Genomic DNA, 72089 nt, shown 5'->3' on the forward strand with positions numbered 1-72089 from the left:
TGTGTTTAAATGATGTTGATTTTCTTTTAAAAGCCAAAAACCACGTGCTAAGCTAATCCTCCTTAGATCAGTCTTAGCAGCAGAGTGGATTTTTTCAGTGACCCATGAAAACACCAAATCTTCTTGGCAGCCTTTATTCTTGAAAACAAGGATGTTGTTTAACAAAACAATGTGATGATTTCTCTGAAGTGAGAATTTTGGTTTTGCCTTTTAAGCCATAGTAAACACAACATACTTTTACTCTTATCACACAGATCTCAGTGCTCTGCAGTAACCGTTGAGGAATTTGATAATGACTGATTCATATCCTTGTCAATCACATTGCCACTGGTGTTTCTGTGGCAGGGCTTAATTTAATTTCTTGCTTTACTGCTGTACTTCTCTGCTGGTCTCCTGTTTTGAGCTATATTTTCCAGGAGAAAGCTTTTCATCACATATTTGGGAGACCTTTTATAATAATTCTCTTGTTTGTTGCAGTGTGTTGCTTGATTGCCTCTTTTCTGAAACATTCTTTCAGAGACAGGATATGTTCTTTTTCTTTGCAATTTTTTCACAAAGTTACAACATTTGTTTTTTAAATTTTACCCATATGTTTAGGGTCTGCAACTGCTTTTTTGGGGGTATTTTCCAGTTCAGAATGCTTCAACTAATACATTATAATAGGGGTTTATTACCAACTCAAAGCTTTCACTTTGAATTCATCCTACATATATGCTGGGTTGGCGCTGCACACAATTGATTTTCAGCATCTAGTTTGAACAACACTCCACAAGTTGAGTGAAAAGATGAAGAAACAAATGAAAAAAAAACTACTTAAACCTTAACAGCTTTTTTTTTGTTGTTGTTTTTTTTTTTTTACCTTTGATCCCACTTTTCCAAAATTTGATCTCATCTGATATCTCTTTCATAATGAACTTTAAAGCATCTGATCAGACTTAGAGACCATAATGAATGACTATTGATTAGCCTACTGACTAGCCATTACTCTTGTTCCAGCACTGGCTAAACTGTGGATACATTGTGCTTAACCGTATAATAGTCTTTCACTCAGTGATGTTCAGCTTGTCACATTCAGTCTCAAACCAGTGGCTTCTAACGAAAGCATACAGAATGGTGACTAGTAATTGTTTGATAAACAGTATTGATTCAATGAGTTAGTTACCCCTTTGCTTCCAAAACCTGTTCCTGCAAGATGACGACTGGGATCCTTCACTCCACTTACACTTCACAACTAGACACAAATCATACTTTCACAGTTATAAGTTTTCCTTTAATTTTTCACTTGTTTGTACCATCCTCCATACATCCATAAAAATGGTTTGATTATAATGTATCATGACATACAATGCAGCAGCGTGGCTCACTGATGTGTTTTTTAGCATTTATGAGAGAGCAGTGGATTTCTGACACTGGAGAGCTGTACAAGGTTTAGACAGAGACAATACATGTTATTACAATCACTTCATTTTTGTTTTTGGTCTTTCAACCCATTCTCACTCCCAACTTGTTGCTTACTGACTTGCCCAGGCGGCTGCTTTATCAGCTTTGAATGCACAGGATAACCCTAAAGAATCCCTTTTGGGTGTGCAGGGTTTTCTGGTAATGCAACAGTAAAAGAACATGTTGTCATGTCACTTTTTAAGTTTTAGGCAATAGAATAAATTTAATCGCTTTTCTAAATGTCCCACAATGTCCAACAATCAACAATCCATTATGTATTTGTTCTATCTTAGTTGCTCTACAATGGTTGCCTGTTTAATTTGTAATATAAATTTAAGATTCGTCTCATCACATACACAATAGTCTAAATCCATACCATCTTAAAGTTCTCGTTGTTCGATATCATCCTACAACAACTCAGCCCAGAACAGGAAGCAGAACCTGAAGTTTTCAGGCTCCTCTACCACAGTGCCAACTTCCAGTTTGGGTCTTTAATTCAACATCCCTTTCTGCTTTTATTACCAAGCTAAATCCTTACCCCTTTCATAAAGCCTCTACTTAATTTATTGACCTTTTCATGTTTAGAGTTTTGGTCTTATTATTGTTTATATTTCAGTGCTACTGGAAATAGTCTTTGTGAGTGTTGCTGTTATTTTCACTCCATTTTAACTCTTCTTGGCTGTTTTTGTTGTTCTGTAAAGACCTGCAAGTGCTACATAACTAAAGCTTTGTTGATTTGACTTGGTGTTTTCTTAACTTTCACTAACAGTTATAATTTTTAAAGACTTTTTCAGTTGCTTGTGGTATGAGAAAGAGGGAACAGAAAGGGTGAGGACAGGCAGCAGAGGGCCACCAGCTGGATTGAAACGCCAGCTGCCTCATTCAATATTATTTGCATCATGCAGCTGTAGAGCAGTTCCCTTTGTGTCGGAAAATGATGGTTAGGGAACTCGGAACATTAAAAACTTGTGTAAAGGGCTCTTGATTTTGCAGCAGAATGTTACCAGTTGACAATGAGAATGTTCAACATTGCAGGTTACTGAGGTTTGCAAACATTCATTTCTGCATGGCTGAGATGTTGCCCCAGCATTTAAATCATTTAAATGATTTCCAGGTCTGAATTTTGCTAAGGTTATTGTAACACACCACTTCTTTTCTTTTCAAGCTATTGTTTTGTAGACTTGCTGGTTTTGATGGAGTCATTGTCATGTACATGCCATTGGCATGCACAGCAATGTACACAGGAGTACATTGTCACAAAGTGTCCACATCCTGTGGCTCAAGCCAAATCATCACCTGTCCACCACCGTGCTTGACTGCTAGTATTAGATGTTTGTGCCAATATACTGGGCTTAGTTTTTGCCATAATAGCTGACGAGATGGGAATAAGAATGTGTTAGGTCTTTCAGTGGGATATGCTGACACTGTAACAAACACAGAATATTCCAAACCTTACTGTATCTGTTTATATTTTCACCCATAAACTCTGTTAAGTCTAAACTTTTGTGAAGGGATTTCTGACTGTCAGTGTAAATCCAAAAACTATTAATCTAAGACAAAATAACAAAGCTGGGTTTTTTCCACGCAATAGCAGAAATATGATTGTAAATATTGTATACTCCCTTTTATAAGAGTATCATTTGGTCTACAAAATGAGCATATCAAAACTGATTTTTAATATGGGTTGCATTGTCTAAGAAAGAAATGCAATATGGGCAAACACATATAATGTTATCTTTGGCACCATAATAGCTCTAAATGGGCATTTATTAGTGAAGTGTTTCCAACCGCAGGAAATTTGGGTTTTTATTAAAAGGAAGAAACAAAAACAGCTCACGATACCAGGTGATAGCAAAACTTGATGAACATGCAGCCCATGGATTTCCTTTAAATTCCACGAGTCATTAGCAGGAGTTTCTTTAAGAATTTCCTTTTGATTAGTCAGAAATGTCTCCTGCTGTCACAAATGAACTCAAATACAACATAAATGTAGGGTCAACAGTGAAGACAATGGAAATGTATGTTAACAAGTCTCATATCTCCATTTTGGTTTTACAGCGATAAGAATTTGGGCTCCATATCAACTGTCTGGACAGGATTGGCCCCTGCAGGTCGGTCACTTTTCAAGTTCACTGCCAAAACATTTACGGCAACTGTTGTTACCATGTCCTATCTCTCTGCTCTGCAGCAACACCAGTCAAGGCACATAAAGTCTCACTGTGAAGCACCTTTGCAGCCCAGCTCTGTATTATAGTCTCAAAGCAAGTTCATAGCTTGTTTCATTCCTCTTTTTTTTAACATTATTTGCTTTTGAAGATTTCTTTCAATAAATAACACAAATATATTCATACATCATATTTAGATAGATAAACATGTATAAACTACATGCATTTCATATAATTTAAATAACTTATATGTACAGTTCTGCCTCACACAACCACATCTCTGCTTCTTCTCAAGGAAGTTCTTCCAAAACAGCAGTGCTGAACCATCTTGCAGCACATAAACGTGAAATATCATTTAAATGGACCCATGATTTCTTCAGCAGAATGTTGCTGTTTACCACCATGATACAGAATCCTGGGTAGGGAGCACTGTGAAGAAGAAATAAAATCCAATACAGGAAGTAGAATTCCAAATTGGTAGTCCCCAGAAAGGCTCCCGCTGTTTTGGTTACGTCCTACGGCGTTTTCTTGACAGTGCACAGACACAGGAAGTGTTAATGCGTATCCACTCCCAGGTCATAGAATTATGAACTTGTATTAGTGCTCGAACAAATGTCTCTACGTTCTTGCACTGTGAGTTCCAGTTCTTATCGTCAATGCCCCTGCAGCCTCCTTTGGCGGGCCTAGGGGTCCGACAGCGTGTCTCATAAAAGTACTGTTTGAGGTCCTGCATGGCAGGGCCTTTAAATTTGGGTACAACAGTCACAGATCGACTCTTAATGTCCACAGCTTGGGTTTTACCTGTCACCCACCGACTTTCGCTGTCGCAAACAGAATACTCCCCTCGGTAGCTCTTGTGTTCAGCATACCGCTTCTTTCGTGTCTTGTTTCCAGCTGCCCCTCCATCTGCTCCACTGCTCACAAAATCATCTGCAAGGTACAAAGGTGGCGGCTGTAGTGGTGGCCGGTCACTCAGCAGCACCCGAGGTGAACTGTACCGCTTGTACTTCCTAAAGAGGTCCACATTTAACAGCACTCCCTGTTGGTTGACCACACCATCACTGCGCCCACCACTGCGGCCCCCTGGCCCCCACTGCTTTGCATCAACCTGTTCCTCCAAGGAAAAGCTCAGGAGAGGGGGCAGTGTGTTCTGCAGTTTTGCGTCCCTGCTTATCCCCTGCTGGCTCTGGTTCCCCCTGGTCTTCCCTCTTGTCAGGTCAGCCTGAAGCAGCTGGATTATGAGAGAGTTTAAAGGGTTGGGACTCGGCTGCTGCTGCTGCTGCTGTTGTCCCTGGTGACTGCTGTCCATGTTGGTTCCCTGGATACCATAAAGGTACACAAGGACCATCACATACAGCAGGATGGACATCACTAGATTCACCTGTAAGATCTGCAAAGACAGAAAGAGAGATGCTTTTAAGATATGCTGCTGTACTGGTTGATATCTGCTTTGTTGATCAGAATCCTAGGAAATATCTTAATCAGAATACAGAACTACATCATCAATAGTTATGTGAAAAAGGAAAGTACACACTCTGCTGCCTAACTCTCTTAAGAGGTTAAGTAGAAGCTATATATCAAATATAATTTATCATCAACAGGTGTGAACATTTCTGTGAAAGCAGAAATCTAGGTAGTTTCCAGTCTGAAGGATACTAATTTATGTTAACACAGTTCCAAGGTGGAAAAACATGAGCATTATTCTTAAAAAAGCTATTATTGCTGCCCATCATTCTGGGAAGGGTCATAAGGTCATTTCCACACCATTTGGAGTCCATCATTCCACAAGGAAAAAGATTATTTGCACATGGAAAACATTCAAGAGAGCTGTCAATTTTCTCTGGAAGAGACATCTAAGAGAGTTCACCATGAGGTCTACATCTCATCAGGCCGCTGTCAGCATGTTACATGTCAAAGTCTGTGACAGTATCATTACAAAATGACAAGATCTAGCTTGTTTGAAAGGATAACAAGAAAAAGCGTATTTTGTTCTAGGAAGAACATAGCAGCAATAGTTTAGGCTTACAAAGTTTGTTCTGTAACAACCACAAGATTTCTGTCCTTGGTACAAATGAGATCACAGCAGAGATGGCTAGATAAAATATATTAGCATGAAATAATAAAAATGCCAATAACAGCAGTATTGAGTCTGTTGGTGTCTGTGACTTACCATGCATCAGCTTTCAGAACTAACATGTTGAAACTTGTGTAACATACTTTGCTTCGGCAAAAGACCTTGAAGTGGACAAGTTAGAGAATGTCTGAGCAGCTTTAAAGACATTGCTAAATTTATTTTGTCCTTTAGATGTTTTGCCTGCTAGCTCTTATCCACAGTAAGTAACTCTTTCAGTCATAGGGATTTTTTTTTTAATAGATTTTACCTCGCTGGAAGTTGATTAAAATGGGATTCACTGCTGAACTTTGTTCACACTGTGCACAAAACTGCTCAGACACTTATCTTCACAGCATTATATGGGCTGTTACATCCAAATGTCTGTGTCCCACTGTATTTTAGGAGATTTTCTAAAGTAATTTTGACAAATCTAACACTAAATGCTCCTACAGTTGCTAGCTTTCACCAAGAAAAGTAATCTTTTTAACTGGAACGGTTCACATAACAAACTGGAAAAACTTAATTATACATGCATGACCATTGACAGTCTTTCCACTTCCTCTGTTCAGGGCTGCTTCTACCCTCCACATCACACATATTTTAATGCAACACATACACTCACAGCATGTCTTTTCTTTGAATGCATTCAGATGAGACATATACACACTAACTAAAAACCTCATGGAGGGAAGAGAAGAGAGGAAAAAAGACCGAATTAGGCAGGAAAAGTGCAGAATAGTGCACTAACTGTACATTTCAGTTTGCAAATAGTTCACAAAGGGTTTGTTAAAATGCATAATCTTCTGTTTGTCAGAGTTTTGTCAGGGAGACGGTTGCCATTTTACATCCTTCCATTAGCAGAAGGATTTTAGCAGTATTACCAGTATTTGGCAGCATTACAAAGAAAGAGAAAAAATAAACCCCATCCTGCAAAAAAAATGCAGTGATTTTAACTTTATTTCTAATTATTAACAATGATGCACAGAACAGCAAATGAGAATTATTTCAGAATGTATTTCCTCACAGAAAGTTAACTTTCATTCATGCCTTAACTGCAGCCACATTCCTCCACTTCCACTATGACTTTGCAAGCATGTTGGGAATGTTGTCAGTTCTTTCATCAAGCTTTAAACCACCACGTTCCTCTAAGTTTTTAAGAAAGAGTTATTTGTAGAAATGCTGATGCTTTTCTTGACAAGAAAACAGGCACCACGATCAAGTTTGTATGCTAACTTTGAAGCCTTAAGGCTGATCTTTTTCTTGTTCTCGAGGCTGACGTCATTTTGCTCTCGTGGATGTGATTGGGGACATCTCGCGGCTTGTTTAGGATACATCAGCTGAGCAGAACTTTCTTCTCATGGGGCTCCGAGAAGTATTGTGTGATTGGTCGGACATTTGAGGTGGGCATTGTTAACATGGAAAAGAACGAAGCGGAAAGTTTTGGCTGAAAATGACAAGGCTAGTTGTAATAAAAAGCTTATTGAGGTGATGAGAAAGTACAAAAATGTATACAACACATGTGGCATTTAAAGACACGGACAGTGCCGCTTGCACAACCCCGCCAGCAAAGGATGAAGTTTCGAAATAAATATGAAATAAATGGGTCAATTGCACATAAAAACCGTAGCGGACGAAGCTTCTCGTAGAGTATAAAATGGCGGACCAATACAAACTTTTTTCTTGTTCACTACAAGCTACCAGAACAAGTCAAAGTTCTCACTTCTTTTGTGGAGTATGTAACAAGCTTAAGCTAGCAGCCTGTTAGCTTAGCATTAAAATAAGTACACAGCTACTTTGGCTTTGTTGACAAAACAACATGGCTTATTATCAACTTCACTGCTGGATCTTTTTATTGGAAACATTATCTATCCCCTCATGAAATGTATAGAATTGTTTACATTTGCTAGTTGCTATGATTAGCTAGCCCTTCCTCTCTTACACATATGCAAGCAACGCAACCAGGTAACATTCCCTCCTTCTGCAGATAGCCTCCATAAAACACAAAACAAAAAAAACTGTCTCTTGTCCTATTAGATAGTGTAAAGTTCACGGATAAGAGGTGTTTTTTTTTTTTTTTTTTTCATGCCAGCACGCTGCATGTTGCGCATGTATTTCACACATGAAAGGTCAGGACCAGCCCTCCAATGCGAACTTTCTCCCACTCTTCATTACTTATTCTCAGATATTGTCACTCTGTCTCGACTTCACAGAAAAACAAGCCTAAAGTCACTTATAACAAGTGGACAACACTGATACACACGTGTTGGTGTATAACTGTTTCTTCTTCTATTTGCTGAAAAAGAAAACTGAGGATGGTTTGGTCAGATAAAAAGAGCTGTTGAACGTGTTGGGAGGGAGAAGGAGATGGAGGGGAGGAGGAGTGTTAAGCTATGCCATTAAAAATATATTTTTTTTCTCCTAAAATAAAATTCTCAGGCTGGCATCAGTCAATCCTACCGTATTTTGTGTTGTAGCACATTGAACGCAGCAGTATTGTCTACATCAGACTGGTCCAGCACTGGCCGAGTCATTGTTATGTAGCCTATAAAGAAAATAGCTGAAAACAATCAAACTAACACAAGGCACCCCAAAGCAATTATTATGTAATCCTTTACATAAAAGCAAACCACCTTAGTAGGAAAATGTTTAATTCATCATGAGCAAATACAAACAGGTAATGAATAGACAAAGCCACACAGTAATGTCAAGAATTTACATTGTTAGCATGTGATGTTAATAAAACTTCTAAGTTTAAGACCCCATCTGGATTTTTTTTTAAGTTATACTTTAGATTGCGCAATAAATTACATATTGACAATTTGACATTAGCTACTCCAAATTTAACTGATGTTACTTTTGAATTTTCACTCAATGCTAAATCCAAAAGTGTACTCATGAACATACGTATGAAACACCTATTTGGTAAAAACAGCATTACCGAGACAAATTAATTCCCCCTCCTGCTGCCATAATCACTGCCATTAAAGTCCTCAGTGTAGTTTATGGTGCTGACATTCTCAGATTTTAATGAGGTGGTGCCTCATTACAGTAACTTTCAAAGTTGGCAGGAGTGATTTTCAGATTGTTTGTAGTGGTTTTACTCTCTTAATTTTCTCTCCATGTTATATAAACAAACATTGCACAAGAACACCTTTAGAAGGCTGTCCTTAAAACTACACAATGGGGGGTTGGGTTTAGGAATGAAGCTTTAAAATAATAATTTATGTTGTATAATTCAAATTGTTATCACAGCATAACAATTTTTATTAAATTTTTTTTATGATAACAGGTTAACTTTTTTTAAACCCTAAAATAAAAGAAAGTCTTTCTTTGTTCAGAAAAGCCATCAACATCACTGTGACAATAAAAAATGCAATAAGTGCCAACATTTATGTTTAAACTCACCTTGATCATCTCATCTGCAACAAGCCCCATGCCCAAAAGTGTACAGGAATACAAACTATTTCCAAAGTGTTGCTTAAACAACCAGTGAGTTACCCTCTCTTTATTTTAAAAACATCACTTTTTAGAGATGCATTTGTGTAAATGTGACTGAAAAGCTGCTAAAAACAACTTCAAGATTATTTGGTACATATAAATTACTCATTTTGCCAAAAAGATCAAAGCATTTTAGCAGCCCACAGATGAATTCCTTTATTTGTGGTATTCACCAAAACACTGACTCTGATTTCATGCCCCACAGATTATGGACAACATGCATTTACTAATGAAGGCATGGTGAATACCTTTATGAGTAAATCCATGTTGTACATAATGCCTTGAGCAACTGTCAGGAGATTCCTAACATTCATCTACTTTTCAGAAGAGATTCTGAGCCTTTGGATTCTGGACAGGAAATTGTCATCTCTCGTCTATTACCAGGCTGCTGTGTGTTAGAATATTAACAGGATTGTTCACATGACAGTACAGTTTTTTTTTATTGGATGGATTTCTCTCTTAAATTGGAAATTATTAAGCATGTTTACAGGAAACTCCTCGTGTGCTTCTGAGCCCTGTGCCTCACGCTTAAATGGATAATTGTTCAGGGAAAATATGTTTTTCATGTGATATTCAGATGGCCCTGTGCCCTGAATATAGTCACAAAACAGGGTGAAACTGGAATGGAGGGTTGTGAAGCTTTGTCACTCGGCACGTCTAAAAAGCCCCATGTGACTCCCATTAATTTACCATGAATATTGGTTAAATGTTCTCTGGCATTCTCTATTTCTAGTGAAACAGACATATTATTTTTTTGATGATAATTCCAAGGATGTTCTCCAGCCAGAAGTCTGTCAAAATGATAAAAAGTAAAGTAAAACAAATCTTTGTCTTAGAATCACACAAGCAGATTCAGACACCCGGCAGACTGACTCCTTTCTGAAAAGAGGCCTTTTAATCACTTTCAGCATGAGCTAGAATTTACATCTAAAAATTCCCCTTAATGGGAATTACCAGCAGACACCACTGAATAGCAGTTTCTGCAGGTACAATCTGAACTGTCATCTAAGTTGGTCTAAATGTCGACAGTTTTTAGAGTATCAAGCTTGATGACTTTGACAGCTTGAACTCTTTGTGTGTTCCTGTTCACCTGCCTTAAAGACAGCTTCAGTATCATCAGTATTCACCACTGTATGTTATTCACACTGCTGCAGCTTTTCTTACTTTCTTACTTTTCTCCTCAAAGCTCTGAGTAACTGTGGGTGCAGCTAAATTTTGTAATGTACTTAGCTAAACTTTCACACTGTGGAGCGAGACAAGATGCTCTTGGAGGCAGCAGAAACAGAACTCAAAGCTGGCATCCGGCCCATGAGAAAGAATCCCGTCTTATTTTTGGTCTGTTAAGTCAAGACATGAAAAGAAAATGAATAATCCCCCCCTGACTCTGACTTTGACATACAATGGTCATTGACAGTTTTTGATTATTTAATTTGACTATGCTTTCTAGGTTCAGTGAGCCTGACAGTGAAGAAGTACATATTGTGAAACCAAAGCAATCTTGAAGATAAAAAAATAGTAAAAATGGAAAAAATAGATAAAAGACACTATGCAAGTCTCACAGCAGAGATCACAATTTTAGCAAATAGCATACAGATGTTTCGCTCTGCTTTTTAGTCCCTACATGAAAAATTAATTTCCTAATTTGATTCCTGACTATGACACAATCTGCTTGCTGCAAGATATGCTTTCCTTTTTGCACAAAAAGCAAGTACAGACATTGCATTAATTGCCCTTAACTTAGTGCGTATGTGGAAATGTTTGCATTTTCTCACCTGGAGAAGCAAACCACCTCACACTTGGAGCAGTTTCAGAACTAAGTCATCAGCATGAAGCAAAAATGCTACATTTTTATGCCTCAAGCCTTTAATTCTACCTTGATTCACCATCACTAACACACAAGATAGAGATCTGATAACAGGTCGGGGCTTGATCGAATACTCTTACGAGTGTCAACTTCAACATACCAAGATAAAAACAAAAAAAAAAAAACAAACAAAAAACTCTTTTATCTAATCGCTGAAATTAGTTGGCTGACATCTCATTTCTGGTATTGGGAAGTGAAAAGATTCCCAATTAAAAGATAGAAAGAGAAAACAGAACAAAACCATAGCAACTCAGTGATTTATATAGTATTAGTAGAATTAGTTGTGCAATCTCTTTGGATATTTGGGATTTTGATTAGCTTTTAGCTTACACTCGCAAAAGCTGTAACAATAATAATAAAGTTTTGGACCCAGTGAGATACAAATTCAAGAACAGTTTTAGTTTTCTTTCGGTTTGTAAAAAGATGTTGTCTGTGCTGGAACAGAGGTGTTGTGTCTGGTTCTGTCACACTGATTAATCCTTTAACTTTATCACACTCGTATGGAACAAGACAGAAAAGCTGGAAAGAGGTGTTGAGTTACAAATCGCTCCCCAGTGAGAGCAACCTTGGAATTAGATGGCACTTGCTGTTACTATGGAAACCACTGACACAAACAAACAAATAAGGATGACAATTTTAAACTAGTACAAAACCCCCTAAGACAGATACTGTCAACAAGTATTAATGAAAACTGTGGTAATGTGCCTCACAGGCTGCAGTTGTTGCTCAGTGCCTTTTTAAATGACCTTCAACTTAGTAAATAAAAACACTCACAGCAAAAAGTCTCGCAGCAAAATGTGCAATGGTCAGAAAAACATAATCTATTCATTTAGTTTTTTTGGTGGATATGTCGACATGCATGAGCCCGTGTCATATTTTTCAAGAAACAAAACATGTTGGTGAGGTTGCACTGGTTTGAGTAGATGCATCTTCATCCTAAAAGACAGGGTCAGCTTCACAGTGGACACTGAGCTTCAAGTCTCACTCAAGTCATGAGTGATATGCATTCAAAATAGTTAGCTTTGAGAACCAAAACTAATTGGCTAGAGTTAGGAAATGTCTCAATTTGGCTTTTTAACATCAAGAAAAACTCAAACTATTGATATTTTGGCTGAGAAACATGTGCTTCCTGCATATCAATAGTTTCAAGAAATGAAATGCTTTAGCGTGATGACTGGGCTGGTTGTGGAAAACTTAATACCATTAGGAACTGATAGATAATTAAAAATTATTAAATAACTTTAATGCTATCAGCAGTGGAGGAAATGCAGCAGACAAAGAAAGAAAGCAAAAACTTCCATCACAAGACTGAAGACAAATTAGATGGTTTTCAGGTCAGATCTGAATGACCATAAAAGATTTGTGTGGCAAAGAAGATTAAAAAATTAGATTTTTATTGTTAAAGGAATGTTTGAAGATTTAATAATAACATTTTTTGTTGCCCTCATAACATCATTGGGTCCAGCCCAATCGCAACCCTTTTAGGTTACGTTTACATGGCTGGTAAAAGTGGCATAAATTAAACTTTTTTGCCCATATGTGACCCATAACAGATTTTTTAACAGTCTGAACAGTAAAAATCCAATTTTTTTAAACCTAACCTAGGCCACTTTCATGTGTTAGACACATATCTGAAGAAGAAACCTCCAGTCTGATGGTAGCTGCTTTAAATTATGACAGAAATAATCAAGCAGATCTGAGCAAACTGATAACTGAGGACGTAGTCCTAGCTTGTCCTCTCGTCTTCCGCTAACCAGGCTGTCAAGACTGCTCATGCTCCTCATTATGCCACTTCAGTCTTGGCACAGGCCAATATTTCTTTTCTGGTCTGCTGCAGATCATCTCTAGCACTGTTCTCCAGCATCCACAGTGAAGCCCTACAGATGGTGCAGAAAGGTTTGACCAGCCTGGCTTCCTAAATCAGATTTGTATGTGTAACAGACTTCTCAGTGCTTTGAGACTGGTAAAACGAACTACCAATCTTTACTGTATAGGAGGATGATCGTTTCTTTTCTATCTTCTAAAATCTCTCGAAGACTCATCTCTTCCAAGAACACCTTGTCTCTTAACGCCACTAACAAGACTTACTCCCACTTACTGTGTTCTTCTTTACCAGTCCTTTAAATAGAGTTAATACGTAATGCTTAGACCAGAAGTTCCTACTGTGCTGAAGCATGAATGCTGCAATGTCAAATATTTCTTGTAAATTAGTTTTAATAAATACATTAAATAACTCTCAAATGCTGGTTCTATGCATAAATCTCACAGGAGCACTTCCTAGCAATGCAAACAGGCCTTAAGGTACAAGTATGTGTGTGTATGTTAATTTCTTAGTTTTTCAGCCATTACTCAGGTTGTCTGTTCACTTTGTCATGTTCAAAATACATGTGCTAATCAGTCTTTTAGAGCGCAAAGCTGGGTAAATTGATGGGATCCTCAGTGCGCTCCACACCCACTGAAGCCATTAATCTGGTACAGAGAGCTGTAGGAATCTGTGTTAAGAGCTGCTGCATGCAGATATGCACACAAACACATACTAGCAAGAAAAACTGTGAGGACATTTGGCAGGACAGGTTTATAAAAAATTAATCGTAACTACCACACTGTTTTGTCACAAAAAATGTGACTTTTGCAATCTCTGAGAGGCTTAGAGCTTATGTAGTAGCTGCAGACTAACACTCTCTGATCTTCTAACACCTGAAGGATTGATGCAGATAATCAGCTTGAGGATGGTAGCGTCTTAGCAGGAGCACACCCTGGTTTTAGTTTTACTCCCTGTGCCACTGAGAAAGCTAAAAGACTGCCATAAATGCCATGTGCTCATGCAGGCAGGCATATAGTTAGGTAATGTGGAGATCTGCTTCCAGGTCAATTCACAGGTTCTAGTGGTTCTAGGGGTGGTGTTAATGCAGAGAGAGCTCTCCAGTCCTCAGTTCCTTCACCAACTTCCTGGAACACTAATATCTAATGTTCATACCATCTTTCTTGGATCATTTTGCCATGCTAATTGTCATGCTGGTTGTCCAGTCCAGTCATTCTTCAGTTGTAATTTATTAGACGACTGGAACTGTGCAATAAAGTGGGAGGATTAAAGCGCATGACAGCAAGTGTGAATTTGCAATCTCCTCATGTACTGGTTGATTTCAGACTAGGTCATTTGATTCTGTAAATTACATCTTTCACCACAAAACTGATAAACAAAATCTCACAACAAAGCATCTAACAGAGACATCAGTCCATACCACAAATTGTGGTTTTGCAATAAAAACTTTAAAAAACTTTACAATGATTGCATCTTCTTAGCACTGTTTCCTACAAAAACCAAGTTTGTGTCTCACTGCATCATGACGCTGATTTCCTGCTATAAGATGAATATGTTGCTGGACATTTTGCTTCATTAAACACAAGGTGCATATTTGACATTGTTTGGTTTATCCATGTTTGAGCAAAAAAAGGTGCTGGTGAGAGATGCTATCACTCAGCATTGTTTTGCTGAAATATAAAAGGGCTTCCCTGAAAAAGATGTTATCTGGGTGGGAGCATGTTGCTCTAAAACCTGCATACAGTACACTTATGGTGCCTTTCCACATGTTTCCACTTAACGCATCCCTACGCCATCAGAGATGCAGGTTTTTGTGGTAACAAACCAGATTGTCCATTTCTGGATCATGTCTGCATATGACTTCTACTTTGCATGTTTGAGCTTTAACCTGCTCTTGTAGCTGGTATGTTGAACTGTGTTCATGGACAAAGATTTTAAGGCAGAAATTTTTTTTTATGTTTTGCCTTTGTTTTGACCCAAAATTATTTTCACCTGTGTCCCTTACAAACAGAGATATTCTCAGATTCTCTGAATATTTTGATATTATGTAATGGTGATTATGGAGGTCTTTGAGTGAACATTTTTTTCTGAAATTGCTTCAGTTAGTGCAAACAGCTTTTTAGACAGTTTTGCTGAACCTCTGCCCATCTTTACTTCTGAGAGACTCTGCCTCTCTAAGGTGCTCTTTTTGCATACAAATTTACAAATTGTGATCTGATGCCAATTGACCTGGTAGTTAGCTTCAAACTATTTCTTTCTACTTACTTCTAGACTTTGTTTCACATTCTGAGACATGTTAACATCAAATTCAAGATTAGTAATAGTTCTGATTTCAAGCAAAATGTCTCAGTGTCATTATGTAGCATGATTTTTTATGCTCTGTTGACAGTAAATATTGGTTTATGAAATTTTCAGATCAATGCCTTCCTTTGTTTATTTATATCTTATAAAGTATCCCAACATTTTTGGAATTAGAGCTGTACATGGGCTGTTTCAGATGTTACAAAATGCAGAGTTAGGGCTGAGACGCGCAGAACTGCCTGCAGATACATAACCCTGTATTTTGATGTGAATTGTTGTGCCTATTACATAACTCATGGCAGAACTGGTTTCAATAAAGTACTCACAAAAACAAAAAAAGGTGCAATACACATCAATACGTGTTTATTGTTTATATACAAAAATCAGTTTAGCCTGTGGCAGTGCACATCTAATTTCTTTTGTTTAATTTAAGATTGTGCATGTTTCTGAAATATTTGACAGTGTCCCGTTAGACCAAATCTAGTGACTGCATCAAAAGGCGATATGAATTATGAAGGATGTGGACACTACAGAACTGGAGGCCGGTTCAAATAAGCAGGAAACCACAATAGCAGCCAAAACACTTCCAGGAAAACAGTCTGCAAACAAACAGATCACATGCTACATTCAAATAAAAGCTACTTCCTGGATGTGATATGAAAAAGCACAAACTTGCTTCTTTGTTTGAGATATTTATGAAGTTAAATGGAATGCACACAACTTTCATTCACCACTTTTTATGCACTGCCTGGCCAAAAAACAAGAAAGTGGCCACTTGGATTTAACTAAATAGGTACGAGCTGGCAACAAGTTATTTAACCCAAACTGATTCAATGAGTAGTTTCTCATTTCTTAAACGAAGTGGAAAAACACATCCTATGTTTGTGGAAAAGATGTTAGTCTGTTTAAGAAGGGTCAAATCAGTGGCATGAATCAAGCAGAGAAAACATCTTAGTAGATGCAAAAACTATTTAAATTAGGCTAAGAACTTTCCAATGCATTATTAAAAACTGGAAGGATAATGGGGAAGAAATGTGGTCAGAAAAACATCCTGAATGATGGTGAACAGCGATCTCTTAAACATTTGGTGAAATCAAATCAAAGAAAAACCACCAGTAGAACTCAGGTAATGTTTGATGAAGGCCCAATTTATGCGTCATGTGTTTTAAAACGTAGTCATAAGATCACTTAATTTTGCCCCATTTAGTTCAAAAAAGAAAAAAAAAAAGACTTTTCTCATTGTCTTTTGGCAGCAGTTTTCAATCCAGAAATCACAATGTTCTATATGTATATATATATATATTTTTGCATAACAAAATACGACTGAATCAAATAAAAGGCACAGACACTAATATTGTAAACACAAGCTCTAGTAATGTCTGGAAAAATGCAATTAATTGCATTTTAATTAAAAGAAACAGAAAAAAACCATCATAGTCGAACAGACTTAAAGTTAAAGTGACATTTTAAATACTTTAACAGCTGAGCTGCTCATTGAGAAGAGTCAGTCTCCAACAGTCTCCAATAACATCAGAAAAAGTCTCTAGATTTGTCATTAATAGCTTATTTCAAATAGTCACTAGATGGGTCTGAAAACTTGCTAAATATAGTGCCAAAGTAACACTGATTTGGCTGAACTCTGACGTGTGCATCACCCTAATTGATGTACTGGAAAGAGTGCACTGACAAACGTTGTTAGGATCAAAATGTTGATTCTGAAAGGTTGGTTGTACCAAAGGCAGAAGCGTGGTGAGATCAGGCCGATTCTAGTAGATTATCTTGGGGTGGGTGCATTCACACCAGGATTGTCCACTTGAATCGGTCTGATTGGGGACTCAGTTCAGTTCTTCCAGACCAAGACTGCGTTCACATTGCACTCCATAAACGAATCGTACCTTTTAAGTCAGGTGTTCATCTCTCCGCTAGTAGAAATTCATGTAGAAAACAACATTAGTTCACTAAACGGTGAAATGGATAGGCAATATGTCAAACGTCTGGATTGTTTTTACAGACAAATCTTTTTTCTGTCATTATTTGAAAAGTACATCATAGTTTGAATTTTGATTTTTTTTCTACATTGCAAAAAAAATTTGAATAAACAACCCCCTTAGGTTAAGCAGTTACAGGCATGTTAAGGGTAGCAATTACAGTAAGCACAGTCAAAACATGTTCAACAGGTATAAGTTAGTTTTAGATCATGCTGCCAAAGACTGAAGTAATCTCCAACATTAAAAACAGTCCTGCCAAAAATCTGTTCTGGCATAAACTATGCCTACCTGAAATGCCACAAATCATCAGAACCACTTACTATCATCAGAACGGGATGACAAATTTATATCTAATGGTAGCTTTCCAACCTTGGCTTTTTAAAATGTATCAATGCCATTGCTGAATTTATCATACTAAATATACTAAATAAACATAGCTATGCTTGCAGAGGGATTGTCATATTCCCAGAAACCTATTTGACTCGTGTTGGCAGTGCTCCAAAATTTTAAGCTATCTTCCATTAGTTTTGTTGCTACAAGTGCAAAACTAGCTCTAAAGTGAACAGCTCTGATCTGCACAGGCTTCAATTTTCAGAGTAGCTAGCTAGGAGCTAAAGAGCAGTTAGATCATCTAGACCAGGCATGTCAAACTGGTCCAGCAAAGGGCCGTGTGGCTGCAGGTTTTTGTTCCAGCCAGCCAAGAGCACACAGTTTGACCAATCAGCTGTCTGAAGACTGAGATCAGTTGATTGAATCAGTCAAATCTGGTGTGCTGCTGCTTGGTTGGAACAAAAACCTGCAGCCACACGGCCCTTTGCTGGACCAGTTTGACATATGTGATCTAGACCCATCAAGTCCAGGAGTGGAGTTAAACTATGTCCCTGCATACCTTAATTATTCCATGAGGGTATTCCTAAACAAAAGCTGTACTTTGAGCAAAAGAATATAGTTTAAAAAACAAAACCTTTAAAATTGGAACATGAAAATATTATAAAAAGTTAGTCAAATATTATTTTTAATTTTTGACAAAAGGGAAACAACAGAAAAAAAGGCTATAAATAAAGGGCTGGTTCGTAAATACACTTGATTTCAGTTTTTCAAGATCACAATCATAACACAAACCCAAAGTTATGGTGTGAAAGTACAGTCTTGTTTGCTGCTGGTGTTTTTTTGGCAGACAGTTTAATGGCAGTCTCTTGGCAAATATAACAGCTAAACACATCCGACCAGCCGACTTAGCTTAAAGCAGTCTCTATACTGGCACAGCACTCCTGATGTTGGAGAGGACTCTCTTTTCTTTTCTCATAATTACAAGGAAAAAAAAACTATTACAGGTTTTGTATTGTTATGTTGAAATAGTAGCATAAATTTGGACGTTATCACATAAAACAAGCTTTGTTATATCGAGATAAAGAGATAATTAACTTGTGATCTTGAGATAATTGCATTAAAGAATAATTTTAAGTATGGCTCTTCCGTAAGGAAGTGTGGAAGAGGATTAAAGGATTTTAAGAAGTTGGGATGAAAAGGACAGTGACCAACAAATCACTGTGTAACCTCTGAACTGAAGGCTGCCAGCCTGATAATCTTCTCGCAGTAATGCTTCATATTGAATGCCAGCTGTTCTTTAATACTGCGATGGGAAACTGAGGCATTTTAAACTCTCTCTATTGAAGATTTATTAAAATTCAAATGCACTTGTTTAGATTATTAATAAATTTCCACAAGAATGCAGTTTGATGGCTTCATTTCATGCATTCTGATTAGATACCCATGACAATAGTCACGAGGTATAACACCACATAACATAAAAGGTCTCACATCCACTGTTCTTTGCACCCTTTTGTAGTCTAATTTTCCTCCATCTCTGGATATTTTCTTATAACTTACAATTTTTAGCATTATTTAAGTTATGTAGAGGTAAAGAAATGTAACTGTACTTTTTTGGGCAGCTGAACAACAAAAAATAGTGTGGCCGTTTTGCTCTTTCCATGCTTGATAAGTATACTTGAGGCGTGTTGTGAGGGTAAGCAATAAAAGTTGTGTTAAGGCTAAATATATAAGGACACCTGCTCTATTGAATTAGTGATAACCGTCCACATCTGGAGAAACAGGCTGCATAGATGAGCCCTTACCAGCAGCCAAATAGAAAAACTGTCCTGCCAAAATTTGTTAGTTGAGTGATAACAGCTCAAAAGGACTTAAGAGCAGAGTGGTGCACCATAAATTTAAATTCCACAACTACTGTAACAACCCAAACACCCCCTAAATGTCTGCTGTGATAAACATGTTATGTGATTTCCTGCATTCCACCTAAATCACAAGGTGCTTTTGATGCCTGTTCAGTCATGTCATAAATCATGTTTTTATTCATTGAGGCATTCCCATCTCCTGACATAACAATTTTAACATGTCTTTTTTATGACATTGTAAGAGGACTGTATGACTAAATTTTTTATATGAAATATTTACTGTCACAAAATGTTGACGCTGACACAGATGTTGAACAAAAGTGTAAAACTGCTAAGAGTTTTATTATTTATCTTATTACATTTAAGAGAGATGAAGGTGAAATACTGGAAAACCTTAAAAAGAGGCTCGGATAACATGTTCCAATACATGTCAAATTAGGACTGGTAGTTCTAGTGACCTAGTCAACTCTGCATAACTGAAAAAGCCAATAAAGAGTGAATAGGGACATTAGCCATTTTTTATAAAGCAGCCTGCTGAGGTAGCAGCGTCTCAACCAAGCGGTAACCTCCGGCGATAAAATGTGAAGCCTATGTGAAAGTTCAGAAAATTGCAGTTCACAAATCATCTGCTAGGGGCTCCAAAACAGAGCAAATCCCTGCAGACTCCCATGTTAAAAAGACCAACTTCACAGCAGAAATAAACATGTTTAAAGCCTGGCACAAAAATCCATTTTAGGATTAATTGGTCAAGTTTACCTCCATGACAACTGTGAGGGGGGTGAATTTTTTTCTAACTCATCCGTTTGGATGTTATTTAATCTTGAAAATCGGCATAATTAGAGGCGTGTCCTTTTGATTGACAGGTATGCAATATCTGCGGCAAAAAGGGAGCGTGCAGCACAAACGCGGTTTTTAGCCGGCTAACAGTGCACTTTACCTTTAGCCCACCTACCTTCATTAGCCAGTTAGCTCACAACAGATTCGAGTTGGCCCAGTTAGCTACAGGCAGCTCGGAGTTTGATGGGTGTCTATCATCTACCCCCACCTTTACAGTCCTCCTTTCAGCTCCACCATTTTGCCCATTTTTGTATTTTCCGGGAATAATGACATGCGTGACGCTGCCAAGATGGCGACGGTGGGAACCACCCAATGAGCTTCAGTTCAGTTCTTCAGAAGCCTACGGATGACGTCACAGAGGCTCCGTCTCAAGACATGACCAGCTAATCAGGAAGGTTGGCAACACCCAGGGATACCCCCATTAGTGCAGGCAATAGGAGACAAAAGTGTGCTTACCAAGTTGTTTTCACTCCTGTACAATTTACATTTATGACTCTGTGACAGCAAAGGAAAGCTCCTTCAGACACAGGCTGCTGCATTCCCAATTGGGTGAAGGAACAGTTTTGCAGGTCCTTCTTTCCTGTGGCTTTCAGACTCTACAACCAGAACTGCTCCCAACAGACCACATTAATCAGAATCAGCTTTATTTGCCAAGTATGAACACTTACAAGGAATTTTTGCAGGCAGATGTTGTCACTCTAGTAGAAAGTAGTTAGAGAAGTAAAAGTAATAAGAAATAAAATAGATAGAAAGTGATTAAAAAAAAAACAGTCTTATATAGTGGTGTCTATTATATACAGATCTATGAATACCAATTACAAATACAAATTCAAATACAGTTGATGCTGTAGAGGAATAAGAAAAACATGAGCGCAAAGAAGCACAAATATGGATTGTGCAACCGGTTAGCTGTTTATCTGTTCAATTAAACTGCAGTGGGAAAGAAGCTGTTCCAGTGCCTGTTAGTCCTGGTCTGCAGGTTTTTGAGGCGCCTGCCAGACGGGAGCAGTTCAAATAGACTGTGGGGTGAGAGTAGTTCTTTATGATGTTCCCTGTCCTCATTTGAGTCTAGGAGGAGCACAGGTCCTGAATAGAGTGCAGGGGGGCTCTAATGATGTGCTGTAAACAGTGCACTGCAACAGCACATAGGACCCATACTTAAGTGTACATGTGCACGAGCCGAAATGGTGTGTACCAAAGAACTATTAGATTTATATAATCGTGTGCACGCACACCTGCAGGCAATTTTCCCTTTATAGGTTGCAGACTACTTGGAAATGTGTGCACCTGAATCAACCTCATTTCCATCCTGAACACGCCCAGCTGCAGCCATAAATGGTCAAAGCAAAGCAGGACATGAATATTGTTGCAAATGAAGAAGCCTGAATGATGGCAACAAACAAGGGAGGTCGAGGCAAGACAAGAAACTTTGTTTGCTGGCCAGTGGCAATGTGTTGTGTGTGTGGTGTAGTCTGTAAGTGCCACTGACAACTGCATCAGAAATAAAAAAAAGAAGTGGTCAAACCTCAAGTTGGAGGCAAAAAAGACTTGCCTCCAAATGTCAGAGTCTGTCTGCATCCAGAGAGGGCAAGCGTACACTACATCATCAACTACGTGTTCCTGGAAGAACCACACTCCTCTTCATTTCTAACTTTTAGCTCAGGTCTCTTGTGGTTTTTTATTAAGTGCACTTAAGGAAATTATATTTGTTATGAAATATGACCTTGCATGTGATCTGGGTTTTCAAATCTCCGACAGCAGAATGATTTCTGATCGATCAGAGTGATCAGCTGAGATAACAGACAGACAACAGTTACCTTCTCATCTGTAAAGTCAAATAATTGTTTCAGAACTGCAGAAACCCTTTTTAGCTGTTTGCAGCTGCTCACTCATCGGTGGTTCTCAAAACGCACAGACTGCAGCGGCTACTTTTCAACCTGAAACTTGTAATTCATATTATTTAATAGGAACTCCTCAACCGAGGACCACTTCAGAAGAGACTGATAAGAAAGAGAAGAAGTTCACGCAGCTAGATCATTCCCTATAGGAGCCAGTAAAGTCTGATGGGAGAAAATGCAACCTGCATTTACAACCTGCAGCTCTTAAACTAGGAGGATTAAGAATTTTAAGAAATGCCATTTTTAATAAATATTTCTTTAAAAAAAAATTATTGTGTCATTGTGTCATTTCTATGATGTAAATAGAAGGAACAAAAGCAGTATCAGCTCCAAATATCGGCTCATGAAAATCGGCAGTCTGTATCAGCCATCGGCTAAGCCTGATGAGAAAAAAAATCGATATAGACATTGTCCCTAAAAAATCTGTATCGCTCGATCCTTAGTTAAGATGTTATGGAGAACTCCACATGCTCTGAAAATCTTGTAAACTTTTGTCGGGTGGTACAAAAGTCTGCCACATCTTATGACCGCCACCACACTTCAAGAGGCTGATGGCACGCTCCACGACTGATCATGCACGAGCGTGAACAGTATCAGATTTCCTCTGTGCTTTGTGGGTTTAAGATTAGAGTTGATTTATATATTTTCATATTAATAGAGGTTTATGGAAAAGTTATGTTTCGCTACAAGCCTTGGAACAGATGACAGTGCTGGTTAGAATGTTTGTGGTAACGTGGATCTATAATTGTTGTTTGGTGTGAAGTGAATTAAATGTGTAAGAGGAGTACTATGCAGTCCGACTGCAATTCACCACCTGCATCATCGATTTTTCCCATCTCCAAACTGTCCATACGAATGGGTCAGTGTGCAAGTGCGCACATTGTCTCATCATGTTTGTTTTTATGGATCTCAACTTTTGCGTAAAGAGTGGCGTATGCAACGGAGACCCCTGGTCTTGTCTTGTTTGGTGGCAGCGCCAAACCATACAGTGATGGAGAAGCACAGGAGAGGCTCGATCACTGCTGTGTAGAACTGCAGCAGCATTTAGCTTGCGGGGCAGTCCATGTTGCCTCAAGAGCCACAGGAAGTACATTAATTTTTTGGGGCCTTCTTGAGGATGGAGCTGATGTTTTGTTCCCACTTAGATCCTGAGAGATGAATCTGAGTCTCTCTACATTGGACACAGTGCTGCTGAGGACCGTGAGGCGGGGCAGAGAAGGGGGATTTCCCATAAAATCAATCATTGCTACCATCTTCATCATGTTTAGTTCCAGGTTACTGACTGCACCAGACCGCCAGCTGATCTACTTGCTGTCATTATGCAGACTCATAATTGTTGGGTGTGAACGATGACTGTGGTGTCATCAGCAAACTTCAGGAGCTTCACAGACGGGTCTTTGGAGGTGCTTTCATTAGAGTAAAAGGAGAAGAGAAGTGGAGAAAGGACATATCCCTGGGGGTTGCTGGTGTCCAAGGTAAACTGTCCCAGCCTTACCTGCTGGCTTCTGTCAGTAAGTCTTGCAGAAGCTTACAGGTAGCACAGTGACCTGGGACAGTTTGGTGCAGAGCAAGAGGGAGATGATGGTTAATGCCGAGCTGAAGTCCACAAACAGGATCCATGCATAGGTCCTTGGACAATCCAGGTGCTGCAGGATGTAATGCAGTCTCATGTTAACTGCATCATCCCCGACCTGTTGGCCTGACCAGGCGAGCTGCAGGGGGTCCAACAAGTTCCCTGTGTGGGACTTCAGGGGGTGGTGGTCAGTGTCAGTGGATAGAAGGGGAGGGGAGCAGGAGGAGTTGCAGTGAGGAGACGAACAGATGTAAAGTGCTCCTTCTCAAATCCGCAGTGGAAGCTGTTGAGATCAGCCAGGGCTTTGTTGATGTCAGCAGTGAGGGCAGGGAGTCTCCTGTAGCTGGTGATCTCCTACAGGCCTCTCCACACTCTTGTTGGGTTGTTAGCTGAAAACTGGCTCCTCAGTTTTTCAGAGTAGAGCCTCATGGCCACACTGATGTCTGCTGACAGTGTGTTCCTGGCCTGCCTGTACAGGGCTCTGTCCCAGCTCCTGTAGGCACCCTCCTTGCCTCGACGAAGGTGTCTAAGGCCGTGTTTACACAACAAACTTTTCCACCCAAAACGTAAACCTTTGCATACTGTATTTGAAAAAAAGAAAGACAGTAAAATGAAAACTATCTTTGTGCAGGTGAAAACAAAAACAGAACCAGAAAACAAAGAAGTGCACATGCCGTGCCTTTAGTGGGCAGTGCAACTTTGCAATGACACACCCATGTATGCACCACATCATCATAAGACTGAAAAACACAACAGAAGCGTTCTATATATGATATACACTATATATTCGGAGCATGTAACCTATGCGTCTTCGCTGATGGCATAAATGCTCTTCCAGTAACAGGTTTTGCTTTAACAGATTAAATAATAAATAATAAATAATAAATAATAAATAAACTGAAGACGCAGCAGCACAAAACATGACACGGAGGTCTGCCATTGTTGTTGTTATGCTTTTCACGGGTTAAGCGAGGTCTAAGTGTGCGGACTCGCCTTGTGTTGCAAGAAAATTTTACTCTGGAGGCAGTTGTTACTGTTTTATCCATATAATACTTGTAAAGAGAGACCAGAACGCAACAAAACCTTTGCGCGTTATTGTCTCAGTGTGGTGGTGTAAACAGGAGCTCAGTTTAGGAGTGAACCAATGTTCATTTTTACTGTATGAGCAAAATGACTTGGCTCTCAGACATCCTCTTTACATTCTATTTTCCTTGAAGATGCAGTTTACTTCACCTTTCTTTAACCCTTATCACAACTAGTAATCTCTGCTGGCATTTAACCTGTTGTGCACTTTAACCCTTAAATGCCGTATACATCATATTTGATACATACAGTTTCTCAGACCGTCCTTTGAGGTAAAAACCTTGTTCAAAACCCAGTTGTGTATATTCTGATGTATGTCTTGAGCCTCTGGTTGATACCTTTTACACAACAATAATTTTGACATGTCACATGGTAATAAAACGGTAAATATACAAAAAAAAAGTATATTTTTTTTACATTTTGTTAAAAATGTCAATCTACAGGGCTAAATAAAGATTTCAGATAAAAAAAAACATTATCTTGAGTCAGATTTGAAAAGGATTAACCATTTTTTTCTGTTTAATACATCCAAATTTATAGGATCTATGAAACTAAAAATAAGTATCAATATGTTCTTTAAATCCAACTGATAAACATAGTGTATTTTAAACGATAAGAATTGAGACGATAAAGAGCATTTGGAGCAAAAATTGTAGTGGGACAGTATGGTTTTTCGTACGTACTGTATTGACTTAATTATCATAAATGAACATGTCTGGGAGTGTAATAAAACTTAGCCAGTCCAAACTCATCTGTTAAGGCTTTTTTTTTATCCTTGGGGCTCCACAAGCAATCCTGCTTATTCAGTAAAGCACAATTGTATCATGTCAAGATCAAGGAGAGTTTGGTGGAGTTACTGTGGTGACCCCAGTAATGAAGCAGTCAGGGGCGCTTAATGACAGGCTTAGCAGAGCAGCGTGCTAAACCAGCAAATCCTCCAGAGCGATTTTCACCCAGCAATGTCTGACCTCCAACACTGTCCAATAGACTCCAGTTGTTCCAGCACACAGAGAGGGAGGGCAATACGATTCCAGTCAGTCTGAAGCACAATTTACAGCCGAGTATTTGCTCTGCTAATGGTCATTTTTTTAATACAGAAAAACTAGGTGGAAAACAGGGTCTTAATTGCCCTTCCAATAAGCGTCAATGCTAAACATGTTTCACTGCCTCTGTGCAGACATGTTTAAAATGAACGGTATGCAGAATAGCTCTGTGTAATTGCTCAACTATTTATACGTGGCCTGTGTGGTCTGCAAATGACTGGAAAATAGCAACGAGGCAGAGTTTTTTCTCAACTCAGAGAGCAAAGAAAGAAGGAAAATTAATTTGTGCAGAGCTAAATTTGAATGTGAAGCATAGTAAGTCAGTTGTATTTTAGAAATGTGATTGCAACAAATCTATCTAAATGTCTTTAATTCTCTCAACCATCTGCTCCAACTGGAAATTGAGGGGAGGGAAAGTGATAAAGCACCATATACAGTTTATAGGTTTACCATTGAGGAAGGAATGAAATATTTAGCAGTTTTAAAGTCAGTCAGATTTTTTATGGTGCAAATCTTCGATTATTAAAATGCATTGCTGCATTGGAAATCTTCTCAGAAAACACCTTTAAAAAGGAACGTAGTGAGAACAATGTGCTTTGATATGCAGCACCAGGTAAAAAGCCTCCCTCTAAACCACCCCATATTTTTTTATATTTTGCTTCCAAGTAGCCAGACGTCTGTAACCTTCATTGTGGTCATGAGCAATAATTCACCTGTGTTTTTGAAGATCTTTCAAATTTTTTCTTTGTACTTTCCCGACATTTGCAATAATTCTTAGTCAAATATGTTTTTTTTAATATAAGCCACTAAACATTGATCTGTGAATCACAGAAATGACACCTAACTTAAGGCATGTAAAAACAAATATTTTACAATGTTTATCATTAAAAGCAGCATGTCAAGATGGATCATTTGCTTGCATTTCTTTAGTTGCATCTAAGAAAATTGCAACAGATAACACAGTTAGACAAAGAGAATTTTCACTACACTGTGATTCCCAATGCGTTATAAGCCAAAACCTTGGTATATCTCAGCATGTCGTGCAATGACAAGGACAAAAAAGACTTGAAAAAAACAAAAACAAAAAAACATCCACAGCAGACAGACAGAATCTAAAAGTCACATCCTTAATAAATAGGGAAAAACTCAGCAAAGATATGAAACAGGACCCGATAGATGCATCTCGACCTTCAGATCATCGATCTACTGTTCACTGAAGCCGCATCAGAAATGGTCTCCGTGGAGACTCAAGAGCTATTCCTGAATTCTACTTGAAGAAATGATAAGAAAGCTCATCTAAGAGTATTCAGGCTGTGTTTAAGAATAAAATTAATCATTCCAGCTACTGATATTCAAGTTTGTTTGCATGTTTCATTAAACTGCTACAACTCTTTCCTCCTTTCCCTGGAAATATACAGTGTATAGAATAAGGAGTGGCTCAACATCTGTTGGCAGTTGACACGAGAGAGGTATCAAGTTTTGCATTTAAGCCTCAGCAAAAAGCTAGTTTTCGCTCAGGTTTCAAAAGTTAAGATATTTTAGAGTTCAAAAATTTCTGCCACTTCTATAGGGTACCCATGAAGCATAACTAACATCCTTTATTTGAGTGAACTTAAAACTCTACTGTACACATGGATTTAAGATGTTAAGACGTTTGGCTTGAAAGTGTTTGAACCCCTGGGGATGTAGAGTGCAGGGAAGGGCTGAATTCCAGTCATAACAGTGAATTACCCTCTGAATGTTTTGCTGCCTTGAGCCAGGTGAGTCATCTGCATTCACAGCCATTATCTTCAGAGAAACAACTAGTTTGTGCCCATGCAGGATCAAAGGGAAGTGACTCTGATGTTTGTGTGTATGTTCAAAAGAAGGAAAGTGATGTTTAAGTGTGTGTGGTAATAAATGCTTTCAGCAGGAAAAGAAAAAAAGGAAAGTTATCTAAATATGTTGAGGTTAACATGCTGAGTGCAAAACAAGTTGATATTTGGGTGCTGTGTGTAAATTTAAACTCATCGTCCATATCAATAAAGGTATACATTCCTTCAACTTACAGACAGAAACATGTGACAACACACCTTACAGCGAGGATGAGTACATAAATCTCAGAAAGAAGAAAGAGAAATTCCTCACGGCAGAGCAGTCACCATTCCTGTGCTGTGTATCTAAACTTTCAAAAGGATTATTACTACAACCACACTTTTAAAAACACAAACATTTTAATCCTGCTGAAATTGTACTGAATTGTATTTCTAATTGTTGTAATGACACGCTGACACAAATTGATCAAACATGCATATTTTCATTAAGACTCAACCTTGCCTAAGCACTGATGTGTATGTGCCACAGTTCCCAGAAAAAGAAGATACACAGAAAAAGAAAAAGCTGGTCAAAACATAGAATAACAACCAGATGAGATCATGTGCAGGAAAAGCATGAAGTATGTATGAAACATGTAGAACCATCAGGTTGTCTGACTCACCTCACTCACTCACTCACCAGCATAGTACCAATTTGTCATCATCATCTTGTCTGAGTCACTTTGTTCAGCTGTGGCTGTTTTAAAGGGCTTTATAAATAAAGTTGGTATTAGCAAACCAAAAGGAGGTCATGTGTCACCAATCAGACTGTCACTTTCCACTATTGTAACAGGGATAAGGCTAGTTTAATTAAATGCCAAGTCACGCTACATGTGTAGCTGTGCATGTAAACAAACAAGCTGTATGCATTCAAAAGTGAAAAATGTCCAATACGTCAGAACAGGACCGGGTCATTTAATAGAGATGGTGGAGCGTGGAAAACTTTAAAACAGTCTTTGGCCTTATATTCTGCAACTGCCGAACTTAATGAAACTGTACTGAGGTCCTGGTAAGAATCCAGACGTTGTAGCCAGTATCTGTCTGTCAGCAAGCCCATCTACTAGCAGAAACCCACAATAAAGTATGGCAGCCATGCACAGATTGTGCAAAGCTGAGCTGCAGATGTGTTAAAAGAATTTCATATTTTGATTTCTAAAAAAAAAAAAAAAAAAACAGAACAAAACACAATTTAAAGGGTTTGTCTTGTCTTGCATTAGTATCACTAAACTGTAAACAGAAGCTGATTCGCAGCATGAATAAGATATAAGGACAATGATCAATGCTTCTTAAGGACATCTTGAACATGACCACCAGTACTGCTATGGGGTTGTATGAGTGTAAAAAAAAGCACATTCCATTGTTCTGTAGCGTACTGTAAACCAAAAAAAAAAAGATCAAAGATAATGCAGAAAAAAAGCTGCAGGCAAATTGAACAAGTATTTAAAACTTTTGCCAAATGCTTATTCAAATTAAATTATTGGGTTTTTCTTTTCCCTTTTGTTGTGCAGTCTTGTTTTAGCTAATTAAAGTGGTATTTTTACTGTAATGTGGTGTTTAAAAAAAAAAAAAACAGATCTAACTAAACCTACCTGCAGATTTTGACATTTAAGATAAACAGTACAAGGTCTGAGGCACACCACTGAGGAATGGAAAAACATAAAAATTATATATATTTTCATTCTTGTGTGAACGAGAGAGGATGAATTAGATGAGAAAAGCCTCAATCCATCATTTTCTTACACAACGGGCCAGGCAGACACAACAGGACTGGTTAGTGTTAGATTTCCATAGAGTCTATAAGCACAAAGGGAGAGAACCCTACGTTGCTCTGATGTGGTTTTCTTTATGTTCTTCATCTGACAAGGTCCATCATGAGTTAGGTTACACATACAAACTGAGCAAAGTTTGTGGTCTTTCCTCCAGCTGGCCTCTTTTGAAATCACTTTTCTGCTTCTTTTGTCATTTCTCAAGCGCTTTGTGACACATTTCTTCATGAATAAGACTCATATTACACCAAGTATTAGTTTATCGGCCCAGGTCAGAAGCAGAGATCAGGAGAGCTAATCCGGTGTCAAGCCTAATGCAATCACTGAAATAGGAATAGACAGTTGGGCTCTGCAGTGGCTTGGCTCATGTGTGTTGGATGGTAATATTCTCTGGATTAAAGGTTTAAACTAGACTCCCTACAAAACTGGCAAAGAAGAAAATGGTAGTATTTTTCTACAACAATCTCAAAAATCTCCCAGTTGCTTTTTGTTGCCATGTGGGAAATGCAGACTGCAGAGCCCCAAAAGAGTCAGAGTTTCTGTGCTGCTCAAAGCACAGGACTGTAGTCAGGTAAACTTTACTTTGTACACAAATGATCAAAAAATAAATTTAGAAATAGCATAATACACCTTTAGATGTCATAATTTAGACATAAACACTTGTTTCAATATGTGATCACATCAATGTTCAGTGTCTTCCACACTTTTCTCTGATGATGCTGGAGCTCTATGTCTGTTTACTTTCATGATGAAATTCATGTAACTGATGTCTCGTTACATGTCATATTACCACTTAACACATATTCAATGCTGGCACTAATAAAGTAGAATAAACAAGAAGTGCTGGAGGGTATTTATCTGGAACATTTTCCCTGTTTTTATCCCAAATAACCTTCCACCTCATTCCCTAAATGAGTTGCAACTGCTGATAACTGAACTGGTGAAGAACTACACGGAGGGCCAACCAGTAGGATGTAGAGTAGGCTGTGGTGCAGGAGCAATGCATATTTTGCTGTACCTCCTTTTGGGTTATATAGGGACAAGAGTAGGTGCCAAAGCACATGGTGGTGAGCGCACCAACTTGAAGCATGTAGGCCAGGTGGAGGAGCAAAGCCCAAAAAATGGGCAGATGTGGACTGAGTAGAGGAGTGTCTAGAAAAGGTTAGAAGAACTGAAACGTTAACTATAGGTGTGTCCAAATTCAGGGTCTGCAAACTTCGAAGTATGGATTCGTCAGCCACATACGTCATGGCGGTACTGTCCCAATTCACAGAATTTGAAGGAGTCTCTGAATCCACCCTTCAAATCCGCAATTTGTTCTGCCTCAAACCTTTTTTTTTTTTTAACTACACTTTAGTAGAAACGTTACAAAACCAAGTACATTAAAGGCATGTTTGTTAAATGGTGACATTAAAATTCTGTAATATTTGATATTCGTGGATTTTTAAGGGGTTAATGACATGTGCACCGACTGGAAAACAACAGAGCCTCATACCGTGTAACGCACTTTTTTGCTTGGTGTGTTTTCATATTTGATAGAAGACTATGTAACTTCTCAAAAAAGACATTTTTATCAAAGCCAGGTAATTTTTTTCCACTTTTAAATAGGTGATGAAACAACAAGTAACAGCTGTATTATGTTTACTAATATGTTCAGTGCTGTTAAATTCTAATTCTACCACAAATGGCCAAGTGCTGACAGGTTATTGTGTGAAGACATGCCTTCTAAAATACAATTACTCTAAATATACTTTCCAAATCAACAGCAGATGTTTTAGTTTGTCCAAAAAAAAACAAAAAAAAAACAAATCATTTGTGAGAGAAGGTGTCAAATTAACATTACTTCTAAAAAGCCTTAAAATAACCGTTTCCAGTAATACGATTTTGTTACTGGACATAATCTACAGGGCAAACGTTTTTTCTTTCCTAAGTCTAGTTTCCCTGTCAGCTAGAGATTGAAAGAAATTATCTTTTTTCAAATGTGGCAACACTTTTATAAGCAAAACCAGCACTTCAACTCTGTAACACTAGAGCACTGGGTTTTATCATGTGGTAATGTTAAAATCATAGACTGTGAAGAAAAATGGCTGCAGCTATCTGCTCTCAAAACATCTCTGATTCTAAAAGAAAATATGTCACTGTCATAAAATACTAGATAAATACATTTCCCCCCACAAGTAATTAGCTTGTGAAGTGAAAAAAGTGCTACGTAGCATATAAATAATGTATTTTAACCCTAACTAAGAAGGCTTGAAAGGCTAAAAACAAGTAATACAATTAATGCATTTTAATATTGACATCTCAGGTATAAAGGTATAAAAAGGTATAAATAAAACTGTAAATTAACAGACCATTGACATAAAAATAAAGAATTGTAGCCTAAACCGTGAACGCTTTTCTGTTTCTGTTCATAACCAAGTAATATTACTGCCTAAATTTAATCTGGTGACAACAAAATGGTTTAAGTAAAGCCAAAATGCTGATATTTTTTAATATGTTAAAGTTATTGCCTAAAACAGGGTTTACCAACTCTGGTCCTCCAGGCCTATTATCCTGCAGGTTTTAGATGCTTCGCTGCTCCATCACACCTTATTCAAATTAAACAGATCTTCTCAACAGTTTAAATTCTGCACAAGCCTGTTAAGGAGCCACTGATTTGAGTCAGGTGATTTGCAACAGGGACATCTAAAATCTGCTGGGCGGTAGCCCTTGAGGACCAGGGTTGATGAGCACTGGCCTGAAAGTAACAGGGGGGGTTATTATAATTTGGTCTCCAATTTGAATCTGATAGTTGACTGTGCTTCATATAAGGACATCCACTCACACAAGGACTTTGTTATTTATTAAAAGAAGTGCTTTAAATTATGTTTATTCAGACATAACACTTATACATGTCATTACAGAGGATGGAACTGATGTCCGATTTGGTCGTCTTATTTTTTAGACTGCAATACTTCATACTGCCTGCAGGGGCAGCGGTTTAAATAACACATTCTATAGGTCTTTTTTCAGGATATAAATAAATGACTACATTGTATGGATGTGATACCTTGCTGTGAATTATTTGCTCACCAAGAAAAGATAATTATGGCCAAAAATGAAACCTGAGGCTTTGAAAACTGCAGTTTCTATATTTCATTATAAATTCATCATGAATCCTGCCACACTAAGCTGCATGGCAGTAATTTGGAAAAATAGAAATAGCAAAATTATAAGAAAATAAACTATAAACCATTTGTTGTTGTCAATCTGTCCCCTGCTCTGTATCATCCAGTATCATCTAGTTAAAACTACAGCAGACAGTCCCTCCAGGGATTTGTGACGTAATGATCGCAGCTATCAATGCAAATTTAACCAATCTTCACTAATTCTGCATGTCCTTGCAATTTTGTCCAATCACAGCAACTTTAATCCAACTTTGGCAAATTCCAGTGCTTTTCAGCGTTACCTGATACACATATTATTATTATTATATATCAGATTTCCCTTCTGTATATCTGAATAACATGCAGATGTGTGCAGGAGAAGTATGTCACATCTGCCATCTTAAAGTGTTCAGTAAGGGGTTTTGCTTAACTACTTGAGTGACCACCTCATATAGATTAGCCCCTCGAGGCAGCTGAAGCAGGTTTGAATCTGGGCTGGGGGCTTGTTGCTGCATGTGACCCATTCTCTCCCTGTACCACTTTCCTAATAAAGGTCCCAGAGTCTGAAAATACTTTTCTAGTGCTGACCATGAAAGTGAAAGTTTTGTACCACTGTGTTGGAAGATGAGTCATCAACTCAAACATTTTTCTACTGTGAAACATCGTCAGAGAATGGAAGAGGAAAATCACCATGATGGGTCTATATCAGGGCTACTCGGTTTGGTCTTGCAGGTTTTCAGTGTGTCCCTGCTTGAACACACCCGACTCAAATTAATGACTCATTGTGCAGGACTTCATAGGCTGTTTGATCCATTTAACTTCACAAAAGCTGTCGCAAAAATCAGGCATTTTAGGTTGCTGCATCTTTCGGCTGATCTGTGCTAGTGATATTCTTTACTTCCAGTACCAAGAAAGTCCATCATCTGCAAGCCTCAGCTTTTTCATTTCTGTGTTGCAATGCTTGCTACATGTTAGCATACCCACCAGACCAGTTTGGTCAGAACATTAAGCTGAAGCTATGATATGCAAATGTTTGTGCTCCTATAGGCAGTCAGTAAAAAAAAAGCTGGTTTCAAAGAAAAATAATATTAAAAATGGCAGATACCTTTAATGATCTATATGCCATTACTTTCTATCTTTTCCTCTTTAAAAATTTGAATAAATAAGGTTAACAAATACATTTTATAGCCTGATACAACTCTTTTTCTTTAGGAAATCTTTCTGCAAAAGGCCTTTGGTTCTATAAAAATGCTTTTTTGAGGTTTATTCATACATTTTTTTATGACATTTAGCTTATGGGTGAGTGAAGGGTGAAGACCATGTCAAAACCTTAAGAATGTGGATTTAAAGACTGTCCTGTTGCAGAAGCCAGAATCTGCTAGAATTCATTATTCATTCTTCACTCTGACAGTAAAATGCTCTCCGTACCACTGGCTGCAACACAAGCCCAAAGCAACATTACACCCGCCTTATGCTTACCAGCTGGAGGCATGCTCTTTTCATGACATCTTTTTTCCCAAACCTGAAGAAGCTGAAAAGTAGTTTCTGAAATGTAGCAGGTCATTTTTGGAAAGTTCACTTACAAACTTCTGTGGTTGAATTTTGTTTGTTTTTTTAGTCACATCTACCTGCATTAATAGTGTATGTTACTGTTTTGTAGTTACACCACAAACAGCTGATTGTTAGGACATGATTTGATAATAATGATAACTAGAAGCACTCAGAAAGTGCAGACCTCCGCCAAGCCATGGGGTCACTGAGAAAAACGGCAGAAGTCCCAACAGTCCACCCAGTTCCCCCTACATTTTGAACCTTCTGACGCACCAGTACCAGAATATCAACATGATCTGTGTCAAACAACTTCAGATTATAACATCTACCATGATGTCATCTTTTCCTGCCAATGATTCTGGGCCTTATCAGATGACTTAGAAGCTGTAATGTCAAAATTATCCCTCCCAAAAATATCTCTCAATAGTAAAGAATCCTTAAAAATGCAATCAATTGTTCCTTATTGCTTTATTCCTTAATCAAAATCCATCCATACCTTTTTGAGTTATGACAGACAAACAGGCAAACAGGCAAACCAATGATGCATAAAAAATTTTTAAAAAATGAACAAAAGCAGAAGAATGAATGCAGAATAAGCTCTGGCTATGCGCCACCAAGCGAATGAGGAAGACTCAGATGGGAGAGAAATGGTCAGCAAGTATCTTGACAAGATACCAAGACAGTATTAACTTCGAACTGCAACTATAAGATGGCCTGTTGTGGTGTTTGCTAATGTTTTGGACATCGCTGCACCGAATGCATGGGTCCTCTACTGGAGCTGCATCGATGCCAGAATGACCCAGTATGCTTTCATTATTGAGCTGTCAACGTGTGATACTATGAATCAACGTCAGCTGACATCCAGCGCTCTGTTTCGTTACTATTCAGATTTGTTATGTTAGCTGATGGGTGAATGTTGTAAGCTAGTAAGTATTGGTCATTTTCTTTTGGAAATACGTGCCCAAAGTAATCCCAAATACTAATCAATGTATTTAGTTTTTCATGCACAGCTTCGGCAGTTATGCTTAGTTTTTGTTAAATAGATGATGGGAATGCACAATATGCCATGTGTTCTTGTTCATCTGAGGCAGAATTTACCTTACTTTAAGAGTTTGTTTAACTATGCCATGATTTGTAAAACCTTAGAAAAGAAACATTGTGCAATTTCTTTTTTAAAGGACTATAAAAAGTGATGTAAACTACTTGTGGAAGCCTACAGATTGTGCATCCAACTGGTCACACTAGGCAAAGTATTGAGGAGAATGAAGTCAGTTTTTTAGAAACTAAGCCAGAACCAATAAAATGCATCACATAATCATTTAGAGGCAATACAGAAAATAATAGTACTGCTCAGGGTTTGCTAGACGTTCACTAATTTACAGTAAGCACTGAGTTTTTCAGTGCAAACATCAAGTAGGTTACAGAAAAGTGAAACACATTAATGAAGCAGTTCCATCTGAAAATACTTCAGACTGTCAAATCCATTGCAATTAGACTTGCCAAGCTTTTCAATTTTGTTGATCTGTTCCTCCATATTTTTTTTTTCTCTCTGACAGGTGCACGTTGCAAACCAATGATGTCAAACTCATGCATTTGGAAATTTGCCATATCATGAAATCCAAGCATAAAAGAAAAAAACCAAAGAGCGATCACATTTTACAACATTGCAACACGTCTAGCTGTAATTCTGTTAAATGATAAATGTAAGCTGGAAGCACAAATAACATGTCAAAATATCTTCCCACACAACATTGGCCTTAGTTCCAGGAAAGCCAGTTTTCTGACTCTCTGCATCTTGAGAGGTCAATGTTAGCCATAAATTATACTCCTTTACACTCCTTTTCCAGATGTCAGTAACGACACAAAGACAGAAAAGATGTTGTCATTCAAGGTGACTTACAACTCCCAGGGGATCTGCTTATTTCTGATGTTCATAGAAAATACATATTCAGAAATCCACTTAGAAGCTTAAAATAATCACATGTATAAGTTTTCTCTACATAAAGTTAAGATTTACACAAGTTATTATTGCAATGTTCATTTAAGAGTGTTACTAAACTTAATCCTCTGCAGGGGTAAGCCACGCAGAGTCCAACCTCTTTCAGCAGTGTGGATTTTAAACTACATAGCAGTTTTTAAATTGTGTTAATAGACCAAGTAAAATATATATATATATTTTTCGTGTATATTACGTCACATTTGGTGCACATCTGGCACAGGAAGAACAGGTCAAAACGGCCAATTCAAAGAAAACTGCAAGCAAGCAAGAAAAACAAATCTAACACCTCTTTTCTTATTGCCAATCAAAGAAACAAATGATAACGAGATTCATTTGGTTGCTGAGGAAGAGGAAAAGTTCTGGGAGTGACCAAAACCACCAAATAAAAAAAGAAAAAAGGAAGAAAGGGCTGCCTCCTGGTGGACAGGAGGACTAAGAGAGCCTGGTAAAATCAGGCTTGACGTCCTCTCTGTCTTGTGGTGGAAAGGAACTGTTTAATTTTTTATGTTTTTTGGAGGTTTTCTACTATTTTTGGGGGGGAGTGGTATGAATCATTTTTGTGGCATCTTATAGTGTAACTGGTCATTTTGTTCATACAAAATGTACAATACAATACTCATGCAAAAACCACCTGAGACATAGTTTCTTAAATAGTTGTCTATAACTTTGTTGTTTGCTAAATTTGTACATACATTTTTAGAATTAACTACTGTTTTTTGCATTCCAAGTTATAAAAATGGTTTGTTCTAACATGTTTGTATTTTTTACACTTTTGTGTGTAATTTTAGCTCCATTGTATTAACACAATATGTCAAAGTAGAAGAAAAAACATCTAACATCACACGTATTGATGTGCTGAAAAGAATGATACCAAACAAGGCAAGGTAACATGTTTTAACTGGTAAAAACAAAAGCAGTAAAACAACAAAATTTGGCCGATGAAAAGTGATTACTAAACCTGCCTGTATAAAGGCATTGCAATACATTTCATTAACTTTATCGTCACAGTAAAATAAAATTAAATTAAACAGCAAACATGTTTTAAAAAAGAACATGTCAAAGATTTCTACTTCAACAACAGCCAGGTGTGAGGGATGGACATTTGGCTTCGGGGTAAAGATTAGTATTATGTTGGGGTTAGGGTTAAACAAGTTGCAGGGATGTGTAAGGGATTGGGTTTGTGTGTGAAAATGTGTTAAAGGTAGCAGGTTTCACCCATGGGCCATCTGAACATCTGTCAGCTCAAATATCAAAGGTGTTCACATCAGTCCACACAGATGTCACTTATGGGTATCTCATTTAATGGGGAGAAAATGAAGATGTCTCTACCAAGTGTTTGAGCTGGTTTCAGGTGGCTCAACTGATTCCTTTCCTTTGTCTAGAGAATTAAAAACGTTTTTCCACCTTCACCTGTATCCACAACATAGAGAAAGAACTTTAAATACAGCCTGTCTGATGAGTGCTACAGGTCAGCTGTGAGAGACCAGACCATTTTTTTATGGAGATAAGTTGAGAAAAGTAAAAAAGATACCTTGGTAAATGCGTTTGGATGCCTAGCAAATTCAGAGGAATCCACTGATCTAAATCTCTGACCCGTTTGAAATAAATCTGACTTGACTTTGTCTGCAGTTTCAAAGTTTTAGATGGGAAGCAATAATCGTCTTAATAGCAAAAGGTCCCACATCTTAAGCTGATAAAATCATTAAATGTAATCCAGTGGCAAATTGGATTAGTGTGACTTGTATTGCAAATCTAATGGAAATGTGCACATTACTATTTTAACTCAACTTCAACACAATTATATTTATATAGAGCTAAATCATATAGTTAGGTCATCTCACTTTAAGACATAGTACAGCCAAAAATCTACAATATTATAAAGGACTTTGCAGCAGTGGAAAGGAAAAATGCTCTTTGCAAGAAACCTCAGACAGAGGCACACTCGGGTAGATGGACCTCCTGCCTGCACTAGTTGAAGTGAAAAGATAAAAAACAATATTTTGTATAACCGTCAAACATTCTTTAAAGGCGACTCACCTGTTCTCCTAATAAATACTTTCCAGATAAAGAGTTAACATTTAAGAATACTATAGAATCTAAATTATAATCTATCCTTCTGTGTGTTTGATAGCTTTCTATTCAAGTTAAATGTCTTCCAAACAATAATTATTTGCTTCCACAGAAGATCCTGTCTTTTACAATGTTTAAAAGCTAGTTTGGTTCGATAGTAAATAAATCATTTCAAACTGTAGGCCAGGAAAATGGGTTGGGCTGGTTAGTTCGAATAGCTTGTTGTTTCACCATTATCTTTTTCTTTTTTTTTTTTTACATGAAAGAAAATTACTTTTACGGTATATGCACTTCCAAAGAACTTCATTGAATGGTTCCCTGGAATTATTTTCAGAACAGAAAGAACAGAGTCCATAGATAAAACCGGGCTTTTGGATGGTGGCTTTCAAAGGAACAGCAGCTCAGGTGTAAGATTCAGATAAGAGATACTACATGAAGGAACAATAGGAATGATCAGATCTCATTTTAACATTGAATCATGTACATTTTTTTGTAAAAGCCAAAAACAAAACTATGATTATGATCACTTCCAAATACTTTTTTACATAACTAGCAATACTGTTGAAATTAGTGAAAAGTTAAATCACATTAACTGATCCGACAGATCAAATAAAGTTACAATATACTAACTCTATAAGAAGCTATTAAGATTGAATATTTAAAGCAACACTACGTTAAAACCCTGTGCTTCTGACTCGTTTTGATGGCACACTAACACTCATGTTCATTCCTGGGACCACCATTGCCCCTCCAACATCTCGAGGCTAAGAAACTGCACTTGACAACTTTGTGTTTCAGTCCGGAGCACGACAGCTGCATTTTGCTTTATGGAACCGCATCACACGCCAGCAACTGGACATCAAAACACTGCCCATTTTGTACGTGCACCATGACTGATTCAGGACACAAAACGCAAGAGGACATGAGCAGAGGACAAGAGGAAAAGAACGATAGTGACAGAACAATAGTCAGCTTAGGATTGGTTTATACTCACTGGACAAAGCTTAGCGAAGAAACAGGCTGCAAGACAAATGCTGACTTAGGCTTCATTTGGTCAAAGTAAGAAAATCTGCCAAAGTTCAGTATTGCTGCTTTAAAGCAAATTTTGTTGGAATTACATTTATTCTGATCTTATTTTAGCATTACAAGGAAATTTGATAACATTTATGATAATATTTATGTACCTTTAGAGTTATGATGAAAGTGGCCTCATTCTGGAGTAAAAGTGTTTTAGCTGATCTGAGGCTTTCTGAGAGTTTGTTCCAGACATGTGGAACATAGAAGCTGAATGCAGCTTCTCCATGTCTGGTTCTGACTCTGGGAACTGATAAGAGACTGTATAAGGATGACCTGAGAGTTCTGGTAGGTTCATACTGGATCAAGAGGTCACTGATGTATTGATTCTAAACCAATAAGGGCTTTATAAACCAGCCGCAGAACTTTAAAATCTATTCTCTGACGAACAGGCAGCCAGTGTAAAGACCTCAGAGCTGGACTGATGTGATCCACTCTCTTGGTCTTAGTGAGGACTCGAGCAGCAGAGTTCTGAATGAGCTGCAGGTGTCTAATTGATTTTTTAGGTAGAACCTGTAAAAACACTTTATAATCAAGACTGCTAAAGATCAAAACATGGACTAGTTTTTCCAGGTCCTGAGACATCATTAAGTTACAACCAGTTACTGCTAAATGTTTGCAATGCAATAACATGAACTAATCAAGCCCATGCTGACATGCTCAGACATGCTTTCCTCTTATAAGAAATGTTTAACAGCATTATGAAAACCATGCACACAGAGAAAAGCTTTCTTACAATTTTTTAATCTTTATTTAACCAGGGAAAAGTCACACTGAGATTTACATCTCGTTTGCAGGTGCCCAGGACAAAAACCTGTGGAACTCTATTACATACAGGTGGCTAATCAGAAGTTAAACCATCTACCTGTACACATTGTGATCTGTTTGTCAAGTAGTCTTTAAACCAGTCAATAGCTTTGGTTGAGATACCCAAATCAAACCACCTCTGTAACAATATTCACTGTGCCGAGCGCCTTAAATAAATCAATAAATAAAGCAGCACATTTCTGATTTGATTTAAGAGCGACCAGTTAATCATTTATGACTTTCATAGTTGCAGTAGTTGTAGTAGAATAGCTGCATATTCTCATCAGATATGCAGCCCTTTTTAGTTTTAACCTCAGACGTAGAGGTACTTCTGCAATAATTTAATTATTTAAATGGCAATTCTCTTGTTGTTTAAACCAGAATATGGAAAAAAGCTCGTGATATCATATACACAATGAGGGTTAGCAAAATAGCCACACCAGAGGAAAGGTCAACCTGAATAAAATAGCTTCTACAAAAACACAGCAAGTCTCTCCATTCTTAGAATAGCCATGAAATGGTGTCATGAGGCAAGATTTCTTTTACTTTTTGATTGGTTTAAATGTTTAATGCAATCATATAGTTTAAAAGTGTGTACTGTTCACACAAATGTTTTGTAGAACAAGTAGCTAATGTTTTAGAAGGTGTCCACAGCCCTCTGCAACACTAATTACTACAAAAAGAGGATAAATTTGAATTTAAACTGAACTTTAAACTACCTCTTGTGACGTGTGAAATGGCTCTACACTGGTTGCCAGATGCCCGTGATAGAAATCTGAGCTTGACAGTTGAAATTACAGAAAGTTTGCTGCATGATTACCTCGGATTAAAATATTTTGGCTCTAAAGCAGTTGCTCAGTACAGGTCTGATTACAAAGATTTATGTGTCTTTGATTAATTTACTCCTCAAAAATTAGGTCCAGGAAGAGCTGGAGTGTGACCAATTTTCAATTCAAGTCTTTTATAACAACCTAACAACTTCTTTTCAATGAGGAGGAAACTGAATGTATTAAACAGTTCTAAAAAATCAGTTATCATTATCTTAAAGTTTTTTTTTTCATTTGCATGCCCTATTTAATCATGACATACATAAAGCCTGTTTATTTTTAACAAAGGACTCCAAGACACATAATTATATATAATTATAATAAGACTCACTAGCATCTTAACCTTTTGAGGATAAGAACCCTCTGTATAGGAATGAGCATGAGATATGTGCAGTACAAAAGATATTTGTACACATTAGAAGGCATAAATCCTAATATGCAAACAAAAATGACAAGAAGCGACTCAGCTAAAAGACTCTACCAACCATTTCCATCAAAATGAAACACAATTCAAACCCCAAGCAGTTATATGGGAATGTAGTAAAAACACGAGAAGGGCTTTTGCTAATTTCTCCACACAAACCACGCAAACAAGGAGTCATGTAAAAGTAGTTAGCAGCAAAAGAGTAGCAAAGAATAAAATTCCTAAATCATGTCTTACTTTTGGTGTGTTGTGGTCAAAAGTTTTATTCCAGCTCAAAGAAATTCTGCTAATATGTTCTCTTATGACTCTGCTTTTGAAATAAGACATGAAGGTCCTGAAGTTTACATGAAGATGAAGTGGGTTTTATAGTGAAGTATTCACTCTTCCTATAATATATTATCATTGGATTGACTTCTTTCTGGATCCTCATGGTGTTTCTAAGGTGAATATGGGATCTGTCCCCCAATTCTCATGACTCTCGTGGTTGATAGAGGTGTCTATAATCAGCATCAGCTGATAGGTTCCTGAGATATTAACCTGCATAACCCCTCTATTAACACCTGAAGCATCCCACCTGCAACCCAATGGAATGCCAAAAAATGTTCAGGTTCACTTTCTTTAGCTTCTGCTTTTACGCCTTTCCTCATTAGATGTTAATTTAATCATTCCTAGATTAATTATGCTTCTGTCCTGGTTTTCTTTTATGATACAATAACCATTTACATTTTCTATTGTGTTCAAGGTAACACATCTTAATTCTGACACTTTTGTAGTAATCTCACAAGTCTCATCTTTCTTTTGAGACCAAGATAATGCATACAGCTCCTGTAGATGTGAAGATGTACTTAATTTATTTTAGGTATATCATTTCAGAAAGGAGGCAGAAAAAAATAGGCCTGATCAAGAGGAGGTTAATGGACTGCTGTTGTCCTTTGATTCAACAATATAAATAGAAATGACTGAAAACTTAGATTTAATGTAGAATAAATCTGTGCTGCTCAGCTCTGAGTGTTTTCTGTTTAACTGTAATAACTCAATTATTAATGATACCGGTATCCTTTCATAACTGTCCTTTAAACCATAAGTTTGGTTTGGGGTCATCATCATTCTCAGCAGGGTCTTAGGTTATTAGCTGATCAAAGGCTAACAAAGTTTTTATTGCAGGGCTTATTTTACTGAGGTGTCGATAATCAACATCAGCTGACAGGTTCATGATAGCACATACAACTCGTGCTTTGAATTTATTTTTTCAACAATCTTGTTACTTTTTTTTTTCATGACATTTGAAAACCATTTTGTGTCATTTTGTTTAACAGCGTGACTCATGATCATTTCTTTATTTACTTAAAGTTATTAAGTGCTCGGTTGTCCTGTTAAAAATTATGTTGTTTTTTTTTAAATATTTTTATGTAAGTTTTCTTACACCTGAGCTTTTCATCCCCGCTGTTCATCTTTTGTTTTTACTTGTTTTAGTCATTATACCTGGGGATTATATATATATATATATATATATATATATATATATATATATATATACTTGTGTGAAGCATGGGTCCAAGTTTATAGTTCCAGCCATCTTTGCTCATTTGGAAAGGGGGAATATCTGCTTTACGGGGCAGCATGAACTAATACAGGATCTAAATGCTGCACCGTCAGACACTGCAAGGTGCATGGAAATCTGATCTCAGCCTATCGCTGTCCAACCTAAACCCCATCTGACCACATTTACTGTTGTCATCATGTTTTTTATGGCCAAACTGAGCAATTAAGTGGTCCTCTATGGATTTAAAATATCTTCTTAACCTCTTATAAACCTCTAAAGCTAAGCATAGTTTGTCTTAGCTTCCAAGAAATTTGGCTGAGTTACAGGAAATCAAGCTACATTATAATCTAGATTACACATTTATCTGATTGATAAATACATGCACATGAACAATAAATAGGCTTATATGGGAATTCCCAGCTGCCAGTATCAGAGATCAGCTGTATTTGGATCAGGACATCATCCGGTCATTGAGTCTTCTTTTTATATGGAAACAGAGAGCTGAGAGAAAGAGAGGGAGCGAGAGAAAAACAGGGTGGGAGGGAGGATGGATGTAAAGAGAGAGGGAAAATGAGGAACATAAAGATCCAGATAGCGGATGTGAGAGGAGATAAAGAAAATCGCTGAGACAGAGAGGCAGATTACCGGGTTGAAACAGACATAAAGAGGACAGCTGAACTGTCATATGACCAAACTGCTGGGAAGCCTCACCTTGAAACTGCATGATCTCTATCTGCTCTGCCTCTCTGTGAGTTGTGGGAAAGACAATGAAAAGACAGCAGAGAAGCTTTTAGTTACTGTGCTGATGAGGATTTAGAATAATTTGCATTAAGGTAAGCATTAAGGTCACAGGTTAAAGGGATGAAAGTCCTAAATGAATGCGTGTGTCCTCACTGAACTGCTGCACTGTGATGTATCAGCGGAGAGAGCTGCCTAATCCTCATCCTTGCAGTATGTTTTGTTCTAACTAGCCGTAAGAATGTGCAACGTATAAACACTCTGCTAAATGTGTAAACCATCTTGGAGCAGGCAAGGCGGTGAAAATGCATCCATATAGGATTGGAGGAACAGTTTGGTCCAAACAGAATACCAAGAGAAGAATGGAAAAAAAAAATCTGGCAAACTACTCACATTAGTTTGTATTTACCCTAGATTTTAACTTTGGGAATATCAGAAGTCTTGTTATACATTTTTAATGAACTTATATGCCTAAAAATCTCATCAAGCCAAGTCAAAATATTCACTTACTGCAAAAAGCCCCCTCTTATCTTTTAGGTACTTGACCCAAATAGCAGATACCACTTTAAACACGAATCTATATTTTTAGAGAAGTACTTGAACTCCACTTGACTTTAATTGCAAAACCCTTTGGCAATTTGAAAAGCAGAGACAAGGGACAAGAAACATTGTTGAGTGCTTTTAGAGCTGTGGAGTGATGGGTGGAGTTTGGTGCTTTTGTTTGTCCTTCTTAAAGCAACATTTCTGCACCATCGCTTTTGACAAATCAGCACACGCTTTTCATCCTGCAGCTTCCCTTGTGGGTTTCTCTCCATTTGAGTATATGTACATTTCTATTTGTTCATAAATCAATGAGAGCAGTAACAGGAAAAGTCATAAAGTTGTTTAAAATTTGTATTCTTAACCTTAATGGTGAAACTGCTGACATGATTACGTTTCAACATTAAATTACATATTTCATTAATGTTTTCCTCAGATATTTTAATAAGGTTCCTTTTTTTCTGTTACATCTTTCCATTGCAGCCTCCTGTGGTGTTTTAATTGTTTTGGTCTGAGGACAGTATTGCCATGGGGAAGCTTTTCTCTACCCTGAATAGCATCAACTTTGATTTTACATTGACAGTACAAGTAAAATGGACTGTACTTATTGCATGTCACGTTCATACAGCACTTCTACTGATTTATACAAAGTGCTTTTTAACTTAAATTCGCAGATGGACTCATTGGGAGGCAATATGTGTTCAGCGTCTTGCCAGGCATCGATCCACCGACATTCCAGGTAGCAGACGACTGCTCTTCCATCTGAGCTACAGCCGACCCAAGTAATTTAAAGATGCCAATTACAGGAGAACAAAGTCAGCATAATGGTAGTTTATTAGCTTTTCTGTCATCTATAGCATCATTTACTTGTAAAGTCAAGGTCTGCAGATTTGTCAATCTATTTATTTAAATCTAAGAAATAAGTAAATTTCTTAACTGATAGAGCATTAATTAATACCACTTTAATAGTTCTTAATAGAGGCTTATGGGAGTTAACAATTAGGTAGACTGGAAGAGCTTGTATTTGGGAATCATTAGGTTTTGATTATTACATGAATATCTACTAAGATCATTCTAACAAAAGTCTAAATAAGTCCTTAATTTTTTTAATCAAATGTCTATTTGTTGTTCATATTTAAATGCTGACTCAGAGGTCTTCATCTATCATGTAGGGATTAAATTTTCCATGATTTTTCTATTAGTCAAATACTTTTTAAATGGATTTAGATTGTTCAGAGCTACATGGGTTAACTTGGTTGCTTAAAATGCTGTTTTTGTTTTTGTTTTTTATATGTGCTGTAGTGGACCTGGAAAATTCCACAACTCATCATTGATCAGCTGGTGAAACTCTACTTATTGACACAAGATTACATGGGATAACTTTTTACTGTTAGCTGATAATAATCTGATTAAACTCAACTTTATCTAATTAAATGCACAAAAATTGCCATAACTCAGTCAATTGTGATTGATTTTTGCAATGAACCACCAAACCGTTGCATAAGCTAACAGAGGATTCTGATCCTGACTTGGGTTTTGCAGCTCCCTGTGTTCCATAATTGCCCTTATTAGTAGCCCATCCATGTGCTTCAGGATGTCTAAATGAGATTTTCCTCTTTCCAAGGTGAAAAATTGTTTGAAGTGATGTGATTCCCCTACACAAATCTTTTGATCTTTTCGTGATTTCAGTTGTCCCACTCTCAAGTTTTTTTCGTGATCTAATTAAACTTTGCTATTTCTAGAACATTTAATTGAACATTACTGGAAAAGTCAAATGTAAATTTAATTACATTTAATGGCATGACATGAGGAGAGGTGAACAAAAGTAAAACATCACATGCTGAGGGGGGTTCACAACAAAATGCTTCCACTCAAACACTTCTGAAAGTGATACAAACTGAAGGGAATTTATTTACAAAGTATATACATAAAAAAAATTTAGACCTAAAGAAATGGAGTTAGCTTACCTGCCTTAACACGTTCTCTACAGGTTAGAGAAACTGAACTGTTAAAAACTCACTTTTGACTTGAGGATTAGTTATGTAGATTAGATGTAGAAAACAGCAGACCTGCCCAACATTGATAGGAGATACTTCTGTTTACAATGGTCACAGTTTTCCAAAACACTGTTGTCCAAATCCAGATTATCTCTTCATTTTCACTCACCCTTTCCCTCCATCACCTCTGCTGGAAAGATTGATATTATCATCGGTAATTTTGGTCATGTGTAGCATAGCTAATATTCACACCACCTAATATTTGGGCATTTAGACTCTAGTCTGTGTCTGGTCACTGTAATACTCCAGTAGTTAACAACCACCTCTCTTTTTGTTATGCTCTGATGTAAAAACTATGTTAGCAATCGTTAGCTAAAATAGCTAGTTCACTAGCATACTGCTCAATTTTCTGCTTGTTCTTCTCAAACAAACGAATTTCTCTCTGGTATTGATCCTCATCCTGTCCTGGTTTAATTTTTCCAACATCAAGACTCCTGATTAGATCCATATTTCTAATTGTTAAACTCCCAGTTTGAATGCTTTTCCTTTTGTTACATAACTTTTGAACCACACTTGCACAATAAACCATTTGATTTTAATATTGATTATACAAAAAAATAGTTCTTGCTAAATGTTCCTGGACTTAAAGTTAGTGGGTTACCTGCAAGTCACACTTTAATAAAAGATGTAAGAGGAGGTAATATTGATCGACCAAGAACACTTTTTTCTCAATCAACAAGAGGCCAGTTAAACAGAACAAGTTAAACTTAAATCACATGATGGTTTTTGTTCCTTTGTTGAAACAAGCTAAACTTACCAGAGGAAGTTGATGTGTCATTCTCACAACAGAATCCACTTGACAGTCACATATATTTAGGGATGCGCCTAAACCAACACCAGTATCGGGTTTCAGTCCGATACCATCCGCATGTACACATACTCTTAAAATTTTTTATAAATAAATAAAAAAATATCACTGTTAAACTTAGCATGTTAATTCAAAGAGATTCATCTGTGGAATTGATGCACATTTTTTTGTAAATACATTAACACATAAACCACCAAACAACATTAAACCAGGTAAAAAGTCCCAGGCCAACGCCCATGTTAGCAAATGCAACATTATAAAACGTCCATCCTAGAACTTAATGACAAATTGGACAAAGTCCAAACAACCATGGCTAGCCACCACAACAGACTGTGGTCACTAGAAGAAAATGCTGACACTGTTCACCAGTGGCTGAAGGAGGTAGAAACTTTATGCTCTTGGCTTCAAACTCTAATCTTGATCTTTCACTTTAGAGCCATGTTGTCACAGTTGGCAAAACCACTTTATGTTATTATGCATTTTATTAATCTGATTAAGGATATTATTATTATTTAAATATGCATATTTGCATCCAATTTCTTTATTTCTGACATATGTTTAAAAGGAAGAGAGTATGGGAGGTAGTTGGGTAAGCCTGAGGAGAAGGCCTACTGACAAACAGGTTGGAATGTGATGCCAAGAGAGACAACAAGAAGTTTTTAAAGCATCAACTGTACTTCATGTACTTGCCAGGAGCTCCGCCCATGATCTGCTTACCATTTACTCCCCATTTTTTCTGTCCTCTTTTAATAAAACACAAACTAATCCATGTCCAACTGAGTCCATGCAGCTGCGCCTTACAGAAAGTTACATGACAAGCACGTAGCTTGCAGCTGTAGAGTCCATTACTGACTCAAGCGCCCACTAAGTCACAGAGTGGAACCGGTCCTTGTCTTGCGCCTACTTCCATGCGTCCTAATTTTTCTTTTCATGCTGTGTGTCTGCACGTCAAGAGAGGCCCTGGGTCAAATCCGCCGCTGCAACAGCTGCTCTTCTGGTCTCTCACTCTCACACACAGGCACTCCAACAGCAACAGGAACGCATCCACCAATGGCTCAAGACGCCCACTTATGCGCGCCATTACGCAAATGTGGCACACTGTCCTTTCGTACAACTACACAGCATCACTTCTTTGCATTCCCTGTATCAGACTTTACACGCACGCAAAGAAATGCGATATTACGGGAAAATTCATGTAATTCCATGTGCAACTTCCGATTGTTGTGTCTGAGACTGGAATCTGGTTTTTCGCGGATGGAGAAAAACGGCAAGGTTATGGAATGTGCACGTGCATGTTGCACTTGCTGCTGCACGTAAAAAGAGGTATTTAAGTAAGTTTTACGGCAGTTCACGGCCCCTGTGCGTAAATAGATGACAAGCTTCCAAACTAGAGTTCCTGCATTCAACACTAACTATGCATCCTTGCATATGGAGCGAGGAGCGCGCAGTGGGCGAAGAAGAAGAAGTGCAACATTCAATGCATAACCCGTCTTTGTTTAGGAAGTTAATCATCTGTGACATATCTGCTTTCACACCCACAAACTGCGCGCCAAGGCACAAATTAGCGCGTGGGTATAAATCCACAGATACAAGTTGAACCAAGTTGTTTCTCGTGCGCATTCAGCCAGATCCGCTCCATGCAGCACATAGAACACGCCTTTACAAACAGAACTCTCCAGTAGTTTTAAAAAGCTGCAAGGTCCTAATGTTTGAGTGAGAGCCAGCGTCGGAAATACCCATGCCTTTTGTTTACCTGTGCGCCAAGAGAAAGGCGAGTAAAATAAGTTTGTGTGTCCATGCTGGTTTGCCTCGAGGGAGCGCACAATGTTACCTGCTAAAGTCCAAGCCTATAGGATAATTAATTTCCTAAATACATCAAACATTTCTATATTTCTTTATTTATTATTTTTCAAAGTACATATTTAATCTGTTGAAAATTAGACATGGCTGCGGTCCCACTATAAACCAATCCGAAACTTTTGAAAGCTGGATTCTGAAGTTGTTTCAGCTTCAAAGCTTTTAACCCCCGATTAAACACAGCTGAAATCAAACTTTTGGTAATTATCATCTGTTAAAAGTCCATTTAACTTCATGCACAATTTGGCGTGTCTATTCTATCGTCAAATTCCACGAGAACCAAAGTTTACTCCGCGACAAACCTGCCCCACGTAGCGTCACAACAGAAAATATAAAGGGTCTTCCTACCGTAATAAAGGTAACCATAGCATCGGCGGGTTAGTATCCAACAGAGTCGACATGAAGGTGATTAATTTTTTTACTCAGAATCCTTTGGCGAAAACTTCCCACTTTGTGAGGGCTGCCGCCTGTCTGTGCGCCACACTGGATCTGTGTGGAGCAGATCAGGGTGTGCGTAATTCTCTCTCTCTCTCTCGCTCTCCTCTCTCTCTCTCTCTCTCTCTCTCTCTCTCTCTCTCTCTCTCTGGACAACATAATCTACGTTGCTCTTTCTGTTACAGGACAGATGGCTCTTGGCGCAAAGACCTGCATGCATACTGCTGCTGTCTACTAGTGGAGCAGGCCTGCTGACATGAATTAGGACATCGAATTGTGTGTGTGCGTGTGTGTGTGTTTGTGTTTGTGTTGTAATGTATGTGCTTTCTAAAGCGAGGGAGGGCCTGAAACCTTTAAATTAAACATTGCTTGGTTTTGAAAAAGGCCTTAGCCATTAAATCAAAACTAAAATTACACAATTGATTCATTAAGATAGCCATATTACCAGCCACTGTGCTTTACTTCAATTCAATTCCAGATTAATACAGATCAGATTTGACAGTTCATAATTATAATTGTCTTGCATCTGATTGTAATGTGAGCAGCCTGAGGTACCACACCGTCCAGGTAACATGGATGTTCAGTTAAAAACTTCTGTGTGTGTTTGAACCGTGATCATCAAACAATCTTTGCTTGATGATCAGTGTCATCCACCACTCGACCTCTCTCCAAAAAAACATTAGTTGTGTTAGTTAGGTGGCAAACTGCTACATCAGGAAATTAAACATGTAGAAACGTCATCGGTGTTGTAAAAGGAGATGCATCACTGTTGAGAACTACTGAAGCTAAACAGACTGTATAGGCCCTGGACAATCTCAGCTTTTGTTATCAAACTACTGCGTATATTTTTATAAAGAAACATTTGTTGTGCCTTGGATATGGAAAGTGTGTAGACTGAGTCTAGACCTATAGACATGTTTAGGACTGTAATTTCTTATTAACATATGTTTAATGGTTCATTTTAGCCTGGTTGTTAAGCAAAGATGCAGAACATTTTCATAAAAAATTAATTTCTTTTATAAACGTAAAGGTATTTCAATATAAATAACCTAACAGAATATTTAGGGTCGTGAGAGCCTATCAGCTGCTATTGGTGAGAGGCAGGGTACACTCTTGATAGGTAACCAGCCAACACACAGAGACAAACACCAGAACTGAGCACTATCAAGAGAACCCACACATGTACAGGGAGAGCATATAAGCTTCACAGCTGAGGTTCAAACCAGGAACCTTCTAGCAGTGAGGCGATGCTGCTACAGCCCTCAAGTTCAAGTTTGAGCTCAAAGTTATAAAGTACATTTACAACCACCCCAATTACCAAAAGTGCTGTACAATAGAAAATAATAATAAAGAAAAAGACAGATGATAAACAATTAACATAATAAAATCTGAATCAAAGTTAAAAGTGAAACTCGGTGTCCAGCTTACTTATGACTGAAAACTAGAAGTGGGTCAGACTTCAAAACTAGAAAGCGTGTGAGCAGATATAGTGTGAGACTGCTCCACTATTTAGGAACAGCCTGAAAAAGTTCCCCTGGATTTATTCATGGAATGTGGAACCTCCAGAAGGAGCTGTAGTTGAAGGCCTCAGAGCGCTAGCATGCTGCTGTAACAGCCCTGACAAGTATGATGGAGCCATACCATTCAAGGCTATAAAAACAAGTAATAAAATTATGAACTGTGTCCAAAAAATAAGCAATGATCATGTCGTTTCCTCCCAGTCAGCATACGAACAGCTGCGTTCTGAGCAAGCTACAGGCAATGAACAAATGACTGAACCAAGCCATAATAAAGGGAGTTGCAGTAGTCTAACCTGGGAATGATAAGCAAATGAATGATTTTTTTCAGATCCCTTTTTTGTGGCAGGTAGAGCTTAACCTTTCCAAGCCTCCTAAAAACACACACACACACAGACTTTTAACTTCTGAGCTGGTCTGCTGATTGAGTTTAAAATACTTATCAATGATCTTGATGCTCAAGAGCAACCAATTAAAAAAATATATATAACTGATGATATAACACAAATAAACCTGGTAAATATTCAAGCAAAAGTACAAAAGTTGTAAAATAGGGGGGGGAATGCTTTAAAATCCCTAAGTAATCAAACCAAATCAGTCTTTATTTATATAGTGGTTTTACATACCAAGAGTTACCCAAAGTGCTGCACAATAAAAATAAAAGTAGAGAATAAAACATCCAACAACAATAAAATAAACAATAAGGCAAATGATAGTGCAAAGCCTGGCCTAATGATCATGCTCTCTGGAGTTAAAAGCCATTGTTAAAAGAGTATTTAAAATACATTTAAATTCAGTCAGGGTTCATTCAGACCTCACAGAAAGAAGGAGACCATTCCAAAGTTTGCTGAGTTCAAAGCTCTGTGTCCTCGAGTCACAACTCGAGTCCTGCAGACTACTAACCACCTGTGCTCTTCAGATCTCAGCGCTCTACAAGGATGGTGATATTGCAGAAGCTCAGAAAGAAAGAGAGGTGCCAGACCATTTAAACATTTAAATGTCAAAAGTAATTTTTTAAAAGAAATTTAAAGAGACAGGCAGCCAGTGAAGGGAGCACAGTACTGGAGTAATGTGCTCCCACCGTCTGGTCTCCGTTAACAGACAGCAGCTGAGTTTTGGATCAGCTGTAGGTGGCGAAGGAAAGACTGATCCATCCCAGAATAAAGGGAGTTGTAGTAGTCCAGTCTAGAAAAGATAAAAGCAGTGAACGACCCTTTCTAGGGCATCACGAGGAAGATAAGGCATGAATTTACTAATGAGCCCCAGATGATAAAAATTAGACTGGACTACTGCACTGACCTGCCTGTCAAATCTGAGGTTAAAATGAAAAAATAAAACCAAGATGTTTAATAAAAGGGAGGGTAAATGAGTCCAGAGAGTCCAGTAGGACGACATTTTGCCAATGAAATGCAAAAATTAATAAAGTATAGAAAAGCAAAACTTTATCTTCAGTATATTGTTTCACATCTGCTCACCGTTAACCATACAGATCTCATGGCATCAACATATTTGCAATTAAAGTTTTTTATTTTCTGTATTGCAAAATTATACAGTCGCTGTACTTTTTTTTTCCTATATATGACTAAGCATTAGTCATACATCATAAGAAGTCCCTCAACACCAGCTTTTTGTTCAGCATCATCATTGTGAAAGAATCGTTAAATTTTTTATCAATACAGTGGAAACACACGTCTCCAGCTGGTCCTCCAGGCGCCCCACATGACATGACAACTGTGTAATTATACCCTGGACTGCAGTGAAATCATCAAATATGTAAGAAATAAGACAGAGACGGAAGACGAGAAAAGAAAAGGAGTCTGTTGAGAAAAGCCAAGCGGGTGAGGAAGAGGACTTTCTTCGAGAGAAGCAAGAAGTAGAGAAGAAAGTGAAGAAAGGGGAGACTAAAGAGGAACTGGATGACAAGAAAAAGATGGAGACAAAAATATGTTTGAGATATACCAACTTTGGAAATGCTTTTCATTTTATCAAATCTCTAAGTGACTGGATGAAATTCAAACTTTGGTGCAGAAGAAAGTAGTTTGTATAGTCTGTCCTCAAAAAAAAAAAAAAAAACTTACACACATGCAAAAAAAAAAAAAAAAAAAAAATGGAGCTAGGACGGATCAGGCTAAAACTAAAGCTCATCACAAAGACTCAGTGCATCTCTTCGACTGAAGTAAACTCTTGTCTTCTGTGTTTATTATTACTGTTGTATTATTCTATGATTTTGTTTTGTCTCTTTTTGATAGTTTACATTTTCACATGCATAAATATGACGTGTTTTAACCAGGCTTGTTTACATATACTGAGTATGGAACTGCCACAGACAGTGAAACATAATGCCGTGTTGGGATAACCCAGATAACCTTAAACAAGAGGACGGAGTCTTATCTGAAAGATTAAAATATGCTATGAAATCAAAAGAAACATTATAAATTGCATGAGCTTAAAAAATATAAAAGTCAAACACCGTTCCAGTTAAAAACATCAAATGTGAGTAATAAATAAGAGTGTTTTTGTTGGGTCATTTTTCATAACATGCTGCTCTTCTCTGGAAAACTAAACAGCAGTGTTGAAGGACACACATGTATTAGAAAGCGATGAAGGCAGGACATGCAGGCTTATTCAGACCCATCTATAAGACAAACATGAACTCATTACTACAGGCAGACATATGAAGACAGACAAAAGAAAACACAACACATAAATAACACAAGATGAGGAAATGTATGTTCAAGAAGAGTTTGGAAAAATAGGGAGGGACTCAAAGAAGAAAATGGAGGACAGATGGAAGGCTTGAGCAACAACAAAAAGGTAAGGAGGGAACAAAGTTGGAAAAAAGAGGTTATACCAATCTGCTCTACTGCTTCCCAGACATGTAGACAAATATACAGCGGAAGAAGAGAGTGAAAGCTTTGGGTTACACACATTCTTGTGGTATGTGCGTGTGTACGAATGATCACGCAACCTGTGGCTTTGACAGAGTGGAACATGTTAAACATGTCAGAGCAAACACAGACCTCACAAAGAGAGGATGTATTTATATTGACACTAGCACATAATGGACTACTGGTCACGGGGGACTAGTGGGAAGAGTATTACTATGTATACATCCTTGTTGCACAGTTTATATAGATATTTTCTTGTCAGAATGTGTCTCTGTGTTTGCAGTTACTAAGTTTTTTCCTCCTATTATTACCTGTAAATACAAATTTGTTATACAAGGTCTACATGAGCATTTAAAGAGAGATATTCCTACATCTGATTTTTGTGTTAGGCATAGCTAAAACATGTTTATGTTACATTATCTGACTCAACTGTACATTAAAATAAAAAGTGGAGCCAACAAAAGAATTGATATCTTTGTGAGCTGTGTTTATTATGTTTCTGTATGACGAGTGGTGGTTAGCTCTGGCAGGTGAAATGGCCCATCTTCAAAGGTGCCGCATGTAAGAAAATTAAAGGTTAATGACAGAAAAAATAAATATATCATAAAAACTGTTTCTTTTAAAATAACTTCAGTTTTTATTCTCTCAGAATGAGCCATTTACATATATCTACCTGCTGTGAGTCCACATGAATGGCAGCTGTAGTAGTTTTGAAGTAGTTACCTGTTATACAGTCATCGCTGCACCTGAGGTCATTGGATCCACTTGCAGATGAAAACATGTTTATGTCTGGAAAAATGACCATCCATTCACAACTATGCTTGGGATTTCTATGTCCATCTAAACAACTAAACGTCAATCATTTTTAAACACTGTGCATTTAAATGCTAAAAGTGTTTGGTTATGAAGCTGTACACAACATTGGTGGTATCTGCTACTGTTCACCACATTTAAATGTGATGCTTTGAAGAGCTAGTCTCATACATTCATTCATTTTTCTTTCATTTTCTATACCACTTAGTCCAATTCAGGGTTGCAAGGGGGCTGGAGCCTATCCCAACTATTAGCAGGTGAGAGGCACCATGAACAGGTTGCCAGTCTATCGCAGAGTCAACACAGAGAGACAAACAACAACTCACACTCACTCCTAGGGAGAAATTAGCAACCAGTTAACCTAACATGCATTGGATGGTGGGAGGAACCCCGAGAGAACCCACGCATATGGGGAGAACATGCAAACTCCACACAGAAAGCCCACTGTTTGACACCCTCCCCTTGAGGCCAACCAGCACACCACCGTGCAGGCCTCATACAAACACTGGCATTTTTAAAGGAAGGGGGGATGTTTGCAAAAAATAAATCACATACACACAGAAAAGAAATCCTGCATAAAACACACAGACACAACTGAAGCTACGAAGTTCAGTGTTCACATGAATTATTTTTAAAAAGTATGTTCCTGTTCTGTAATGTAAGGACTCATTTATGCTCAACTTAAAAAAAGATATACACCGATCTATTGCCTATAGCGAACGTAACAACGTAAAGCGTGCATTGACACCAATGTCCTGGATATCCAGACATTCTTTAACCTCATACTCAAGTGCAAAGCTACCTGTGTTGGCATCTTGTTCTGTGTTGTTGGAGTGTTGTCTTGTATACCAGTTTACTCTAGAATGCTTCCATTCTTACACCTGGCGAGTAATTGTACATAAAAGAAAAGGACAAGCTGTATTTTGGCTAAGTCTGCCATTTCCATCTAAGCAATGGGGAGATTGGAGCCCATTTGTTAAAATAAACCAAGGACATAGCAGAAAACAAGCAAAATAATTCAATCTTTCAGTCCACACATAAACGTTACAACAAGTTTAAGTGAAAATCATCCATCTTTCCATTTTCAATATCTGTTTGTTCCATTGTAGGGTTGTAGGTAGGCTGGAGTCATCCCAGCAGCTATCGGGTGAGAGAAAAGGCCCTGGAAGTCAGGGATTGAATATCACAATCTTGAATTTTTGTTACAAAAATTAAAAAATCATTTTTAGTGCCTGAAACAGAATTTATTTGTTATATTATCAGCACCATTCCTATCAAAACAACACATTCCCAAAGCCAACTTTTGTATTTTAGTGTGTCACTATTTCATGACAAGTTAATAACAGCTCTGGGTTACAGAAATGTTATACTAAAAATATGAAAAGAGAATTGGAGGAAAGTCCAGTGATCATGATTATCAGAGCAGAACACTGCATTATTCATATAGCTCCCTAAGGAGAGAGACTGTAGCAGGAGGGTGATGGAGTTGAAGAAGGTTAAAAAGTAGGTGAGAGTAGAGCAGTGAAATAAGCAAAAAGTAAACTGAGGAAAAAAGAAAATGAGAAATGTTAAAGCAGGACTGCAATGAGCATGATAGAGGGTGAATTATTGAAATGAGTGTGCGTTTATTCACACGTTTTCTTTAAGCTACTTCAGTGCTCATTTTTATGAATGGCGCTCCAAGCAAAGCGTAAGTACGTAAATGGTTACACAGTTAACATATAGTCTTTATAGGCTTCGTTTCAGTCGTAATTTCTGGCATGTTTAGCCATCTGTAACAAATAAAGGAAATATAATTCAATGAGCGATGCTTTATTTGGAACTCGGTTGCATTAATAAACACTTTCAGTGTATTGTTTTCACAAAAATAAAGGAAAAATATGCAACATTTAAGCTTGTGTGGTCCGCATTGACCCATTTGAATATAGATGAGCATATAAATGACCCAGTCCTCACTGTAGTGAGTAGGCCAGGTGTGCATTTACTAAGATTAAATGCAAGCTTTTGACCTAGTAGATTGTTATTAAGCAGTGTATACTGCACAGCGTACCACATCAAAGGTGTTCCCTTGCCTTTCACACAGGGAGGGCTGCCAAAAGGAATAATGTTATTATAATATCTTATAATAACAATTATTATAAGTAGCAAAAAATGAGAAATGAGAGATACAGTTTTATGTTTCTTATTTATAAGTAAATTAAATCCCCAACAGTTTTAATTATTACAATTGCTTCTTCAGGCTTATTATTTAATAGGCTCATAAATCATATATATTTTATTAACTAAATTATGTTAGGCACATTGTGATGGACAGGGAAAACAGGGTAAAGGTTTTTTTTTTAAGATCTGTTTTAATCTTGTTAAAATAAACACGTTTAATAAAATTCTTTTCAAATACAGAAGAAATAACTTAAAATAAATGTATGGGTTATGACTGGCAAAAGCAGTGAGTAGTAGATTTTGTTATCTGGCTGACCATTTGTTCCTTTCTAATGGATAAAACATCCTAAATGCCAAGACCTAATGTTAACTTCCTATCGAGGATGAACTGAGGTCTGTGGTACGTGTCATTGTGCCATCAGGCCCCACTTATAAACAAGATGTGTCAGGGAAAACAAAAATTTGATGATCTAAGATTTCAAAGAACATTTTCCTAAAAAATATTTGTGATAAGAACAAGTGGGTTAAGTTTAAGCACTTAAAAATGATCAGTTATGTTTTGTCATTAAACATAACAGGTGCCTGTTAAATTCTTAAATATTTTTTTAATTTTGATTTTTTTTGTTTTGTTTATATATATATATATATATATTTATTGTGACTTAACTGGTTGATGGAGTGCATGTTTAACTGGAACACCTTTCCCCTTAAGATATATCTGGTGCTGTTAAAAAAAAAAAAAAAAACTTGAGAGACAAATTGAGTGAAAGGACTTTTTTCTCAGAAAAAGCAAAAATCAAATCAAAGCAAAAAAAAAAAAAAGTGAAGACATTCCTCCTTGTTCAGTCACACAAGTTGGTTTAAGACACCAAGCAGCTGCTTAAAGAGGAAAAAACAACTTTTTGCTTGATATAATTACAGTATTATTTGTCTACATAACTCATGAATATGTGTGTGAGTAGAAAGTATGTTTGCACGCCCTTATGTGCCCTCAATGCCTTCATGTGTGTATGAAGCAATTCAACACCCACTTTGAAAGCTTCTTGCTAAAAGAGAGTGAGAGGAATTGTGTTTTTTTTTTTCTTTTTTTTTCTTTTCTCAAGCTATTTCATTCTTTATTTATTTGTTTTCTATTGCAGCCAGTTTTCTTAATCTCATCTTGATAAAAAAACATAAAAAACATGATTAGCCAATTCACAAATAAGATACTTTGGAAGGGTGGGTTCGTTATACTGGGTGTTTCTGCCATTTAGTTTTCTATCAAAATGATCCCAAGCTCCTTCAATAATGTTGAGGCTTTAGCTCTGAGGAGGATGCCACTCTCTCCATAAGACCACCACTCTCTTCATGAGCCTTTTCATACCAGGACTGATGCTCCGTCACTGCAGACCAATGTGATTAACAGAAGGGCAGAGGTGGAAAAGGGTTCAAAGTTGACTCACCTCTGAAACACCTCTAATCCTGCATGTGAAGTGGTAACAGATGTGGAACAGGCCCACCTCGTGTGTGCTTTCATGCATCAAGACGGCATGAGTGTAAAATTATGATGATGCATGATGTATGCAATTAGCATGGAGGGATTTAAAACAATCAGTTCTGAATTATACATACTATGATGCTGTTACGTCCCCAGGCCTTTCTACCTGGAGCCATTTATGTTGATTCCACTGTGCTGGAGTAATTTGAGGTTTAGCTGCAGTACCAGTGTGGAACCTCCTCCCCTTCCACTGGGATTGGTTGCCTTCGTTCCCCTCTCAAGGGCCAATCAGAGGAGCTCCTGGCCTTTAAATGAGGAAGCCTTCCATCAATCTGGGCAGCTGTGCTCCATGTGCGCACTGTTTGCCTGTTTGGGATCATTGGATTGTGAGATTGGCTGTGAAAAACCCTTGTGGTTGCGTTCGTGAGAAAACCTTTCCCTGAGTAATTTGGATACAGTGAAAAGATGCTTTCTGTTTAACGGTGAGCTCGTTTGGAGATGCTTTTGTTTTATATAACCTGTGTGGTTTACGCTCTCCTTTAGAGATGCTTTGGATTTGGTATTTTGTATAGTAGTTTTGGTTTGAGAAACCTTTTTGTAGTTTGTTACCTGAATAAGGACACCTTTTGTCATAGTTTTCGTTTCTTTGTTTATTTATTGCCAGACATGGTATAGTCCCGATTGTGGATGCCTTTTGTTTGTTAAAACTGAACCCGTTTGAGGTGATTTTTGTTCATTGTAAATAAATATTATTCTTTATACCATTTTGTTGAGTCTGGCCCGATTTGTTACCGACCCTATTTTCCCCTAGCATTTCAGGGTTCCTAACAGACGCAAAGAGTCTAAATATTTTAAGGTTATATAACACCACTGAGTTAACGTCACATCTCCTCTGATCCTGCAAAGTCATAATGATTCCTGAAAGAACTCACCAGCACAGGATTTGGCCAGCATGTGAAAGGAGCTTGTAAAAGGTGGCTTAGAGAGGGGCTCATCATTGTGGCCATATGGCGAAACTGATTCGTGAAATTAGCAACAGATTTTCCATCCAGTTCTTGTGTAATTATACCTCAGCCTGTTTCTTCCTACAAGACTGTGTCAGGTCTTCCCATCTATTTCTTAAGGATATTACTTTCAGATACGGTTAATCTCCTGTAAATAGGTTTTTATGTCTTAGACTTCTGTTGTCCTCCACCTTGCATTTTTTAAGAACAGTCTGGATACCTGAGATATCCCAGCTGTTTACAAATAGCTCTATGGGTATTATTCATGCAAAAATATAATTCTGTGTCAAAATGTGTCAAATCTATGGTATTTTTCATAGGTACAGTTAAGTAATGGGAATCATAATCTCTCTATGATAGGGTTTTAATAGCCAAGTGCTAAAAGATGCTATTTTAAAATGATTTTTGATGAGTTGTCTAATCTACAGATACAACAATGGTTCACCCTTTAGTTTAAGTGCATTTTTTTTATATTTTTACAGGCAGTTGATATCCGTGCAATCACTACAGATGCAGATTTTTGCCTGCACATAGGTTTCTAAAAGGGTCCACATCAGCCCTTGCAGATTGTAAACCAAATTTATGTCCAATAGGCATATGCAAAGCCAACAACAAAAACAGAAACAATGATTTGTCCCAGTATTTTCTATGCCATGTCTGTTCTTATTGATGTTGGCTTAATTCTTTACTCTGCAGGAGAACAAATGGATGGAAAACCCTCTTTCCTGTTGGACCACTATCTAAGTCAAATTTTATGAGATGAATTCTCTCTTCTTCCAAAGTCTTGTTAGGACATTTTTAAATCTTGCCAAGACGTCCGGGTTTCTCCAACATAAATCCAACTGTGTTAACCAGGTCTTTCAAAATCCCTTAACCCACTTTCTGAAACCAGGTTTCTGACATTTAAGAGATCCAGTTACTTCAGAAAGCCAACAATAACCCAATTACTTAATTGCATTTTGACAATGCTAATTAAAACTGGGACAAAGGGATTTGAACACAGGTCGATAGTACTGTCAGTAAGTGTTTATCCTGAGCACCACCTGTGCTGGGAGTTTGAGAGGATTTAAATGTACTTGTAACAGATCTCTTATGAATCAAGATTCAGCAAAATGCAATCAGTTGAGGTCAGATAAGTTGGATCAAAACATGCAACAGTTTTTCATGTCAGCTTCAAGACAAATACTTTTTCTGGCACGCTAGCGTGTCAGCTTTTAATCCCTTTTTACCTATTTTTCTTCTTTCTAATGGTAAGCCGAACATGAGAAATCCTATCTGCATTAAAAGATTAGAGTTTACATTAAAAGCAAGGTCATGCCAGAATTAACACACACAAAAAAAGAGAGAGTTAAAATGAATTACTGTTCTTGATATTGGTAAACTTGGGGAAAAGACAAAAAGTCCAAAATTTTAAACTGTTTTTTTTTTTTAAATAAATAAACTGTCATAATTTACCAGCGTCTACATCAATAACAGTTTCATGTTGTATGTAGGTGATACTGGGTTAGCATGTCTTTACTTTTAATGTTTTCACTGTAAAAATTACAGTATATCTGTCTCAGATAGGGCTGTTATGATATCAGATTTTTACTCCAAAATTATTGTTGGCAAAGAAATTCACAATAACCCTTTTATTGCTATATTATTCTTTATTTTGCATTTTTTATGCATTGTTCCAACACTGTGAACTGATCCAAAATGCTTGCCTTTCTCACTAGTTTGGCATTACTTGACACTTTATTATAGCTAAATTTAACAACACGACAAAGACTTAAATTTTTTCTATTTGTGGGAACCTACAACTTAGGCCTTATCTATGCTCAACATTAAGATTACAGATAACATTACAGATATGCATAAGCACACATATATGAACAGAGCTGTCCGTCCATCCTCTGCATTAATTTCATTATTATTTCAGCATGTTTAACTGGAAACTGTGGGAGCAATGTTGTGTAATATAGCTGCCAGCTAAAGAAACAGAAATGGTGGAACATTTTGAAACAATGTTGAGTAAATGTGTAGAGAAGTACAAACACATCTATGGTATTATCTTGCCAGAGCATGGAGACAGAGAACCGTCACCATGTTTGTTATTGTCCGAAACTGACATCAGAGCTCAGAATTAAATCCTAATCTTTGTGCTGCCCTCTAGTGGTTGTATTGTTTAACAACCACGCCAATGTAAACAACTTATGTCGCGTATGTAGGCAGAGATGTTTTTACAACAATTGAAATGGATATACCTGTTTATGGATGTAAAGTAAACAATAATGAACCTTAAAGGCTAAATAATCAGGATTTTTTCTGTAAAAATAATTTTAAATGTTTTCATTTGTTGCAAGGGATAAAAGGAAGCTTCCCCATAAACAAACTGTCTCTCAACATTAATAATGTTTTTGTCAAGATTTTCTACTTTCAAAGTAAGAGTTATGTGACGGAATAACTTTGGTGCGTTTGGTATTTTATGTCGGCAAAAAGAGCAGCAGCCTGCAGGTATGAAAGCTAGTAAGGAAGCCGACTAGAAATAGTTTTAAAAAAACCTAAAAAGCTTCGGCATCCTGCTAAAAAGCAAATGACCAAAAATGGAATAAAACGAGGATCAATATTGGAGAATCCTTTGAAAGGTGGAGAAATCTGAGAGACCAAATTAATTTCAAGACGAATGCAGAGCTGGCAAAGTTGGTAAGTACCGGAATTTTGCTTAAATTAACTTAAAAGTTTATCTTGATTTACAAAGATTTTAGTCTAATTTATTTCTCGACACTCATTAAATTAATTTGTGTGACTGTATGGATGTACACTGCTCAAAAAATAAAGGGAACACTAAAATAACACATCCTAGATCTGAATCAATGAAATATTCTTATTAAACACTTTGTTCTTTACATAGTTGAATGTGCTGCCAACAAAATCACACAAAAATTATCAATGGAAATCGAATTTATTAACCCATGGAGGTCTGGATTTGGAGTCACACTCAAAATTAAAGTGGAAAAATACACTACAGGTGTTTGATGTAATGTCCTTAAAACAAGTCAAAATGAGGCTCAGTAGTGTGTGTGGCCTCCACGTGCCTGTACAACCTCCCTACGCCTCCATCCTCCTGAACGCCTGGGCATGCTCCTGATGAGGTGGCGGGTGGTCTCCTCAGAGATCTCCTCACAGACCTGAACTAAAGCATCCACCAACTCCTGGACAGTCTGTGGTGTAACGCGGATGGATGGAGCGAGACATGATGTCCCAGATGTGCTCAGATGTGCTCAATTGAATTCAGGTCTGGGGAACGGGCGGGCAAGTCCATAGCATCAATGCCTTCGTCTTGCAAGAACTGCTGACACACTCCAGCCACATGAGGTCTAGCATTGTCTTGCATTAGGAGGAACCCAGGGCCAACCGCACCATCATATGGTCTCACAAAGGGTCTGAGGATCTCATCTCGGTACCTAATGGCCGTCAGGCTAACTCTGGTGAGCACATGGAAGGCTGTGCGGTCCCTCCAAAGAAATGCCACCCCACACCATTATTGACCCACTGCCAAGCCAGTCATGCTGGAGGATGCTGTAGGCAGCAGAACGTTCTCCACAGCGTCTCCAGACTCCGTCACGTCTGTCACATGTGCTCAGTGTGAACCTGCTTTCATCATCAAGAGCATAGGGCGCCAGTGGCAAATGTGGCAATCTTGGTGTTCTCTGGCAAATGCCAAACGTACTACACGGTGTTGGGCTGTAAGCACAACCCCCGCCTGTGGATGTCGGGCCCTCATACCACCCTCATGGAGTCTGTTTCTGACCGTTTGAGCAGACACATGCACATTTGTGGCCTGTTGGAGTTCTTTTGCAGGGCTCTGGCAGTTCTACTCCTGTTCCTCCTTGCACAAAGGCAGAGGTAGCGGTCCTGCTGCTGGGTTGTTGCCCTCCTACGGCCTCCTCCACGTCTCCTGATGTACTGGCCTGTCTCCTGGTAGCATCTATATGCTCTGGACACTACGCTAACAGACACAGCAAACCTTCTTGCCACAGCTCGCATTGTTGTGCCATCCTGGATGAGCTGCTATACCTGAGCCACTTGTGTGGGTTGTAGACTCCGTCTCATGCTACCACTAGAGTGAATGTCACAAACCGGGAGATTGGACTCAAATAAATCAGTATTCCAGAGAAAGGTAAAAGTGGTTTATTTGAACAATGAGAATATGTAATGGTGTTCTATCCGGTCTCGCTTGGTCAGCTCTTCTGTGGGGGGTATGAGAACAGGTGTTAGAAGGCAGGGAGTCCGTGACAATGATGCAGGATATAATAGATTCACGTACCGGGTGCTGTAGTGTAGTCGGTGAGAGTAAACTGGCAGGACCGGAAAGGCCAGACGGGAGACCGCTGGAGTGGGTAGACAACTGCTGGATAGAGAACAGGTTAGTGGAGGAATAACTGGCGGGGGTCAGGGTCTCCAACCCACAGAAGCGGGTGCGTCTGGGCAGAGAAGATAAGTCCGTGATCCAGAATCCAAATCCAAGAAATCAGTCCAGAGGTCAGTAATCCAGAAATCCAATAATCAAACAGAGTTACCAGTCAGGGGGCAGGCTGAGACGGGGATCCAGGTCCAAAAACAAGGTCAATAATAGGCAGGCAGGCAGGCAGGCACGTAAACAGGCAGAACAACGGCTGGATGCGTGCAGGGAAGAACCAAGACGATCTGGCGGAGAGAAGCTGTCACAGGCAAGTATTTAAAGGGCGCCGTACAGGTGAAGCGCATTAGCAATCAGTGTGGGGAAAAAAGGGTGCGTTCAGGGAAGCTGGGAAGTCCTGATCCTTATCAGACAAACCATGACAGTGAAAGCATCGCCAGCATTCAAAAGGGACCAAAACATCAGCCAGAAAGCAGAACTGAGAAGTGGTCTGTGGTCCCCAGCTGCAGAACCTCTCCTTTATTGGGGGTGTCTTGCTAATTGCCTATAATTTCCACCTGTTGTCTATTCCATTTACACAACAGCATGTGAAATTGATTGTCAATCAGTGCTGCTTCCTAAGTGGACAGTTTGATTTCAAAGTCTATTGGTTTACAGAATGCGCTCATGTTTTTCTCTTTCGATTGCAGTTCTGATTTGAAACACTAGGTGTCAATGCTACTTATTTCACCTTTTTACCCCCCTTTTTTGTAGGAAAAATCCAATGGGGGATGGTTGGAAAACGGTTGAAAAAGGTGACTTGGTTGTCTGCAGAATATAAACATTCTACTTGCAAAAAGTAACTAACATTGCTGGGCTAACTTTTTCAGTTGTGGATAGAACATCGCACTTCTGTCTGTCATTTTTTCCAACATGATTTTACACAGCAGCATACACAAACATACTGACCTGTGGCATTGGCTAGCAGAGGTAGCAAAGTACCTGCATACTGTTTGTTCTTTTGCTGTTCCTTCATGTTTGATGACAGGGTGGCAACCAGTCTTAAGATGCAACACTGCTACCCAATTTGACAAGTTTGGCCGAATCGCATTCCTTTTTCTATTATCATATCCCTGTTATTAACACCATATCAATATTTTGTTTTATTCATATTACGGTTATTATTTAAACCAGTATACTGCAACACCCATTGTCTCAATATTTACCTTCGACATTTACTGTTGGCTGTTCTGTGCCCATGGAAATCAAAACAAGTTTTCTAAATGTCATGTTTGTAGAATAATGACTTTTCAAAGAATTTACTTTGCACAACATCCCCCACAGTAGAGCTAATGAAGAAGTATTGGATAAATTGTGGTACTTGTCTCTTCTTTGCTACATTGTCATTTTGATCTCATCCAGAAATCATCAGAAAATAACACTTAAAAGTCTACCATTTTGAATGTGATCTTAGCTTACATTAGGGGCGCCCAATACGTTGATCGCAATCTACACGTTGATCGCAATCTACTGGTCGATCGCAAACACTGAGTCATTACCGGTGAATCATTTAATTCTGAAGAACAAGAAGTCCTTCCAAGATGGAGAAATGATAAAAGAGGCATTCGTTGAAGCAACTGATTCATTGTTCCGAGACTTTAAAAACAAACCAGAAATATTATCTTCAATCAAAGCTCTTCAGCTGTCGAGGAGAGTGTTTCTCACTCCAATTAGACGAGTCAACAGATGTGAGTAACACAGCCCACTTGTGTATTTTTATTCGGATGGAGTTTACCAACATGAATGCAAAAGAAGTTGATGACAGTGCTGCCCATGAAATAACATACACAAGGAGAGGACATTTTCCAGTCTTTAAAAAACTTTATCGAGAAAACCCAGCTCCCGGTGTGCAAATTAGTGTCCATCACCACAGAGCGCATGCGATGGTTGGTCGCTCTAATGGATTCATTGCCAGGTGCAGGGGAGGATGATGCTTTTCCAGATGTCCTCAATTACCACTGCATAATACACCAAGTGTTATGCGCTAAAATGCTCAACATGAAAGAGATAATGGTGGCGTGACAACAAAGACCGCCTGTTCTATTCGCACCAGATTTCTCCAAAGATGGCTGTTTCGTTAACATCTGGAGAAGGGTGACTGCAACCACTCTGAGTTGTTGCTACACACCGACATGAGAAGGCTTAGTACAGGGAAATTCCTGCAAAAGAGCTCTCTCCGGAGATTAAGAAGTTATTTTCTTGTAGCTACACATGCAGAATACAACCAACTAAATGATGACCAGTGGCTCCAAGACTTGGCTTTTTTTTTTTTTTTTTTTTTGACCAACACGTTGAATGACCCTAATGTAGAGCTTCAAGGAAAAGAAAAGACTGTGATCAACATGATCAGCTTGTTTTCAAACAAAAGATGCAACAACTGTCCTCAAAGTTGCAGCCCATGATTTGGCAAACTTCCAGAATGTTGCTTCAGAGCCATAGACTGTATATATAAGATGGACGGAGCCTCCGTGACATCACCTGTAGGTTTCTAAAGAGCAAAAGCGAAGCTTGTTGGGCGGTTCCTACCATCGCCATCTTGGCAGCGTCCCGCCTGCCATCGCTCCTGGAAAATACAAAAATGGGCAAAGTGGTGGAGCTGAGAGGGGTCTGTGAGTGTGGGGGTGGATGATTGACGTCTATCAAACTCCAAGCTGCCTGTAGCTAAGAGCTAACTGAGCCAACTCGGATCTAATGTGAGCTAACCAACTAATGAAGGTAGGTGTGCTAAAGCTAAGGCACACTGTTAGCTGGCTACAAACCTTGTTTGTGCTACACTCTCCCTTCTTGCCGCGGATATTGGAAACATGTCAATCAAAAGGACACCCCCCTAATTATGCCAAATTCTAAGATTAAATAACATCCAAACAGATGAGTTACAAAAATATTCACCCCCCTCACAGTTGTCATGGAGGTAAACTTGACCTATTAATCCTAAAATGGATTTTTGTGCCAGGCTTTAAACATGTTTATTTCTGCTGTGAAGTTGGCCTTGGGGGATTCTATGAGGATTTGCTCTGTTTTGGAGCCAGCCCCCAGCGGATGAGGGGTGAACTGCAATATTTTAGCTTCACTTTTTAATGGTTGAGGTTGCCGCTTGGTCAGAGTTTGGGATACAAGGGAAGCTGTAGAGCAACTTGACAGTGCACAGTACACAGAGCAGATTGAGAAGTGTCTCAACCGATGCTTTCAAGCCTTTGCTTTACTGAGTTGCTACATTCATGTGCTACCCTATTCAAGTAGAAACTGCAACGCTGTTTCACCCAAACTCCTCTGGAGTGGAGGATGAAAGTTTCACTCTACAACATTAAGCTAAAGTCCAGGGGTCATGGGCAGTTGTCGATTGTACAACATGGATTCATGCAGAACAAAACAGTAACAATTTCATTTACTAACCTTGTTCCTTTTATTGATACTAATTTCAGTCGGTCAGCTCATTATTGTTGGTATCTAAACTCAGACCCTATCCATCCCCTAAAAAAGCTGTTTATAGCTGACATTGGGAAAGCGCTAAAGCTAATAAATAAGTACTTTTCAGTTGACAAAAAAGTAAATGAACTTTTGCTGTGAGAATCTGTGTCCCGGTAATAACTATTTTTGATGGTGATATTGGTGAGATTTTTAAGTGTTTTGAACTTTATTTCAGACTAACTTATCAAAACACCTCTTTGGGCTTATTTTGGGCTGTGTTTGTGTTATATGAACCCAAAAGAATTCCTGTATGTGTGCCACAAGTTTTTGTTATTAAAGTGCTTTTGCACTTTGACCAGTCTGACTCTAGGATTCATGTAGGCGTTTTTCTTCTTGTTCTGTGGAAAACATGTTATGTTTACTGAATTATTGTACATGTCCCATGAAAGTCAGCATCTGTAGCCATTTAACATAGCTAAACAAATTATTTTTGATGTATAGATAGGGTAGCCAATGTACAAAAGCAACAGTAAGGGAAGACATGGAAAAACTTTTTGCTTTGACAAGTAATGCTGTCTCATAGACTTGTTGGCCAAATGTCTCAGTTTTGGTTAAGGTTTGATTACATCTTGCAATTAAATGCACTTGGCTAAGGTCAAGAAAGGGCTGTGGTTGTGACTGAAAGAAAACAGTCATTTCTAAGAGATGGGATACAATTTGTATGCCATCTCTTTATAAATCGACTACAACAATCTACCATCAGCAATCATAAAGATGTATGGTAAAATAAAATTAAAAAGACTTAAAAACAGCATAGAGTAATGTTTCTGAACTAATACCCTAATTAACTGGGCAAATTATCATATTATAAGTACTATGGCTCTTTGCTCAGTTTTGCTTCTGCTTTGTGCTTCTATCTCAGAAGTTCCCAGCTCCTCACTAGTTCCAGGAGTGCTGAACTAGCTTGAGTTCCCAAAGCAGCAGCTTCCAGCTCCTTAAACTACGAGGCTCAGGAACACCAGGTTTGCTCACGGAGTTAGAGGCTCCCTCTGGAGAAAGTATGTGTGGTGCCACCAGAGGGTGGTGGTATAGACTATATCACTTGTAGTTTTGATTCAGTAGAAGAAGTAGTTTTTATAACTAAACAAACCTTAAGGAGGAAAAATACAAATAAAATTGGAGGCAGCTATTTCTCTAGAATAATTTTAACCTCTGGGAATTCCTATCTGGAAAGATCCCAGTCACATTAACATACTATGTGCTACCCATAACCAGAAAGAGCTGGTATTATGTCTTTCATGTCAGTGGATAACCAGCTGCAGTCAGCAATTTCTGCTCCTTTTAACTGATATTGAAACAGGTCCTGTTGGTGAGTAGAGTTTATTTCAGTCAAAAATGGGTTTTTGATCAGTCAAAGAGTCACCAGAGTCATGTCAATGGTTGCAAGTTGTTTGAACCTCACTTTTGTGTATTATGAATCCCTAAACCACAGCAAAATGCATTAAAGTGAAATTTTAAGTAGTTTCTTCAAACAAGATATGACAGCAAGAAACAGAAAAAGACCCACAGTCATGAATACTTCACACAAGCTATAATACAGAAAGTTGCTCCCATCCTTCTTCTCTTGTTACTACATTCCTCTGTGTGTATGTCTGAGACAGTGATCCTTGGCCTTAAGCTGAATAGGACAGAAGGCGCACAGGAGGGGGTTGATGTGAAGAAAAAAACAGTACAGGAAGAAGCGTGTAACAAAAGTTCAGTCATATATAGACAAATTAGACAGTGAAAGGTGAAAAGGATAAGAGGATAAAGTGCTGTAAATGAAAAGATAGAAAAGGAAAACATAAAGTAAAGGACTGCAAAGGTGGAAGAAAACCGCTTTTACTGCTGTCTGGATCAGATTTCCACCCAGTTTCAAGGGTCATTGCTTAGCTTTTTACCCGACTCCTACACACATAAGTACAACTGAAAATCAGACACACACCCACAAAGTTTAAGGCTAATGTTTAATAAATTAGAGTCAGAAACAAACAGATGCCAACAAAATTGCACAACTAAAACAGCCCAATAAAGAAACAGAAAAAAAGTTTTAATATTATTTTAATGGAAGAAAAATTACAATGAACAATTACAGCAACATAAAGAGTAATTAAAATCTATTTCATACAACAAGAACATGAAACTGGAAGTTTTCCCAGTAACAAGATTGTGGCTTCTCCCTTGGGGCCTCTCCATTCCTTCACTCAGTTGTTGGCTCAGTCTCATATTTACACTCTTCCAACACACACACTGACTTACACACTGCTTTTATCTATCCATGTCAGCCCCTCTTGCTTACACACTTGCTCTACATAACATGAGCAACATTTAATCTTAATCTTGCTTACATTCAATAGCTTTAAATTAATATTATATTGTTTTTCATGTCTGCAAAGTGTGTGTGGGAAGTCAAAGACTCAAAAACTTTGAGCATACTGACCCATTCATGTAATTGAACTGTACAGAAAAAATACCTCCATCAGCACCCACTCATATGATCTTCTCACAGGAATCATCCACTCCTGTAGGGGTTTTCTGCTGTATAGATATAATACACATGGGGATTTTTGAATCCTGACAGATAAATGCTGCTTCCCAAACGCAAAGATAAATCAACAGTAGGACAGGTTAAAAAAATCTACCTATATTGTCCTGTAGATCTGTGTGACGCCCGCCGGCTTATCAGCCAGCCAGGAGAGAGTTGCAGGACGTGCTGGAGACGCTGACAGTGGAGGATGCCCAGCACCCGCCTCCCCTGATCCCTGATTGGCCGCCTTACCACTCACTCCCCAAACAAGCTGTCCAATCCGGAGAAGAGGCCTCCTTTAAGACAGAGTCATCACCATCATTCGGGGCAGCTGTGGATTGTGGGACACATGCCTGCCAGTTTGAGAAAGATTGTGGATTGTGTGGTTTAAGAGACTTCTCTGTGCGAGTTAGCGATTTGGTTTAGTGATAAATACCTTTTTGTGTTCTGAGCTTTAGTGCCGTCCCTGCCTGAAAGAAGGAGGTTTTTGTGTTTAGTTTATTAGGAGTTTGGTTTTGTTTTGATAGAAGTCCGCCTGAGAGCGTGTGTTTATTTTGTTTGTTAATTAGTCCGCCTGTGTGCGTGTAGCCCGTTTTGGGGACATTTTTGGTTTGTTTGTTTGTTTTGTTACTAAGTAGAGTTAAGACTAATTGTTAAATACCCGACAGGGACACTTTGAGTTGTTTATTTTGTATTATTTGCCGGTTAAGGGTTGTTTGTGTTTTGGAACCCATTTTTGTTAATAAACATTATTGTATTTCATTTACCCTTGGTCCGGCCATTCCTGTGTTACAGTCCTTTTGACCCCTGGACGTAAAGGGGGACGTAACATAGTGGGGGCTCGTCCGGGAGCTTTTTTGTAATATTATAGTATATATTATTGTATACCACTTTATTAGATTTAGATACGTGTGTGTGGCGCGTGGTTTGAGTACCCCTCGTGGTGAGAGTGGTTGCTCTTACTGCTGCGTGTTTGTGTGGCTCTTTTCAGGCACGGTAGGTAATTTTGAACTCAGTTTTGTTGGCATTGTACAGGTAAGGTTAATTGTAGTTTTGTGATATGGCTATGCGGCGCACTCCGTTTGATCTGGATCGGTTCATAGTGGAACCGACTCTGGATTGTCTGGAGGCGTGTCGGAAGGATGATTTAGCCTTAGTAGCTGACCACTACGACATTCCAAGGCCGAAACAAATGCGGAAAAAGGAGTTAATGTCATTAGTGGTGGCAGGCTTGGTGGAACGGCAGGTGCTTCAGGTGCCTGCAGTTGCTGGGAAATCGGAGGATTCTCCTGATGAGGCTGTTCCCTCCACCAGTGGGGGTGGAGAGGAAGCTGAGCAGAGCACTCAGCTGGATCTGGTTGATATGGAGGAGGATAGCGAGGACGGTGATAGGCCTGCGACACCTGTCACGCTTCCCCGTTTTGAGCCTCTTCCACTCGACAGCAGCTCTGGTGCTTCCCCGTTGGGGGCACGGCACAGGCTTAAGCTGGCCAGACTTCGCATGGAAGCCCAGGAGAAGGCCCAGCAGCGACAATTCCAGTTTGAGATCAGAAAGCTGGAAATTGAAGCCGACAAAGCTGTGCGCTTGCGGCAGGTTGAGCTGGATGCCCAGGCCAAGGCCACCTCGCCGTGGATCTCTGCTGCCCCGTCAGGGTCTCAGAGTCCCGCGGCCCCCTATGACATAGCAAAGTTTATTCCTTTTGTTCCGGTGTTTGGTGAGTCTGATGTGGACTGCTATTTTCCGGCGTTTGAGCGCATTGCGCTTGCGCTGCGGTGGCCGAAAGAATGCTGGCCATTATTGGTACAATGCCGGTTGACTGGTAAAGCTCAGGAGGTGGTAGCAGCGCTCCCTCTTGCAGCCAGCCAGAATTATGATATCGTGAAAGCCACGGTTCTGAAAGCGTATGCGCTAGTTCCGGAGGCATACCGACAGAAGTTTCGTGCCCACAAGAAGGAATCTTCTCAAACTTTTGTAGAATATGCGCGAGAGAAGAGCACGCTCTTCGATCGTTGGTGTGCGTCTTGTGATGTGACGACTTTTGAAAAGCTCAGAGAACTTATACTGGTTGAAGAGTTTAAGAACCGCTTACCAGAAGGGTTGGTGGTACACCTTAATGAGCACCGAGTGGATAACATAACTTCTGCGGCCACGTTAGCCGATGAATACGTGCTCACTCACAAAGTGGTGTTTTCGGCTCCAACCAAACCCACATTTAGAAAAACCACTGAAACTGAGAAAGTGAGAAAACCTGACGACAGAAAATGCTTTTACTGTCAGAAGCCGGGTCATTTAATAGCCAACTGTCGACTGTTGGCTAAGAAAGAACAAAACCCCGTGGTACAGAAAGAAGTTGGTTTTATAAAACAAGCTGAATCAGTGGTGAAAAGGGGGAGTAACCACATAGATCCTTGTTTTAAGCCATTTATAATGGCCGGAAAAATATCACTGAATGGCAGGAGTGAGGAGGAGAAAGAAGTGCAGGTGTTGCGTGACACTGGAGCA

General features: G+C 38.3%; 1 protein-coding gene and 1 long non-coding RNA gene across 2 annotated transcripts; one reads left to right on the plus strand and one right to left on the minus strand.

Annotated features, from left to right (window-relative positions):
• Positions 1-1261: 1261 nt before the first annotated feature.
• On the minus strand, positions 1262-49355 carry ntf3 (neurotrophin 3). The gene is made up of 2 exons (XM_041976989.1): positions 49226-49355; positions 1262-4995 (listed from the first exon to the last, which is right to left on the minus strand). The coding sequence occupies exons 1-2, from the start codon at positions 49241-49243 to the stop codon at positions 4114-4116; spliced, it is 900 nt and encodes a 299-aa protein (XP_041832923.1). The 5' UTR covers positions 49244-49355; the 3' UTR covers positions 1262-4113.
• On the plus strand, positions 31869-42145 carry LOC121634397. The gene is made up of 3 exons (XR_006009224.1): positions 31869-31881; positions 34779-34783; positions 42077-42145. It is a non-coding gene; the product is annotated as an uncharacterized LOC121634397 (long non-coding RNA).
• Positions 49356-72089: the final 22734 nt, after the last annotated feature.

This window comes from Melanotaenia boesemani, chromosome 23 (genome assembly GCF_017639745.1).
Source record: "Melanotaenia boesemani isolate fMelBoe1 chromosome 23, fMelBoe1.pri, whole genome shotgun sequence".
Classification (NCBI taxonomy): domain Eukaryota; kingdom Metazoa; phylum Chordata; class Actinopteri; order Atheriniformes; family Melanotaeniidae; genus Melanotaenia; species Melanotaenia boesemani.